This window comes from Melanostigma gelatinosum, assembly GCF_949748355.1.
Source record: "Melanostigma gelatinosum genome assembly, chromosome: 13".
In the NCBI taxonomy this organism is placed as follows: Eukaryota; Metazoa; Chordata; class Actinopteri; order Perciformes; family Zoarcidae; genus Melanostigma; species Melanostigma gelatinosum.
In genome coordinates, this window is record NC_136646.1 from 11,994,627 (window position 1) to 12,063,436 (window position 68,810).

The window sequence follows — 68,810 nt, forward strand, 5'->3', positions numbered from 1 at the left end:
GGCTCTTCAACATTATTAGCAGCTTTCAGTACATAATCCCACAGCAGATCCTTGCTTATCCTCGGACCAGACTGAGATATATAGCGAGCGATGCGGAGTGAGAACAGGGGGTGAGGGTGGGGCGGTGGCAGTCGCCTCTCTTTGTGAGTCCAAGTCACTGACGCAAAAGGAGAGACAGAGAGGCAGAAATACATTGTAAAGCATCCGGGTTTCTTGTCATGGTATCAAGCTGGTTCAATGACGGACACCAGATGGTGGCCCGTCACCAGAGGTCCCATGTGTCTCACTAAGTCACGATGCCAGACATGGTGCCAGCGCCCTCCTCCGTCATTCCTTTAGAAGGAGATGAAGCCACGTCATTCGGCCTCCCCGATGCCTCGGCCTGGTTCCTCTCCTGAAGCTGCTGGACACTCTCAGGTGATGTTTGCTAGCAGAGGAACTGAGGGGGGGGGGGGCTGGGGGGGGGGGGGGGGGGGCTAAAAAGAAGCAAAGATGCAATTTTAAAAAACGAGAAAAGAAAAACTTTAACGCCCTGAAATCGTCCATCTTCATATTAAAAAGAAACATAATGGCTTTAATTCATCATGTTCAAGGGCTGCACAGTGGATCTGACATGGACTCCTCATCATTTATGCAATATAGGAACCTGCATACTGATCTCTTCGGTGTTTACTGTGCAGGTAGACTATGCTGTATGTATATAAACAAGCAAATAAATTAATTTGTGAATAACTTATTTCTGGATCCAACAGGAAGCTCAGACATTCGCTCAAAAGAAGACATTCTAGTTCCTTCTTGACTCACAAGAGGTGACGAACTGAAACAATGGCCATCCGGCAAACAAACAGGAAGCATTGCATCCAAAGATGCTGGAGTCACAAAGACATTTTTCTCTTTATTCAGAAAGATAAAAAATGAGTGTGCTGTATGATGTTTATTGTTTTTTAAAATCATTGCTGTAATTCGCAGCAGACACCAAAAGGCGTATACATTTTCACAAAAGTATTTTATCATTTGAGTGTAAAGAAGCTAGACGAAAGTGGACGAAAGAGGAAAATACAAGCTGGAATTCAAAGCTACACAGTCACATGACATGTTCTTCAAATAGATGAGCCATGAGGACGCCTATACACTATACACTGTACACACACCAGCTCATCACACACTGTGCCATTGACATCCTGTGTCAGAAGGTGAAGATACAATCTTAACATCCGTCAGCGAAAATGTCTCATTACCATTGTTAGCGTATGTGGTAGTCACGACGCAACGGAGCCAGCCTGTGAGATAATCAGTAGATTAGAAGCGACGAGGGACAGAACCAACACAGCATCACAACATCCCCTCACAGCCCAGGCCTTTCCCCCATGTGTCGCATGAAGAGACACGTGTTGGCGTGGCACAGACAGCCCCTCATCATCCTGACAGGACTTTCTGTGCACTCTGTGGTTTTAGGCCACCGATGGCACAAACAAACAGTGTCGAACCATCCAATCACCCCGTTTGCCTGAGTGTTTTACTTTGTCATGTAGAGCTTGTAATCGTGACCCCATGGTTCGTCCTTTTGTCCGGCTTGTCGTCAGAATGTTGAAGTGATCTGAATCTAAGATTGCAACCAGACACTTTGTGGCAGTACTGTTATTTTCTCACCACTTTTAAAAAAGCAAAGTGTTTGAAATGTCTTCTGCTAAATGATTATGCACACTCACAATTCCATATTTGTGATATAATGTGTGCGAGGGTGGAAGAAGGAAGAGAAGAACGTCGTGTTTAAAGAACCTACGCCGACTCTTTCCCAATCGTGAATCTATTGATAAAAAAAAAACAAATAAACAAGAACAAAGATTGCATCTTCACAATCCATCCCTCTGACAATGATCACTTCGCCTTACTTCAGTACCAAAGACAATTATGGAAAATCAATCATTTTGACACATAAAAAAAGCAACAACTCTACAGCTCATGCGTAAGTTCAGTCAGGAAGACAGTCGCTTGTGATCGCTGTCTCTCCTCTCCTTGTAATTCCTCTATCAGCTGATTGGGGGCGTGCAGGTTAAGCAACCAACCAGATTCGGCACACAGTTTCCTTAAGCCAATCAGCTCGTTGGACCTCTGTATCCCTACCCTCGGGATAGTACTTCCGGATGGAGTCCAATCGCCAAAGCCTTTTCCACTTTGCATATTTGAAGCTTGTATAATAAATCATTGTTAAATTATAAAACAAGTCTCTCCTGATTGAAATGACACCAGTGCCCTGAGCCTGCTGTACGAGCATGTCATTGCTTCACATGTATCTTGCCTCCAAACTCCCCCTGCGACAAAGCTCTCAGCTGCCTCTGCTGCTCTGCTGCTCTGCCTGGCAAGATGACTACCAACACCAACTTAGCGTCTCAGCAGAGATTTCATGCCTTCCCCACTTATCCACCTTCTCCCCCCCCCCCCCCCTCCCTGCTAACCTTACCCGCCCCCCCCGGCTCACCCTTCTCTTGCACTCTCTGCGCTCCTCTGCTGGCTGGTGTGACATTTGCCATTCAGGCGAGGGAAGAGGGACGAACCCCTCTCCAGTCTCTGACCTTTCCCCCTCGCTCCCTCTCTGGTGTCACTGACGCATTCACTGCCAATTTCACTAAGAATAAAATTCTGTTGCCTATATTGTATGTAATTTGTTTGTGTTTCGGGGTTTGCTTGAGCGGAGTTTCTCTATCCAATGATATTTGCCTGATAACCTGAACTCTGTACCCAACTGCCTAACTTGATGCAGGTAGCTGCAGCAGCAGTAAAGGTTAATGAATGCTCATTGAATGCCACGGGCCGCTTTGGGGCATTATGTATTCAACTTATTCAGCTGTTGGCCTACAGATGATCTACAGTACATTTTCTGTCCACGGCAGAGCTACTAGAGATATCCTCTCGAGACGATATAAATATCTCATCATGCCCGGACTACACGTAAAAGGACCAGTGCTTAAAGTTTAGTGTGTTTTTTATTTTATCTTTGCATTCGAACCACAACTTTACTGCCAAAGCAGCTGCAGACTGCCGGCACACAACAGGTTACTACTAATTGAAGTGGAAGAAGGGCTCAAGAAGTGTTTGCCAAGATAAGGCTTACCTGACATGTCAAAGCAAGAGCCATCCAACAATCACCTTGTCAGAGCTGTGATCTCCCTTTCCTCCCCTCCAGCAGCAGCAGCAGGGTGCTGGTGACACATATGGCCAATTATAGGTGGAAGTGGAGAAGATGATGTGAGCTGAAAGCTTGTTCACACGTGGCGGGTGTCCAGACGGCCAGGGGCTGCATGGTGGAGGGCCATGGGAGAGAAAAGAAACTCATCAATAGTTGAGCTCTCCTCTCCTCTAGTTTGCTCACTTGTCGTCTCCTCTCCTCTAGTTTGCTCACCCGTCGTCTCCTCTCCTCTAGTCTGCTCACTTGTCGTCTCCTCTCCTCTCCTCTAGTCTGCTCACTTGTCGTCTCCTCTCCTCTAGTTTGCTCACCTGCGTCTCCTCTCCTCTCCTCTAGTCTGCTCACTTGTCGTCTCCTCTCCTCTAGTTTGCTCACCTGCGTCTCCTCTCCTCTAGTCTGCTCACCTGCGTCTCCTCTCCTCTCCTCTAGTCTGCTCACTTGTCGTCTCCTCTCCTCTAGTTTGCTCACCTGTCGTCTCCTCTCCTCTAATCTGCTCACCAATCGTCTCCTCTCCTCTAGTCTGCTCACCTGTCGTCTCCTCTCCTCTAGTCGGCTCACTTGTCGTCTCCTCTCCTCTAGTCTGCTCACCTGCGTCTCCTTTCCTCTCCTCTAGTCTGCTCACTTGTCGTCTCCTCTCCTCTAGTTTGCTCACCTGCGTCTCCTCTCCTCTAGTCTGCTCACCTGCGTCTCCTCTCCTCTCCTCTAGTCTGCTCACCTGTTGTCTCCTCTCCTCTAGTCTGCTCACCATGCAGTCGTCTCCTCTCTAGTCTGCTCACCCGTCGTCTCCTCCCCTCTAGTTTGCTCACCTGTCGTCTCCTCTCCTCTAGTCTGCTCACCTGCGTCTCCTCTTGTTGTGAAAAAATGTTGTAGCTGTTTTTCACACTTAGAGCAGGTTTAAGAATGAAACAGAAGCTCTCAGAGGCGTATAGTTAAATCAAAGCAATAGATTTATTTATCAACAGAGTCATTCAGCCCAGCTATCAAAAACAAGCTTGGGTGCTAATGGATGAACTTCGCAGAGATTCACCATGAGACACGCTTAAACACATCAGCGTGAAACTTAATATAGGGGGTCCACCCCTTGCTACACATTGGCCAAAGTCAAAGATGCAGGCGTGGCACGTTTTTACGTTATGACACCTGGTTGGAAGCCGTGAATGTCCATTCACCTTGGCCCCTCCCAATAGGCGTTGGTTTCCATCAGTGTGAGTGAGGAGTTCCATGCGAGAGGTCCTAAGAAGGAGTGTGTGAAGAAGCCGGGCTCAGCTGGGGCGTTGGCCCTCGCTTGAATCTCACTGTCTATTGTGTCTTCCTTATCTTCTCTAAAGATGGCTGCCTGTTCCTTGTGACGCAGTTAAATAAGTAACCTTTCACCTGCTTCTCTCTGGCCTTAGTGTATGCTGTGAGCACTGTATAAGTGGTTAATAGAGCTGCATAAGCTAATGGTTATGTAAAACTACAAATATGCTAGTGATTAATTAAACTGTATATAAGTCAATTGCTACTTAAAGCTGTATATAAGCTAGCTGTTAATTAAGCTGTATATAAGCTAGTTGCTACTTAAAGCTGCATATAAACTAGCTGTTAATTAAGCTGTATATAAGCTAATTGCTGATTAAAGCTGTATATAAGCTAATTTTATCAACAAATCCCTCTCTTGACGTCTGAAGGACGTCACTTTCTTTACTTTCCTGCCCTGTTCACACGCTGGTGTCTTCCTCTGCCTCTCCTGACCCTACCAGGCTGTTCTGCTCTTCCCCTACTGGGTAAGCTCCATAAGGAGGGGGTGGTAATGGTTCCTTGGAGAGGGCAGTGGTGATAGGACGGCCAACCAAAGAACGAATACAGGGTATTATACAACATCCACATGAGACCAGTATTGCAATGAACACACCCACTGACACTGCTATTGACAAGATCAGGTGCTTCCATTTTCCAAACATGTTTTCCATCCAATCTCCAAATGGATTGTTCACACCTGATGCTTCCTGCATTTCTTTTGACAGTGCCTTCAGACTATTCAGTGCTTTTGTGACTGAACCGTCCGGCGCAGTATTGTTGGGGACGACAGTGCAACACAGGTCTCCAAACATTGAGCAAGCAACATGTCCAAAGCCATTCTGTTTTGCATAGAAATCAAAGAAGTTGGGGCCAGCTGCTCAGCCAGACCCTCTATTGCATCCCTAGTATGATTAGCCAAACGAAGAACATTGTAATGCACATAATTGATACAATCAACATTTTTATTCACAGTTATCCATGGAATAATACTTGCGATACTCTCAAAACCTGCTGCAATTTGATATACCAATTTGTATTGATTAGGCACTCCTCTGGTTCACTCCGATTGTATCTATGTAGGTTGGACCTTTGTCCAGACTGAACTATCCTACTGCAGTTGCGTTATCAATTGGTGGAAATATGGATGCCAGAGTCATGCAATTTGATGGAGTAGCCATTTTAGTCATATTTGTCATGCATGCGTATCCTGTTGGGTCAGATTCAGGATATAGTGGTGCTGGTTCGGTGAACATAGCTGGTCTAGCTGCAGCACAAGCTATACAGCCACCCATTTTGTTTTTTATAGCATTATGAACAATTCAATTTAACCAAACATTGTCGTTTCCATGTCCTGTAGCTAATTGGATCACCTGTTGGTGGTTGCTGAAAAGTCAAATTACAAATTACAAAACAAATTATGCATTTTGCGTCAGATTACCTCGGACCTCTGCTAGAGGTCTGGACGGCTCAGATGCTGGGGCACAGTGTGACAGGTGGTGCCAAGGTGCTCCTGCTTTACCTATGACTTGGACCGAGTGTGAAGTAACCTCCTTCACTTCGTACGGCCCTGTCCACCTGGGGTCAGTCCACTTTTCTTATGAACTTTGACCCTGACCCAGTCACCCTCTCGGATGAGATTTTTACCTTTTCCTGGTCAGCTGCACTGGTTCGCTGGACCTGTTTGGAGAGAGCCTCCGTGAGAATGATTAATGCAGTCACATATGCCTTCATTTCAACTTGCTGCACATCTAAGTATATGTACATCTATGTATCTATGTATATCTATGTATATGACTACCGTCTCTTGGAGGACCAGGCATTTGCCTCCTTGTCATTAACTCATGTGGTGAAAGATGCGTCTTATTTCCTTGTGCGCTCCTCACTGCCATTAGAGCTAATGGTAAAATTTCAACCCATGTCAGCTTTGATGCTACACATGTCTTCGCTATTTTCGATTTTAGCGTCTGATTTGCCCTCTCTACCAGTCCTTGTGACTGTGAATGATACACTGATCCAGATCTACTTCCTGCAAATGCTTATTACTGAAATGTGAACCATTATCGGAGTATCAGCTCTGTCTGCAGCCACTTCATTACTGTCTGTGCGTCTTCCTTTTTTTAGTTGGGATTGCCTCTGATATCAGTGAGACACACAATTCTGCTGGTGCTACCACTCTGCCATCATGGGATCTCCAAAGTCCACTTTCTCCTGTTGTTGCTCCTCTTCTTTGCCATTCGGACCATTCGTATGGTCCAGCCTTCTTCTGTATCTCAATCAGTGTTTCTTCAGTGATTTCTGGTTCTTGTATGGCTATTTTCAGAATCATCTGTTTTGGTCTGTATCCTCCTACTTCGCCACATGGGCCCATCACCGTGAGCTGCTCCATGTGCGTAAGCAGATCTGTGAAGATGTTTACTGATTTTCCTTCTGCTATTTTTAAGGCTTGTATGAGCGCTTCGACTTCCGCCAGTTGTGCTGATGCTGGTTGAGGTAGGATACCTGATGCTACTATTGAGTGTTCCATATCTTCGAATTGTCTCACCACAGCATAGGATGCTGTGTTTCCTTCATCTCCTTTGTAGCAACATTCTTCCTGTTTCATAGGCAATGTGTGCTTTTGTGCATTCTTTTTGAATTTTCGATTTTCTTGCAGCTCCGAATGTGAATTTTTGCTTAGCAGGATTCTTTGATTCTTTGATGCAGCTCCTTCTCTTTTCGATTTTCTTGCAGCTCCAAACGTGAATTTCTCTTAGGAGGATTCTTTGATGAGTCTCTTTCTCCCCCTTTTTTCTGATACAAAACTGCATTAACATCCCTCTTTTTGTTCAGAAACATCTAGGTGGAAAAGGGAATGAATAGTCAATTCTTGAAGTGCCGATGCATGTGACAGAGTCTACGTGAGAATGGTGAACACATCTTCTGTTTCTTGTGTTCAAACTAAAGGGGCTGAGGTGTTTCATGATGGAGGATGCTTTGTCTGTGGGCTGTGGGCTGCGGGTTGTTAAGGGAATATGTGGATCTGGAACTGGATATGACGCAGGTATTGTGGCTAATAGTTGCAGCAGTGTCTCTGTTGTTGCCAGATATGTGAAAGATATTGCTGTTCAGCTTGATTCTGGCTTCTTGGATGCTGACTGCCTGTCTCTCTCTGATAATTTCCTCTTCTTCCACGTGGTGAGCCTTGTTGTTGTTGACCACGCGTGCGGCAGTCTCGTGAATAGTGTCCTGGTTTTCCACAGTTGTAGCAGTAGAAATTTCTTCCGTGCTGTTTCTTTTTCTTTTTAGCAGGCTTTGGAGCCACGTCAAGCTTTGCCAGCTGTATTGACACTTTTAGTGCTTCGAGCTCCATATCTGTTCTTTCCACAGCAGCTCTGTATTCATCATAAGTGTGTTCTTCACTTATTTGTTGCAGATTCTCTTCAGTGAGAGGACAGTTCAGCAGTTCTCCATCCCAAATGTCTTTATCTTTCCATCTCTTTATCATTCTTTTGTACGCTTGTTGTTCCACCGGCCAATGTTTGATTCTTCCATTCATCCTGCTCTGATCCTGGACATCATTCTCCAAGTTGCACAGACAAGAGGAGTATTTCGCAGCCATGATGTGTGTTTCTGTAATAATCAATAGAAAGTCTGAAATCAGTATTCCCAAATGTCCACACGATGGAGCCAAAGCTCCTATCCACTGTTCCTGTTGCAGTTCTTGGAGTGGCCACAGAAAAGCCAAATTGCATGCCAAATGTTTTTTTTTTTTTTTTTTTTCTTCCCAGGTCGTGAAGTGCCAGCAGAGGGAGCCAAACCTCCTCTCATGCCTTCAATTGACATGTTTGCTCTCTGAAGAACTTCATTCACACTGGCCCACGTTCCCAACCGTGCTTTCTCTGGAATGTGTGTGTGTGAAATGATGATCTATTTTATTATTACCACTTATGGTGAAGAGGACGAAATCAGTAATGTTCTAAACATATTTCGAAGTCTCTGTGTGGATAGATAAGCAGAACACTCTGTTCCTGCGGTAAGATGGCAGTTTTCTGCCCTAATCTGATGGTTTTAGCAAGCATTACTTTCAGGGTCACTGATCTTTATTCTGTTGTACGAAAGAATGACGGAGTGCTTCTCTCGGCGTTTTTGACCTTCATACAGTGACCTCACAACTCCGCAATATAGCTTTACAAGTATAACGCATATTATTTAACAGTGTATGAATATATATTATTTACAAATCTCCCTATATACCCTTGCTAGGTGTGAAATGCTATGTTTTGATTACTCAAGCAATGGCTTGTAACTAAATGTTTTATAAGGCCTCTAGTGTGCACCAAGCCCCCACCTTTTTAATTGTCTTCTCTCTGTCCTTGCAGTGGACACAATCTAAGGCCGCACTGTTCTTTCTTATCAGGAGTAGTCAAACCCTCCCTAATTTTCCCAGCGCCTGTCTTGACTAAATGAATAGAAGCTTTGTAGCAGCTTTAAACCTTGTACATTCCTAATTTTAGCGACTGTCTGGCTGGAAGAATAGAAGCTGTGTATCAGCTTTAAAACTTTTTTTTTTTCTGGTTGCATGAGTGACTGCTGTGTTTCCGCATTACACTTTGCTAACAGTCCCTGGGGAACCCAATTTTCCAATAAATTTAACTACGCCAGTAAAACTGACACTTATATTAACCCTCAGCTGTCTCTCAGCATATTCTAGTGATTTATGTGTGTGTGTGAATGTAACAGTTGTGTATAATGTGTGTTTTTCCTGCTCTAGACACCAAACTTTGAAACAACGCACGAACATGTTGCCACACATCTCAAAACCTCAGCATATGATGTGATAAGCACACGGACATCTGAAACAACTTGACTGTAGCTTTCAGCTCTCTCTCTCTCATATGTACGCTTCAAACATTCACTTTCATTCAAACAAAATTGCAACACACTGCCATTTTTAAATGCGCACAGATCACAAATACGGTAAAGGAATATCTTTACAAATACAGTCAAACAAATAAACAAAAATTAAAACGTACAGCTCAGCGGCTCAGCTGTCAGCTCGCTCATGTATGCGCCAAATAGTTCCACTCATTCAAACAAACTTGAATCAATACTCTGCCGTCACAACACGGTCTCAGAATGAAGTGAAGAGTTTTACAAACGCTGTTAAATGATGAACAAAAGTGAAAACGTACAGCTCAGCAAATAGTCACACGCATTCATACTAAATAATCAAAGTCACACGCTGCCGTCTCTTTAAGCATAAATCAGTCACAAGCACGGAACTGTAGAGGAGATGTACAGCTCTTTTTCTCAAACTAAGCAAACTGCTTCTCAGCAAACAAACACAGTCAAATGATAAACACAAATTAAAACCAAATCTGAAATGCGCACAATTCACAATTACGGTCTAGAAGGAAATTAATATCTTTACAAATGCAGTGAAACAATGAACACAAATTAGAACATACACGGCTGTCTCTTTTTCCGCGTGGAAGTCCGCGGTGCTACCAACCACACCACCAACGCAATACATCAAACAACACAATTTAATACACTTTTAAGTAACCTAGGACTCTGCGGGTCCTTTTCGCTTTAGGTTACTTTATTACACAACGTCCGTTATCAACGACACATCAATTAACGTAAATTTTGTGCTCTCGCCCAGAAACTCCGTCGAGGATTCTCTAAGCAGAGATATCATGGTTTTCCACTAAGCGCCACACACAAATCTAGATCCGGAGATTTGATGATCTCAATAAGGTAATTTTCTCTTGGTCCGCTATCAATGATACATCGGCTAACTTAAAACTTGTGCTCCCATGCAGAAACTTTCTAAGAGTTACTCTAAGCAGAGTTAACTTGGTTTTTACACCACACGTAACACACTCGATGCCTTGATACGAATATTTCACGGTCAATTCTCTCAATACAATTTACAGTTTATCAATGACATCAATGACATATACATATATCCCCGTCATGTTATGCAATTTCTTCGTAGCCCAAAACATCCCATAAGTACGTTAGAAATTACGCCTTTTGTAACATGAATTTGAGTGCTCAGCGTGGAGCGCGTGTCTGCGAGCAGATGCGTTACACGGCTCACAACACCTCACATCTACGCTATCACAAGTGCGTAATTTCTCGCCTTTATTTGACGTTTTCTGATGGGCTCATTCATACATATTTACAAAAACCCCAAATGCTGGGCTGAACAACCCTGCTGCTGTGTTTTTACTTCTTTACAGTACTTTTATGACTACGCAATACTTACAGTTCGGACAGTCGGATCTAATTTAGTTCATGTCTATAATACAATATGCAGAATTCAGTTAAATAGGCGTCTGCTCACCTTGAGATGTGCCGGCACAATCAGACTGTCTCCCGAACTGCAAGCTCGCTCCGATGGCAATTATCGGTTCCCAGCCTCAGGGAGAGATGTGCCGTTATCTGGAATCAAAAGGAGAGGTCTGTTAACATTCCAACCCGAAGCTCTGTATCATATAAATCACGTCGGGGTCACCATTTTGTTGTGAAAAAATGTTGTAGCTGTTTTTCACACTTAGAGCAGGTTTAAGAATGAAACAGAAGCTCTCAGAGGCGTATAGTTAAATCAAAGCAATAGATTTATTTATCAACAGAGTCATTCAGCCCAGCTATCAAAAACAAGCTTGGGTGCTAATGGATGAACTTCGCAGAGATTCACCATGAGACACGCTTAAACACATCAGCGTGAAACTTAATATAGGGGGTCCACCCCTTGCTACACATTGGCCAAAGTCAAAGATGCAGGCGTGGCACGTTTTTACGTTATGACACCTGGTTGGAAGCCGTGAATGTCCATTCACCTTGGCCCCTCCCAATAGGCGTTGGTTTCCATCAGTGTGAGTGAGGAGTTCCATGCGAGAGGTCCTAAGAAGGAGTGTGTGAAGAAGCCGGGCTCAGCTGGGGCGTTGGCCCTCGCTTGAATCTCACTGTCTATTGTGTCTTCCTTATCTTCTCTAAAGATGGCTGCCTGTTCCTTGTGACGCAGTTAAATAAGTAACCTTTCGCCTGCTTCTCTCTGGCCTTAGTGTATGCTGTGAGCACTGTATAAGTGGTTAATAGAGCTGCATAAGCTAATGGTTATGTAAAACTACAAATATGCTAGTGATTAATTAAACTGTATATAAGTCAATTGCTACTTAAAGCTGTATATAAGCTAGCTGTTAATTAAGCTGTATATAAGCTAGTTGCTACTTAAAGCTGCATATAAACTAGCTGTTAATTAAGCTGTATATAAGCTAATTGCTGATTAAAGCTGTATATAAGCTAATTTTATCAACACTCTCCTCTCCTCTAGTTTGCTCACCTGTCGTCTCCTCTCCTCTAGTCTGCTCACCTGTCGTCTCCTCTCCTCTAGTCTGCTCACTTGTCGTCTCCTCTCCTTTAGTCGGCTCACTTGTTGTCTCCTCTCCTCTAGTCTGCTCACTTGATGTCTCCTCTCCTCTTTTCTCCTCTCCTTTGCATTCATTCCGCAGGTCTGTGGCAAAGCAAAGACCACTCTTTAGCCGATCAATACTGCCCCTTAACTTCCCTTTATTACTCCGCAGCCGGGATAAGGGTTAGCGAGGGAGACGCAATATTCAGTTCATAAATCATGCAGTGAAAAAATGTCATTGGGGTAATTGTGGTTTTCTAACACCCTTTAAAGGGAGGCAGATTTTATTACAGTGGGTTAACATCGGCCGGCGACCCTCATTTCTTCTCATTATGGGCTCATGGAGGCATCACCGAACCTTAACACGTTACAACACTTCTCAGCGGACCCTGGCCTCATTTCTCAAACACACACCTCTGCTGTTTGTTTGTAATGCATGACATGTTTGTCTTGGTCAAACTCATTGTCTGGGCTTTTTTTTTTTTTAATCATTGATTTGTTTTCTGTATTATTTTCTACACTTCTAGTTTCCTGAGCAAATAAAAAGCCTCTTTTCTTTGCGCAAATACATCGCACAAATAACTGGAATGATTGCCTCATTAAGGTGCTCCAGAGTTCTGTTACTCCCCTCTCTCTCTCTCTCTCTCTCTCTCTCTTCCCTCTCTCTCCAATGAATTTCAATTGGCTGATCATTTTCCACCATATCCCCCAGTTACAGCGTTTTTGTCACATCTTTTAGTGATTAAACGGATCGATTTCTGTTCTCTGTGGGTGATTAATCCCACAGGGTTAGAGAGATTACAGAGAGGGGAGCCACGAAGAAGCCTTCTTAATGGATCACACAGAGAGCCTTCCATTCATGGGGCTAATGAAATTGGATTACAGGACCGGGGCTTCCAGAGAGGGGAGGGAAAACTCACAGGAGGAAACTCACGTCCAACAGGATAAAAGTTAGGAAGAAAGAAAAAGGGTCTTATGATGAGAAACATTTTGGTGCATGAAATAATGACCCCTGTGCTGTCCGAGTGACCCTTCTTGTCGTTTTTTTTCTGACTGAAAAACCCAACACCTGCCTGGCTGGTGGGGGTTCTCACCTCAGCGTGTATCTGGTGAGATATTCTCACAGTGGAGTCTCACTGATTGATCGTGGTCATTATTAGTCAGTGGGACGGGCGAGCAGTGCAAGGGATCATTGCAGCGAGCCACTGCAGCCGCTACACAGTCATGTGGGCTTGAGGGAGCTGGTTATGCTGGGGCAGTGAGGGGGTTTGGATGTTGGTGACAGTGGCTGGGGCCTTATGGGCCTTATGGGGCTCATATCTGTCTTCCACAGCTGGACGTGGGAGCGCGGAGGGGAAGCCGTGACTCTTGTGGTCCAGAGGACTGGAACTCTCCGTCAGCCGGGCGATCTGTGTCACACCCCGCAGCTTAAAACCTCCTCTAAAGCTGGAGTGGAAGGGGGGGTGGGGAGGTGGGAGAGTGGGAGGACCGGAGGGGAAGGTGGAGGAAGGAAAGCGTGTCGTTGAGTTTTAAAACACATGTATGACCCCCAGGGGGGGGGGGGGGATCAGCGGCCCCAATCACAGCTGGAGGTCATCCGTATTACTGGGAGGAAATAGGAGGCAAAGTTGCTCGAAGCCGGTTACTCCAGGTCATCGCACAAGCGATAGCCCCATTTCATCTGGAGTATATAGACTAAATGTGTGAGGGATTACAGAGCGGAGCAGACTCTTTAATCTTTAATCTCAATGGACATAGGTCTGACGAAATGCCGCGTCTGCCGCATAAGGTACGTCTTTCACAAACATAACAGCTGTTTGTTGTTACCACTAGAAAGGTGTCGCTCCACGCTGAACAATAAATAGCAGGACGTACTGTATTTCCACTATCGGCAAGATTCTCGTTAATTTGTGTACTTTCCATTTCGACAAAAATGTATTTGGCGAGACTTCGGTGCATGTCTCGTGTCCCCACCACTGTACTCAAATGAGTATGACAGGTCATGAGGGGGCAATGAAGGGGCAAACAGGGCCCTGAGGTGACATGTCTCATCCCAGAGCAAAGGGCGCTGCTGACAGGAAACTGCGAACCAACTAAAAAAAGCAAACAAGCAACCGGGTGCTCTCAGTCACATCCTGTCCCCAATCCACCCTGTCTGCTGCAGTTTGACCAGGATTCCCCCAACATCACTAGGGGGCATCACTGAGCGCGCACACACACAAACACACAACTGCTTGGCCGACTGAGCCATAACTCAGTTGAATCCAAACACACAGACTTGATACATTTTAGACTCAGCGTAATTTGGGCTTTCCAAGGCTATCATTGTGTCTGTCCACCGAGAATAAATATCCACCAAACAAAAGCTTGTATCTGCCAAATTACCAACATGTAAACAAATCGTCAAAAAGAGGCTCAAAAGGGTTTTTTAAAAACTCCTGGTCTATAAGTTGTGAACTACACTTATATGCTAAGGTATGAATTTGTTTTTAAAAATGTGTGGGCTGGTTGGTAATGCCAATCTTATTCATTCCCCACTCGTTTAATAGCCAACCTGCACTTAAAGCCCCTGGAAACGCTTCAAATTATTTCTCTAATATAATTAAATATTATGGCTAAATAAGCAACAATCAAAGTTTAAAAATATATATATTTATTAACATTCAGAAACACAACAACTGATCAGATTCGATTGACAGCGAGCAAACAATCCAGCATCCAGGTTCCGATCTAAAGGGTGCTATATCGTGATTTGGCAAATGGAAAATTTGACCGTTTTCAGATGGAGCCCCGCCCACTTTATTAAACCAGAGAGAAGAGCGCGGACAAAAATTGTCATGAAATAACTTGAAATATGTGTTTCCATGTAGGAAGCCATGACTCATAACAAGATCAAATGTGTTTTCACTGCCTTTAGAAATATACTCTTCCACTTAAAGTTTTGCTCACACTGTTCATAGTTTGTTTATTGCCATGAACAAGTCGTGACTTCAACAGAATGAGTAATGATGGAAGTAAAAGAATTGAAAATAATAATTTAGATTCTAGCTGTAAAGTTTTCTCATGGTCAAATCAAAATGAATTATACATTTAAATACAGCAAGTGCTTGTCATTTTTTCCCCCACTCACTTGAAATAATTCCACAGATTTACTTTCTTTGAAAAAAAAGGTTTGAATATTACTGCAAAAAAAACACACACACGAAGAAAACAGTTGCTGTGAAATAATCCGTAAAAACAAAACACTTTGTAAAGTCCCTGAGGTACGGCCACTTTGAGTGTAAGAAAACAAATACACAGAAGCTTTCATGACTCACATGACTCACGAATCTGGGTGAGCTGTGCTTGTGCGCTAACCCAGGGTGTTTTTTTTTTGGAATCCAGTCCAAGGTTGGTTTGGTGTCATGCACTTCTGACGTCAGACGGTTGCAGTCTTGGGGGCTAATTATGGGCCAACACAGGGGGATTTCTGCCTCAAGAGAAAGCTGCTCACGTAGAGATGTTAGTCGAGCTGCTGACTCCTTCAAAAACGGTCTGAGCGAAGCACTCATATATATATATAAGCGGTATATATATATATATATATATATATATATATATATATATATATATACACACACACACACACTAAATCCAAGTTGAACCTTTATTTTTTGCAGTGCAGAATGTCTCCAGGTAGAGAGGCGAGAGTTTTCCCTCAGTGCAGAAGCCATTAGTCAGAATGGAGGTGATTTATGGGTTGTCTCCTTGCAGAATTTAAATTAACTGCCATGCTGTACGGAGGGAGGAGGGAGGGTACCAATGCTTTTTGGGTTGCTCCCCTTTGCACTTCACCTCGCACTCACTCTGTCTCTCCCTCCCATTCTGTCTTGCCTTCAATCTTTAACTCTCTCTCTCTCTCTCTCTCTTGCTCTCTCCCTCTCTTTCCATCGGGCGAAATTTGGAACGTTTTTTGGATCCAGGTGTGTTGTCAGGTGGTCAGCTCACTCCCGTATCTCGGGAGATTTCCCTGGAAAATATGCTCAGCCAGGCCAAATGAAAACCTTTTTTTTTTTTTTTTTATTCTCGAGGAAAAAGTGAAGCTGAAATCTGAATCGTAAAAAGACGGATTCAAGGTCTAGGTCAGCAGTATACTCTGTGTCTTATGGACGAGCATTATTCTCCTCAGACAGCTGTCCAGAGAGGGCTGTAAAAGCTCAAATATATACATCTTTCAATGAGAATGTGGTTAACATATACACACAATGCTTCCAACACTTATTTTTGAGCGATTAATAATAAATGTGTGCCCAATGTGGACATACAGCATTACTAATCAGGGGTTTCTCATTATTTCAGGAAGTGCTCTCTCTGCTCCCAGATCCATATTAATGATTTTCATATTAATGATGTTTTGTACTCTCTCCTCCCTGATGGCTATATGATATATAACTGAGCTGGGAGTCAGGCCCGGGGTGTGACATGGGAGCTTAAGGGACAGGAACTTCATCAGAAATTCCCTCTGTGCCCTGAGATGGCGCCTGCAGGAATGGGGCAGGTAGCTGGCAGGGTTCAGAGGTCAGAGGTCAGAGGGCCCATGGGTGCCTCACAGCGAGAAGGTCGATGCTGGGTGAGGAGTGAGGATGACTCATTGCACTGTAAAGCCCATAGAGAGTTTTTCTTTCCAGTTGATTGTCCAGATAGATATGTAGATTCAACATTTACTCGCGCTGTATTAATCCCTCTGTGATGATGAGAAGATGCTTTACTAGCAAAACACACACACACACACACATCCTGCACCAACACACACACACCCCCTCTCTTCCTCCTGCAGGCTCATGGGCTCACGGTGAAATATGTGGTGATATCATTATGCATCTGTTTCCCGTATAGGGAGCCTTGACCTTTTGTGTATTTGTGCAATTTTGTTGCTGCAGCGCTAAAAGAGGAATGTTATTACCTTATAACTTAGTGATTTTAATATTAATATAACTACAAGGCAATATCTTCATCATTATGCCCGAGTTACAGTAATGAATTATGGACTAATGATTGAATGTAAAACAACGGCATTGTGCCCATGACAGAATTCTCCTCAAGGATGATAAAGTTTGCTTTATCTCCATCTATTGTAAATGTTCACCGTGTTTTACTTAAGGACGGTGTTTAATGAGGGGGCAACGCAGCAAGACAAAACAAAGCATAACAGAACAAAAGAACATGCACTTATGGGAAAGCTCAAGTTATCTTAGTAAATTCATTTTATGACCAAATAAGTCAATAACATCAGGATAAAAAAAATAAAAAACTATTGTTTACAACATCATACCAAGCTGTAAGATGAAGGGAAAACGCATGAATCAATGCATCTAATGTAAAAGTTGAGAAGATTGAACAGAAGAACGAGAGTGTTAAGCTACCACCAGCTAACTTAGCTTAGCTTAAAGACTGGAAACAAGGGAAAACTGCTTCCTGTCCAAAGGTAACAACGGCTGTATCTCTGTATGCTTTTAGGGGCGTGGCTACCTTGTGATTGACAGGACGCTGCTGCTACCAGAGCCGTATTTGGCATATCTACGTCACTCCTCCCCGCCGTGCAAATATGTCAACCTCCGATCAGTGGTTGCCAAAAAGCCAAGATGGCGACGGCCAAAGCGTCAAAATCGAGGCTTCAAAACGGCCGTCCTGGCCAAGAAACAGCTAATTCCCCCAGTAAAACAGAATTGTCATTTTTACACAGATTATTTTTGTGGAATAAAAAAAGAAGACAACAGGTACTGATCTTTTCATGTAATTGTCAGAAAACTAATAAGTGTATTTCCCAAAGCGTCCAACTATCCCATTAAGTTTACTTGGATCAAATTGATGAGAAAATACTTTTAATTACCACAGTCACTAACAAACATTTTCTGACACACACCTTCTTACACACAAGATGTAAGCTTGTTAATTACGTGATAATTGAGACATATATTCCACACCTCACTACTCTTCATCTCCCCCCACTATCTCACCTCTGGGGATGTTATCTCTTCCATGAAAGCGTGATCCCCTTCCCGAGGACACACTATTCCTCTGTGGCTTCTCTGCTGCAGCCCTGCCACACAGAGAGCCTCCGCTGGACTCCAGCTGAGGTTTTGACGGGCTCTTGTCTTCAATGCCTGGATGAAGGAAACCACCCAGGGACTCCCCCCCCCCCCCCCCCCCCCTTGGGTTGGACAAGAAGGAGGACAAACAAACAAAAAGGAGAGTCACACAAAACAAAATCCTCACTTGTCTCCACCAAACATCGCTAAAAACTAATACATATTTCCGTCACACAGGTTTCAAGACAGCGAGGCGTCTGTTTCAGTTATTAAACAAGCTGTTTATTCATAGCTTATCAGAGGGATCATAAAATGCTCCATTAACGCTGATGAGTCTCATATGGAGATAGCTTTCATACTCTCAGGGTTAAAATAACAATTCAATCATGTTTTTGTGTGTGTGTTACATTTTTACACACACATGCTTATTAATTCTACTTTCACTGCTAAAATAAAAGCACCAGTAACACTTGAGAGATTTTGGACCACCTAGGTTGACATACGGCCCACAGTCATCACTCATACACAGACAACCGACACACAGATATGCACAGACTTTGGGTTTCATGCCCTTGGAGCTATATAGTGGATCTGGTAAGAGAAGGGAAAGTATATTCACTCCTACTTGTTTTAAGCTGTTGACACATAGCTACTCTTTGTTTTCCCTTTTTTACGAAGCAGCAAAATGTTCTACTGAAAAATGAAAAGGAAAAGTTGAATTTGAGTCTGAGCTGAAGGAGCCACGTATCGTTTGGTTTCGAGGAATCGGACCCGATGGCCCAAAAGCCGATTTCCTCGCTGATGATCTCGTTTGTTTATGCAGGTCAAATAAAGGCATCAGTGTTAAAGTGAGACTGTTTCATAGCCAGTTAAAAAATCCTTGCAGAAATTGGAAAGGATGGGCAGAATGCTGTCATCAAAAGTACTTTGAGAGAAGAATACAATTCCTAAATATCTTACACTGCAAAATGACAAACGGTAATGGTTGTGTGTGGTTCTTTAAATATGCCAAATATGATGTATCCCAGGATATATGTACATATAAAGTATATTCTGACCTTTCTTGGAAAGCAGGATTCAAATCAGATGCAAGAGAAGGAGGAAGGCATGGGAGGAGAGCGTTCTGAAGTGTTTCGCGAGTAGATGCGTTTCCAGGTCATGCTGTGAGTGACACTGCAGTCCTGGCCCAGGTGGAAAGTTCATCCCATCATTTGGGAGCCTGGAGGGAGAGGAGTCAAGACCGATTGAAGCCACAACCAGCTCGCCGCAGGCAAGGCAGGCTAAGGGGACGCACACATGAATCACACACGTGCACACATATAACACACCACATCAGCACATTCGCTGTGATACCTGGATATATTAGCCAGCCCCGCAGCAGGTCAGTCGACGAGCAAGTCTGCTATTTCTCACTTCTCTTCATTCAGCAGAATTGGAGGACAACGAGTTGAACAACAACTTCCCTGGAGCTCTGCTGCTCAGTCGAGGGAGAAAAAGACAACGTGTAAACAGAGACTAAAGACCAAGCCATGTTCAAGGGTGACAAAGCGCAGCTGAACATCCTCACTAAATTGTGTGTGCAGTATCCTACTCTTGGCTAATGCTGATAGCATGTCTGTGTAACCAGCTAATAAACATTCCATGATCTCGCACGCGGAGCATGCGACTGTAATCAGCTCATTGCATTGAAAAGTGCATGCAATAAGGCTGATTTGACTGCACATGGCACATAACGTGCGACGTGGTTACAACATGTCGCAATCGCTTTGGTATCAGGCTCCGCCGCGCAAACATGGACCCCTGAGCGTGAAGGAACACCAGGCTGACTCACCTTTAAGTGACTGAGCTCTGGTCGGGGAAGTCAGAGTTATTATGTCTCGTACAAATGCAACGCTGTCACATGCTTTAGTAAACAGGGCAGACATCAGGCTTGATGGAACCATGGCTGCTGTAGTGAGGAACACATGGCCTCAGGGTATTCTCTCTGTGTGTGTGTGTGTGTTGCTCACTTCCTCTGAAGTCATGTCCTTCAATGTTTCTGCATTCACCTGGATATTCTGTGCACTACAGAGCGCGTCAGCAAGAAATCACAGAGGCAGGGAGGGCTTAAAGTAAATACATATTCATTTTCTCTGCACATATATTAAACAACTCCTCCCCAGACTCACACATTGCCCTCCTCTGCGTTCTCTCGCTGACATAAACAAGCACACACACACGCACACACACACTCGTATCCCACAGATACTTTCCAGCAGCCGTGGGCAATTCCCCTCCGATATCAGCCTTTTTCCTTCAAATGCACAAATGCACCATCTCCCCTTCACTCACCGTCCTCAATTTTTTGACTTCCTTGTCTTCTTTGTCCCCCCCCCCCCCCCCCCCCCCACCGCCCCCACCCTCCCCATCTCTAAACCACCTCAGTGGGTGCCAAGCAGTCACAGCAGTGGCTTGATCCAGGCACTTATGAAAGGAGCTCTTTGATACGCCTCGGCCAGGAGCAACACAAGGGAAGCAATCAGAGACACAAACTCAACTAGAGATGAGGCATCTACTGTGTTGGCTTGTGTGTTTGTGGTGTTGTTTTGTTTCTTTGACCTGTTAAACTTCACTCTTGAAAAAAAGAACTCTCTGAGTCTGAGTTTTTTTACTCTTCCATGTTCTGTGATTTTCCCTTGTGCACATCTGAAACATTTGGAGACACATTTGTTCCGTCTCCCCATCTCTTTGTAACCAGGGAGAACAACAAAGTGATTAAAAGCGTTTGAGGTGTGTTTGGATGCGGCTGATGTCTGGACACAGCGAGGTTGTGGTTTCCTGTTCTCGTCTCGTCCTCGCATCCGCTCACTTATTGTGTTTCAAGAGCCTTCTCTTCCATCACAGTCCGAACAACCGTGCAGTACAATATCTCAGCTCTTTTTTAATACAACTTAACATTACAGAAGTCTTATTTTGATAGGATTGGCCATCATTTCTACCGGTTACAATATTATTTAAAGGTGATATTTTTATGATTATATTATATATTTGAATTTCAATATGGCATCACCATACAGTAGCCTGATATGCACTCAAATAAGGTTCTGCTTTATGGTTTGAGTAAATAAATATTTAAAATTTGATTGTCAATAAGAAGAAGATAACATCAGTGGTGTAGTCTAACTGTAGCTACCTGTTCAGCGCCACACAACAACAGACCGACAAAGGTTTGTGACTGGACGGTGAGCACAGATATTACTCTCAGGAGTTGGTGGAGACCAAACACAGAGCTAAAAGGACTGAACATCAGGCTCGGATTTAACAGATGAATGACTCAAAAGCAATGCTGCTGTTGCTTCGCTAATGCTGGATGAGTAAATAAACAACAGTTTGCTCTCCATATCAACTTCAGAAATGTCAATGTTGTGTTCACAGCTAAAGCATTTAATTCGGATAAATTACTAAAACAATTACCAGACCTGTAAAGTTAACACAATATGGGGACAAATTATTTTGAAATTTCCTAAATTGTTCTTTTCTATTTTGGAATGTCTAATACCTGAACACATTGGCGTGTCACACTATCGCCCCCCCGGTCCGCTCCCCACTGAGCAGTGCTACAAACAGCCAGTGCAAAGAAAAGGTTAGGAACGTGTGTCTGGTTTCCCACCTGCCAACAATGCCACATGTGTTGGCTGGAACGAATCCCGCCCGAGGGGCTACAAGCCAACCTCTGCAGTAGATAAGAACTTTACCCCCGAACTGTTTTGAAAGAATCTGACATCTATAAGACATCCCCAAAATGCAACTCATGTCATTAAAATCTGTCTCCACCACACGCAGCAATTCAGGGTTTCACAAAATGTCACTCCCATTAAAATACGCGTTGTCACGACTGCCACCGACAGTCTGGACTCTCTCCCTAGATGCTCCAACAAATCAAGCAAAACAAACCAGCTCCACCGACATGAAGCTCAGCTGCCACGGCAGTAAACTCCCTCTCCGCGTTGCACCTCTTGCTCCCCTTTTGCCTCTCTATTGCTTGTCTTCCACATCTTTCTCGTCTCTCTTTCATCGCTACCACGCTCTCTTTGTCCTCCCTGGTGTGCATTGATCTCTGTGGTTCAGAGATTTAGAGATTTGGGGCACAGTGATCTCCCTGGCAGTTACAGCCGACAGGTGTGAAGAACAAACAATGGCCCCCTAAACAAACCCCAAAACCAATTTTGGGCTTGTGTGCTTCCTCATAGAGGCAAACTCCATGTCTGTTATGAGGAATACAACAAAACAGGCAAATTTGTATTGCAGGCACACCTGGTGTGCCAGTTATTTGGGTATGTCCACAGACTATGCTCAGTGATGAATTATACAACCAACTGGTGATGCCATAAGTTTGCAACTGAAGTTTAATGATGATGAAGAGAGAGAAATGCAGCAAAAATAACTGGAGATATGTCAAGTGTAGTGATGACAAATAGCCAGGCATCCTGCTCATTGATCCATCTCAATCCGTCACAAGTGCTCAACCCAGTACAGGCACAAACAGTCCTATCTAAGCCAGGAATGGGCAACCATGTGAAAGACAAGAATCTGCAGATTTGTATTCCAACCGATGACTACGCCATCTGATTCCACTGATTGGTACAACTTTAATTAAACAGAGAGGTGGAACTGATCACTGAAAACACCTGGTGGATTAAAATCCTGTTGAATCTTAATCCTCCTTAATCGATGCATTCATCCAAAAATGTGTTCACGTCATAATGTAAAGAGCTGTAGAAAAAACACTCCTTCAAATGTACTATGAACAAACAGCATATATACAGTATATATATACAATCATGGGTAAAACTTCAGCCGTTGGATTCTAAAGAAATCTTTTGTCAAAATATCCGTCCAGGCCACACCCCCAAAAACTGTGATTGTGAAAAATTATTGTTGTGTGTTGCGCTGCACCGCATCAATCCTGGGACTACTTTTCAAAGAACTTCAGCCCATTGCTGTCTGCGTTTCCATAGCGGTCCAAGCGGACCTGCTGCTGGTCGCGTGGGTTAATCAAATATAGGTTTTGTTCTCGCTGCAATGGCAATATCCTGTCGCTGTGTGTTTACTTTTAAAAAGAGTGGGGAAGCCGCCTAACTTTACTTTTAATGCTAGCAAACACAAGGTATAGGTTTAACTCTTTTTGTTGGGTATAATAATGGAACCCATGGAAGGGTTCCAAGTGGAACCTTTATAAAAGGTCCTACCAGGAACCAAAAGAGGTTCTCTTGTGGGGACAGGCCGGAGAACTATATATCATTTAGTTTTTTGTGACATTGAACTGCGTTGAGCTACCAGCTGTACCAGCCAGATATCAATTTTTACCATTGCCTCCGTGAGGCCGACACCTTTTTTACCAATCAGCAGCTCATATTGACACGGACGCACCATATTCTCTCCATCCAACTTGAGGGATTTGTCCATTTTGTGTTCTGAACCGTATTGAGACCGAACAACACCGAAGACTGACCTCTCTGCAAACACAACACATATTTCACATGATGGCTATGTTTGTATCTACAGTCTTTGTCATTTGCTTTCCCACTTCACCATTCATCACTCTACGGGATGAAAATGTCAAACAAATGACATCACTGCTTTATATAGATTTTTTTTCCTCCCATGCAGGACCCTTGATTTGATAAAAAACCGTGAAATCAATAACTAAAAAAAGACACCAATAAGAAACAGTGTCGGCGCATTCAGGTGGCAAAGAGGGGAATAAAATATCAGCAGAAGAGCGTAAATGTCGGTGGCCCTTAGCGGAAGGATAGATTGGCTGCTTTTACCCTGAACAATTGACCCTATGTGCCACTAAGACCAATAAAGAAAAAGTTCTTAAACAGTTCTTTCTTTGTGATGCACCACTAAGACTTTTCTTCTATGTGTTATTGGAACGTTTAATTTATATTATACAGGTCAAGCTGTTGGCGTATGAACGCCTTTCTTGGCATTAACTTTTGTAATTAGCACCTTTTTTCATCATTTGAAAAGCTGTTAGCACTTCCCGGCATAGCAGATTACGTGTTGCCTTGTGTCTGTTCACATTTATGCATGAATCTCTAGAACCCTCCTCCAGGAAAAGAACAAAAAAAAAGAAAAGATTGTCTATCCACAGCTCCATCTTTATTTTTAGAGTCTGGATGCTGATGAGAGAGAGGAGAAAGTCAGGGAGTGAGAAACGGCATGAAGAGTGGGGAGAAGGAGGGAGGGCAAGGGGAGAAGAAAAGAGAGAGATGAAAGAGGGGGAGCAAGATGGTCGGGGGGGTTGTGTTGGTGATTCGGTGGTTCAGGAGAGTGGTAGAAAGAAATGCAGTGTGATGAGAGTCCTTCCTCTGAGTGAGCCGGAGAGAGAGAGAGAAGGGGACGTAACCACACCAACCTCTCACTCGATGGGGGAGCAGAAGGGAGGGTGTGTGGGGGGGCTCCGCTGCTACTGCCGTATAAAAAGCCAAGCCTGAGAATCCGGCAGCACAAACTCACCACACATACACACACACACACACACACGCACACACAGATCCAGTGGCTGCTCAGTATCTTTCACACTCACCCACTCTCATCCTTCTCTCTCTCTCTCTCTCTCTCATCCTTCTCTCTCTCTCTCTCTCCCCCTCTGTCTCTCACTCCATTCCTCTGGGATCTTCATCCTTCTTGCTTCTTCTCACAAGTCAGATTGTGTTTGTACAGGCTGAATGTCTCCCTGTGTGTGCTTGGGTTTCCGCAGGTCTTTCTGCATGTGTGAGTGACTGCATGCCTACTTTAGTGTGACTGAGCAGAACACTGAGGAGTATCAAGTGTATGTGGGTCTCTGTCTCGCCCTCACACACTCGCCGGTCCTCTCGCAACTCTTCTCGGGATCTCCGGATCCCTTCCGACGGTGACAGGCTCCCTACACCAAGCAGTCACCATTTCCGCCCCCGGGAGACCCACGCTGGCAGCGCAGCCCCTTCCCCGACTCAGCATCGGGAGGAAGACCCTGGTGGCGGCTGCCGTAGGGGTTATGCTGGTCCTGGTGCTGGTGGTCCTCATCCCCGTGCTCGTCAGCTCTGTGGGTACAGATGCCAGCCACTATGAGATGCTGGGCACCTGTCGTATGGTGTGCGACCCCTACCTGAACAAGGGCACTCCGGCCAGCAGCACCAGCTCCACCGGTCTCCAGGCTGAGGCAGAGGCGTTGAGCGACCACGGCAACGTGCTGCCACCCTCCACCTTACTGCAGGGCCCACAGGGCAAGCCTGGCAGGCCAGGCAAGCCCGGACCACCGGGACCACCCGGGGAACCGGGTCCACCTGGACCTGCGGGGCCTCCTGGTGACAGAGGGGATCAGGGACGGACTGGGATTTTGAGTCTGGGGGAGAACGGAGCTATCAGCACGGCCACCTACAGCACAGTGCCTCGGGTGGCCTTCTATGCAGGGCTTAAGAACCCCCACGAAGGCTACGAGATCCTCAAGTTTGACGACGTGGTCACCAACCTAGGCAACAACTATGATGGCATTTCGGGAAAGTTCATCTGCAGCATACCAGGCACATACTTCTTCATCTACCACGTGCTGATGAGAGGAGGAGATGGCACCAGCATGTGGGCAGACCTTTGCAAGAATGGCCAGGTTAGTGCTTTGAAAGTTTTTCTGAGTTTCCTTTCCTCAGTGTAAGCGATACCTGACTGCCCTGATGCTCACTCTCTGCCCGTCCTTCGCTGCCTGCCTCTGTCGCGCTCTCTCTTTAAAAAAAAATCCACATTGTAGGGAACCGATCATTCAAAAAGCCAGGGAATAAAAAGTGACATTGTGAGGCAAGCGTGCGCATCTGCCGTGCGCTTAGGAAGCCAAAAGCGCACAGCTGTGGCACCCCGCGCGCCTGGAGATAAAGATGTGTTGACTGGCTGCAGTCCGCGACCCCTCTTCCCATAATGTGTCCTGACATTGCCGCGTCCCGCGATCCAAAGGACGGTCACGGTTTGGGGTGAATGGGGGAGTGCACGCTGATATTTTTGCCTTTACGCCGTCAAATTCGGAACTTTTGGCCATTCCGCTTTTTCTGAATTAGTATTGATATCTAGAGGAATTGACTGGATACATTTAAAGTGTTTCGTTTTCGAGTGATTGTATCGTATTTCGATTGCTGTTACAGTTACGCTTATATTATTTTAATTATTATGATTATAATCATTACTGCACGAGCCGTGCACCCTTTTACTTTCCGTTTATTGTGTTAAATTGATTTTTAGACTGTGAGCGGGCTTGTCTGCGCTGTAAGTGTAAAGAGAGGAGGGGGGATATTAGACATTTCATCTATAATATTTAGACCATACTGCTGTCCGTGCGAGCACACCAGATTGTGCGGACTGTCCATCGATGCAGCCATCTGTCTTCGCAGTCGTGTTAAATGCATTAGGACGTGTACATGGTCTATTCTCGTCTTCTTTGATGCATCGTTTTAATGGGGCTCTAATTCTATTTTTGCGCCCCGGAGGGTCTTCTCAGATTGGATAATGTGTGCCTTCCGATCAGCCGTCAGATCTGTTATCTTCAAAGTTGCTCCGAAATACGTGTTGCCTGTAAAAAAGAAAAAAAGAAAGATGGGTGTTACACCGCATATTGCAGATCTTGTTTGCTTTGTTTGCTCAGGCTGCAAACTGCGTCTCTTTCACAGAGTTTGTTGCCAGCATTATGACAAACGTGAAAATTGTAAAATGTATGAATGAATGTAAAATCTGCTAAGAAGCAACCAGCCACTGAAACAATATATGCTAGAGTACATTTTCACACTCGACCCATCAAGTACAATTTCAGTGACACGCTCAAAAAACATGCAACATTAAAATACTTAATTAAAGCTTCAATTCTGTGTTAAAGTGTATTATGTGATAAGAAATCAAGAGGAAGTAGAAGTCGAGGGGTGGCCTGTATTGCATTTCACACACTGCCACGCTTCTCTAATTTGTACTGCTCTGCTGCACTTTATTTCTTTCCACCGTAATCTTTATACTCAAACTGAATCGTACACATGGAGACGCAGTAGCCTACTGTAATGAGAGACGCTGCATGGTAACACACTAAGTCTGATCCCACTCACACTTGGAAACGCATCATTTGCGGCCCTTTTCGTGAACGCTTTGGGATTTCTGATTCACCATCGTCAGGTTGTTCTACAGTCAGAGACACAGAGCTCTGCAATGAGATGAGATAAGTAATAAATGTAAGATCGGATCCTCCAACCGTCATTTCAAATCATGTCTGTTTCACGTCTGTTGACTGTGAAATAATCTTATTTTTCTCAGGTTTTTGGGGGGTAAATGCCAAGTGGAATACATAGGAAAAAAACCACGTCAATTCATAAACGGAGAGTTAAATTAAAGCCGAAGTATGTTGGGATCAATAATAAATAAATAAAAAGCTGGCATGGGCTGTGTAGGGTGAAGCTGCAGTCTCACCAAGGCAGCCAGAGGTTAATTCCTTTACCCTCGCCAAGTTCACAGCATGCGAAAAAAAACCCCAGAGTTACAGCAATCTCCTTCTATATAATGTCTCACTCAAGAGTAATGTTTATGGGTGGGCGTAAAAGCATTGATATATAATAGGGGAAGAAGAGCATATGTTCCTATAAAACGCCTTCTGTTCCCGCTCCGTTGTGCTCCCAAGAGGAGGTTGCGGAGGTACTTAAGTTAGACGAACGCAGTTGTGCATCTCCAGAGACCCGTGTAATGTTTATAAAGTGGTAACTGCGTCTATTTCTCGATAGCTTATGCATAAACACGCTGTCCTCTCGCCGCGGTGTTTATTAGCTGGTGTGTTTGGCTGATGGAGAAGGCCCCATGAGCCTCAGTCTGTGTAAGCGACTGTGAATGGTTATAAATGTTGGGCCAACTCATGCTACATCATTGATGAAGTGCCCAGAGTCAAAGTGAAGCCCCTGCAGTCACACCGGTGCTTTCCTCAGCTCATTAAGGCCACAAAAAAAGCTACACCGTGGGTCAGGACAGAGGAGACTATAGGGAATTGTAGACAATACTAGTATTTTATCATCTTTTGGCTTTAGTGAAGCGGTGGGTTTCCAGGCCCTGCAGTGTGCTCCTCCCACTCAAGGGGTTCTCACAAGCTGTGTCCAACATCAGCATCCATAGGTTACTTTATTTCTTCTCCTCTGCTTCCCCTTCCAGAGGAATCCCAGCACTGTCCTCAAAAACTTTGACACTTTTCAAGTTAGACCAAAAAGTGTGTGAGTGAGCGTCCTGGTAAACAAACAAAATAGGAAATCTATTTTCAGCACAGCACACTTTGCGACACGCTTTCCGAGTTCCCGTCCACACACCCTTTCGGCTTCTTCGCTCTTTCACTCGTGTGCCAAATGTTCCGGCCGATCCTAAAATCTCAGCAGTAAATCAATGCTCTGTTATAACCTGTCTTGTACAAGCCCCGAGAGAGACACAGCGGTGACAATGAAGACAAGTTCAATGGCTACAGTAGCCGGGAGGGAGAGAGAAAAGAGTTATTGTGCTATTGTGCCATCAAGGCTGTTTAATTGTAATTAAAAAGCTTGAACCAGATCCAAGATGTGTTTGCGCTTCTCCTCTACATTCCCTTCTTAATATTGTTATTAATCCGCAAAACCGTTTCAGAGTTAATTAAAAGCAATGACTTCAGCGCCAGTCTCTCAAGAGGACCATGGTGAATAATCACTCTGTCTCCTCCTTTAATAAGCTTCAACGTCCTTCGTGCACATGGCTCTTCCTTGGCAATTACCGCTGCAGTCTCCTCCTCACACACACACACACACACACACACATGCTCACACCACACACTCGCATGCCCCCCTCCTTCTTTTCACCACACCCTCACAACCCAATGCCTCAACCCACACTGTGCACTGCCCTCCATCTCTCCTCTATATCAGGTCTGCAGACGTTCACTTTTCCGAAAGGAGAAGAAAGTTTGTCTTAAAAAGGAAAACTTCTTTAAAAAAAATAAATAAAAAAAGCAGCACAATAGAATCCAGATTGCGCTATCACTGAATCGATTTGCCGACACACAATGCCATCAATATTCTTCGTTGCCTTCAAGTGATGCATTGCACTGTAAGAGAATAAGTTAAGGCGTACCATCCTTTTCTTAGATTTTGTTTTTGCGCTTGAATCACAGGGAAGAGATGCTGTCTTTTTAGCTGTTTTTTTTAAACCTTTAAGTGTTGCTCAAGTTCAGTCGCGTGTCATTTCCTTCTCACAGCATTCCCCTCAGTGCATCATTGACACCTCCTGGGGTGGGGTGGGGGGGGGGGGGGGGGTGATGCACATAAGCACAAGACTATCTATCCTGCTGCTGGGTATCCAGGTGAAACCCACGCATTGTGTTCAGCATGTGGTGACGATCGCGACATCCAAAGTACAAGCAGAGCCGTCTGGATGAGGTCTGCTCTGTTTGATTTGGTTATGAACTGTAATGAAAGGTGTGAATACTCCATGAACTAGCTTGTCACTCAAGATGGGCTGGAGGTCTTTGTTTATATATATATATATATATATATAGACATCTTTTTTGTTTGTTTTTTTACAGGTGTTTTGCAATTTCAGTCTAAAAATGTAATATGTGATTGCAAGCGAGGTATACACACGCACGTACAGCAGCACTTCGACTTGATTGATTTTAACATTCTGGTAATGTTCAGACCTGCTATTCTTCATCGTGGTGTGACTTCAGCACTGAGAGGCCTCTGTGCATCTGCCTGGTGTAACAGAGAGACTCTGTCTGAAATAGACAGACGGGGTTTGAGAGAGAGCCACCCTCAGTCCCTCAGCCTCTTCGCCTGCGGTATTGATCTCCTTATGCGTACGTGTGCGTCTCCTTCCTTCTTCTGACAGACCCATTCCTTTCTGCGTGATGTATACTGTGGCATATCTTCTATAATCAGCCCGAGAGGTAGCGGAGGCGGACCTTTGGCCTTGATCTGCTGTGTAATTGGACATTGGGTTTGACACTCTGCCGAGTGGAACATTAGAGCCGGTCTAATTAGGTGCGAGGGCTATCAAATGAAGATTGGCCCATGTTGTTAGGAAATACCACACAGATTGCAAATGTCAAGATGACACGGGCTGTCATCGGCGAGGAACGGGCCAGAAAATCTGTCATTTATTGGTGAAGTTTCAAAACTTGCACGGAAACTGCCCACCCACTCGTCTGTAATAATTCTAGTTCCTTTAAAACATTTCACACCCTGAGCTCCACAGACAGAGAGATATTAGTGCACACACTCACCGCGCCCGGCATCTCAGCCCAAGTAGCTCATGAAATGCTGCTATAATGTCTCGTGTATTCGAGAGAGCGAAAACATACGGTCTGAAATAGGATTGTCTCCGGTGGCTGACTGACTCAGGGATGCTATGGTGTTGACTCACAAGAGTTCTTCATTATAATGAGGGCCATATGGGAGATAGACAAGTGCCCCTGGCCCTCTTATGCAAACATCTCTCTCTCTGTCTCTCCCCACGCCCCTGACATTTAGCCGGTCCCCCGAATTCATCCTTCAGTGATACCCACAATTATCCTCTCCGTCTTCACGGGGGAAGCAGCAAGTCAATGGCTTTGAAATGACTCGGAGTCTGCTACATAAATCAATGTGTTTAACACCTACTACCCCTCCCCATTAAAAGGAAAGCGGGTGAGACAGTAAGAGCGGATGAATCGGCTACTGTATGAAAAATGCATGTCACAGCAAAGCTGACAGTCTGCCTCTCATCCAACACTCGTACAGAAACTCTCTTCGCCTCTTTTTTAGTCTCTTTTCGTTGAAGAATAAATGGACAATCTCAGTGCCTCTGGGTTACTAGGAAGCACGCTGGAAGAAAAACAGGCTTAGTGGGAACAAAGGTTGAACATTTTTGCCGTAAAAGTCTGTTTTTCAGAGGATACCGGGAGCAGCGATTGTGGTCTTGGGTGTCGGGGGCTGGAGGCACACAGTGCTGTGTATCTCAGTAATTAACTGAGCGTGATGAGTCAGACACAAGAGAGAAAAGAGGCTGGATGGCAGGTCAAAGTGGATGCCTCTTCTTTCCCCACCACTGTTTCCTCTGACAAGCCTCTCGCAGTGGCTCTTTCAAGAGGAGCCGTCTTGATTTCCCCCTCTTTGTTGCCCACTGATACAATTGCAACACGGCCGTTCTGGCCTCTGTATGGTTTCTACAGTATTTGGATTGAATGTCGGTGATGAGCTAACGCCTGACAGCAGATTCAGCATCGGTGTCTGCAATTTCATAAAACAGCGAGAGGTTTTGTGCAGCAAAGTCATTCAGTTTTTTTTAAAGGAGGCTGAGCAGGTAGAAAACGAACAGCTGGTGAAATTAATTCAGGAAGCCTTTTTGCTACTCTCGACTGACAGATGGCAAATCTCCTCTTACCATTTCATTCGTCTTACCATGTTTTCACTTAAGTTCCTCCGACAAATAAACCGGTAACACATGGGGGGGGGGGGGGGGGGCGGGGGGACCTGCCGCTTTCTGACACAATTCTCTTTCAACCCCATTGTAGTTTCCTGCTCTCATTAGTTCCGTAAAATTGCATCTCGTGCGCACAGAAATGCACGTGGACGTGAGTTTTGTCTCCTTGGCTCTGTGTGTGTGTGTGTGTGTGTGTGTGTGTGTGTGTGTGTGTGTGTGTGTGTGTGTGTGTGTGTGTGCGTGTGTGTGTGTGGTGCAGCGAAATGTTGGACCGGGCTCAATAGCTGTGGCAAGCTATCTAAGCTGCCATTAGGCATGCAGTTCACGGCTGGAATGTTCAAACACAATTAGACGGCAGTACACTTTGATTTAAAGAGGACCAATAGACCCCGTCGATCCAAAATGGAGGCTCAACATCAAGTCAACAAATCCCTGTCAGCGAGACTTGTCCTTGTCACGGTGACAAAGCCTCTCGTAAGATGTCCCAGTGGGACGTTGCTGGCTCCTCCTGCACCAGACACAACAGACTTCAAAATTGTCCCGCTTTTCACACACAGCATGCTAATAAGGGTTTAGAACAGACGCACACTACAGCTGCTGGAGGAAAAATACTGTAAAATGCCTTTTTAACAGATGCAGTTGTATCATTTTGTCATTGAGGAGCGGTGAGTCAGTATTTTAAAAACAAAGTGCGACAACTTGAGCTCAGATTCCTCACATAAACACCTGTAATACTGCTAACTGTGATGTTCTACATTCACAGCTACTGTACACACAGCGCACACGAGAATCCACAACTCCCCTTTCCTTTCTATTCAGGCCGAGCACGGCGTTGAATTTTCCAGTTCCTCCACTCAGAATATGATTCAATCAAAGCCATCACGTTGACGATATGACGGATACAAACACGGCAGCCAGAGGGAGGACAACATCGCCTGACACCTCATTTACCGTGGCCTCGCGCTTTGTTTGTCTTGTCAAAGTTCCTCTACATATTCAGCGTCAAGGTCACGCACTGCCAGTCGGCTGTTTTTGTCTCCTGCTCATCTCTCGCTATACATCTGCCATACCCGGCTATCCCAACCTCATATCCCTAAGTTCCTATTGTGCAGTGAAAACAAGAAAAGAAAGAAAAGAAAAATAGCTCTGATAGCAGCTCCCTGATCATTATTTCAAAAATAGTGAGGCTTTATTCATGCGCGCTGATCATTGGAAGCAAACAAAGGAGGCCTAGACTCGGTAGTTAGTCTCAGAAGGGGATAAAAAGCCATTAGAGCAAAGAAACACAACAAGACAAAAATATCGTTGTGGAAGAACTGGAAGTTTGCTTTCATCGGGGCTTTGCTCATTCTGTCTCTGCTGAAGGAAAATGTTATATTTATAATGTCCTCCTCCCCACAAGAAGAAAAACACAGAAATCATGCACAGTTAGATGGCTTAGTGCAAATGAAGAGAATAATTTAAAGGTATTCCACATATTTGACATTGCCAGAGGTTCCCAGGTCCACGTGTGAACAGCTAGAAAGCACTTTTTTTTGAAAGAGTTTCATGAAAATCCCAACTGACAAATCCTCCTGAGCCATCATCACCCGCTCTCTTCGCCAACCCAAGGCGCTAACCCTCTAATAGCACGTTGTTGACTTTGCACGCTCGGGGGAGCATCGTATCATATTAATATGCTCTGGACGGCGGCATCTCAGAATCAGAACAGGAGGCTTTGTTTGCACGTCGATATGAGCTGCGCTAGATTTAATCAACAGGATAAACAATGAAAAAAGAACAATATTCCATATATTACTCCATCTTAAAAAACCTCTCCTCAGAATGAAACTATTCAGATGAGGCTTCACGGCGCTCGCACACTAACACCAACGTGACTTTGACTGTCGATGGCATGTTGTTAAAAAGTTTGAGACACCCTCCAAACCTGCTTTAACCATAAAGCGGGTCATTTTGCAGTAAAGTCCTGAGGATTGTCGTTAGGACAGAAATGTCGCTGTATATAAATGACTCCCCGAGTGTCGCGCACACATGTTCTGTTAAACTCACCAGGGTCACTATAGAGGTTTTGTAATGCCCCGTCATTGTTCATTTCACCTTCCGTTGCAGCATTTAGGTTGTTTTTAAAAAAAAAATCTTTTCATTGACAAAAATTCCGTTGAGATGGCTGAAGGAGTGCCGACCTCGCGCCGGTCTGCTTCACAGCTCAATGCGGTGAGCCGAAGGACAAAAAAAACATTTTGAGAATCTCTGACAGGTTCACAAAAAAAGAGCAAAATATAACCCTAACCCTAAATAAGAGTTTGAGAAATATGTTGCCGTCCATGCTTCCTGTATTTAATGCTGAACCATATAAATCAGTGTTATGGTCATAAATATAAATATCAATGTTGATTTATGTTACAGCAGACCTGCAGTAAGATGAAGAGATGCTCTGTAATACAATGTTACCAACTTACTGCAGCACTACAGCCTGGTCTTTTCCAGGTCTTTGCCTGCTTCAATGTAAGGAGTCACAGATATGGCACCTCCTCACCACTTCAGTGCTTTCCACAGTGTAGCGGTGCTGGGAAAGGCTCACGCTAGCCTCCGGTGACTTCGTCATTGTGCTGCTCAGGAGAACAGCATTTAAGACTCTTAAGAAAGGGACTGCTTTCTATAGCAGACTTTTATATCGTGTAGCATTTACAGCTTGCCAATAAGGGACAATTTGCCGTTGTTACATGCTGTAACAGAAAGAACAGAGACACAGTTTAGTACAGTTTAGTAAAATAACACTTTAATGTGTATTTTGGGTCTTTTCTTTCCACTCGTCTGGAAGAAAAAACTCAAACTCTTAAAAAAAAAGACGATGTTTTTGCCTGGAGTGTCTCCCCTTAAGACCTAACAATAATGAACAAACAAACACAAATATAAACTCCTGAAAATAAATTAATTAATCTTGAAATCATTGATTGGAATTGGGCAAAAACCATATCATGTATTCATTTTTTACATACCTTAATGTCAGGAGAACCTGTTCCAGGCTAACAGCGATGCTTTCTGTGCTGCAGATCTCTGTCAGTAGCTATAACCTTCGTCAATACGCCTATTGTGTGTGCTCCCTTAAATAGGCCAGCTAATTATTGGGCATCCTCTATGCCGCTCGTTGGGTCAGCTTGTCGACACCCTGCTCGAAGAGCCACGATTTAAATCTGTGCAGACAAACGCGGAGCCAAGGAAAGGGCCAGAATGGACTTCGGAGACCCGATAATGAGCCACAAGAAAATACTTCAAATGCACGTAAACTATTGATTTTGATTCAACCTTACTGACCAGACTAAGTGACTAATTGGCTTATTTAACCAACGGATACTTTAAAGGATGTACCTTTTCCACCTCAAGAGAAAATAATGATCTTTTTATTTTTCGATTCTATTTAAGTTACGCCCGATGCAGTTCTCCTCGTTGGCCATTGTTTAATAGCACTGAGATACTGCACAGACTGGAAGCGTTCGGAGAGTGGCACATTTGTGTGGATGCTCTGCTCTGAAACAATGCCTGTTAGGTTAACGTTAACACTTAAAGTTTTAATTTAGCATCTGTAATGAGTGGACCGTTTAGGAATTACCACCCTTTTTATAGTCAATTGTAGTTCAAAGTTCAAAGTTCGCTTTATTGTCAATTCCACAATGTACTGAACATACAGGGGAGTTGAAAAGACGTTTCTCTCTAGTCCAACATAAACGTATAAAGTGAATACAGTGCAATAGATTAAAAAACATTAAAAACATTTTGACAATAAATATATATAATAAGAGAAAAAAAAACAAAAAAAGCTATCAATCTGTGTTTAGCAGCAGTTGGACATGGGGAGTCTTAAAAGAGAGGAGGGAGAGATTTCAGAGAGTTCAGCTTCCTAACAGCCTGGTGGACGAAGCTGTTTGAGAGTCTGGTGGTGCGAGCACGGAGGCTCCGGTATCTTCTCCCAGAGGGCAGGAGGCTGAAGAGACTGTGTGAGGGGTGGCTGGAGTTGCGCACAATCATGGTCACTTTGCGGATGAGGCGAGTGTCATATATGTCCTGCAGGGAGGGGAGTGTGGCACCAATGATCCTTCCAGCTGTGTTCACTATGCGCTGCAGGGCTTTCCTGTTGTGGTCAGTGCAGCTTCCGCCCCACACAGTGATGCAGTTTGTCAGGAAGCTCTCAATGGTGCCTCGGTAAAAGGTGCACATGATGGGTGGTGGTGTTCTTGCCTTCTTCAGTTTGCGGAGAAAGTAGAGGCGCCTCTGGGCTTTCTTTGCCAGTGATGTTGTGTTGGCTGTCCACGAGAGGTCCTCACTGATGTCCACCCCCAGGAATTTGGTGCTGCTCACTCTCTCTATATCAGCACCATTGATGGTCAGTGGTGGGTGTTGAGTGTGGCCTCTCCGGAAGTCAACAATAATCTCCTTGGTCTTGCTGTTATTCAGAAGGAGGTTGTTGTCTCTGCACCACGTGGTCAGAAGGCTGACCTCCTTCCTATAGTGGGTCTCATCGTTGTTGGTGATGAGACCAACCAGAGTTGTGTCGTCTGCAAACTTGACCATGTGATTGGTGCTGTAGGTTGTACTGCAGTCGTGTGTCAGCAAGGTGAAGAGCAGTGGACTGAGCACACAGCCTTGAGGGGCCCCTGTGCTCAGTGTGATGCTGCTCGAGGTGTTGTTGCCGACACGTACTGCTTGTGGCCTCTCGCTGAGGAAGTCCAGCAGCCAGTTACACAGCGAGGTGTTGAGCCCCAGCTGGTCAAGTTTGAAGATGAGTTTTTGTGGGATTATGGTGTTGAATGCTGAACTAAAGTCTATGAACAGCATTCTCACATATGAGTCTTTTGAGTCCAGATGGGTGAGGGCTGGGTGGAGAGCAGAGCAGATTGCATCCTCCGTGGACCGCTTGGCCCCGTATGCAAACTGGAAAGCCAGGGTGGGGGGAAGAATGGATTTGATGTGTGACATGACTAGCCGTTCAAAGCACTTCATGATTATGGGGGTCAGTGCCACCGGACGGTAGTCATTATAGCAGGACGGAGTGGGTTTCTTTGGCACAGGTATGATGATGGTGGCCTTGAAGCATGATGGAACAACAGCTTGTCACAGAGAAGTATTAAAGACATCCGTGAAGACATCCTTAAGCTCCTCTGTGCAGTCCTTCAACACGCGACCAGGGATGTTGTCTGGACCTGTTGCCTTGCGGGTGTTGATAGTGGAGAGTGTCCTCTTCACGCTGGCAGCAGACAGGCACAGAGCCTGGTCGTGTGGAGGGGGCGGAGTCTTGTGTGGACGTGTGCTGTTTTGTGTTTCAAACCGTGCAAAGAAGCTGTTGAGGTTGTTTAGCAGAGTTGCTGCCGCAGATCTGTGGCACGGGTTTGTAGTCCGTAAGGGTCTGAATGCCCTGCCACAGGCTCCGTGTATCTCTGCCGTCTTCAAAGTGACTGGTTATCTTCTTCGAGTATTTCTGTTTTGCTTTCCTGATGCCGTGGGACAGGTCGGCTCTCGCTCTTCTCAGGCCAGTTTCATCCCCGGCTCTGAAGGCGTTGTTTCTGGCCCTCAGCAGCCGATGTACTTCCCCTGTCAGCCATGGCTTCTGGTTAGCCCGAGTGATGATGTTTTTTATATGAGTCACATCATCAATGCACTTACTAATGTAAGAAGTAACAGTGTCTGTGTACTCCTCAATGTCTGTGTGATTGTTGTATGTGGCTGCCTGCTTAAACATTCCCCAGTCTGTTGTGTCAAAGCAGTCTTGGAGAGCAGAGGAGGCCCCATCTGGCCACACCCGTACCTGCTTCAGAACCGGTCTGGTGACTTTCACTCTTGGTCTGTATGCTGGCATTAGCAGGACGGTGATGTGGTCAGAGAGTCCTATGTAGGGGTGAGGCCTTGTACGCTCCTTTGCGAGTAGTGTAGACCAGATCCAAAATGTTTTCCCCTCTTGTTGGGAAATCAACATGCTGATGTAGTTTGGGAAGGACAGTCTTAAGGTTAGCATGGTTGAAATCTCCAGCGAGGATGGTGAAGTAGGTGACCAAAGGTAGCTGTGCAGATTAACATGAAATGTAAATTAAGTCAATGTTTATATCAGAACCCTCCATTACAGTCCAATCAGCAGTTTATGACCCATATAAACCCACAGACCTGGAGAGGCTCTGCCAGGACTGCACTGCCGCCAGATTTACTTCTTGCTTGTTTTGGGGGCTTTTTGCCTTCAGTCTGATCTTTGATGCTGTAGCACTGCAAGTTGGACTGAGATGAAGTTGGCCATTAAACCCCCTTGGTTGTCTGAATGTTAAGGCTCATCGTCCTGCAGCATGTCCGATATGAAATGGTAAATGGACTTGTACTTGTATAGCCCCTTTCTAGTCTTGCGGCCACTCAAAGCGCTTTTACATTACATGTCATTCACCCATTCACATCCATTCACACACTGATGGCACAGCCTTCGGGAGAAATTTGGGGTTAAGTGCCCAAGGCCATGTCGACATGGACTGGAGGAGCTGGGGATTGAACCGCCGATCTTATGATTGGATGTATGTGTGTGTGTATGTGTAAAGTACTGTTCTCAGGGGGTGAAATAAAGTTGTGCAAAGCCATTTTGTGCCTCTGCAAAATCTGATAAATTGCTTGAAGTGATGTCAGTTTAGGGGAGTGAGTTTACCAGACCTGTAGCTTGAGTTGCATTGTGGGTAATGTAGGCACCATGGTTTTGACAAGCAAGAAGAATGCATGGAATAAAAAAAAGGCGATATCTCTGGTCCTGCTGATATTGATCACTCTCAGTATTCTCTGTGTCTACGGTTTAAGACTGTTGTGGAGGATCATATCTAACTGGCCCTCAGCAGCAGACAAAGGCACACACTGGATGCCGTATCCAGTCTATGACCTTCATTGCATGTTAGTGCTGTTTTCTTTTAACTTTCTACTCACACTTTTTCAATTGTATGCATATTGTATTCTGCAAAAAGAAGGCGACAAACACATCTTAAAAATTGCAACTTGAGATGCACTATTTTGTATTCGTCATTCCTGATGATAATGTGTACAATTAGTCTCCCTGTCACACACACACACACACACACACACACGCTTGAAAGCACAGCTATTGTTTCAGCGCCCATTTGGCATCGCAGCTAGCTTTCCTCTCCAGAGAGAGAGAACATGTTTGTGGTGGAGGTCTTAATAAGCCAGGACAGGTTATTTGGAAACAGCTCTAACATTTCCTATAAGCCAGACCGGCAGACTACACACACACACACACACACAAAATAAAACAGAGATAAAAAAAGTCTCCATATACTCTTGTTACTCCTCACTATATATTTTGAAATATTTCTTCTTGCCTTCAGTGGGCATCCTTTTATAAAACTTGGAGTCATTTCCTCCAGAAGGAGAAGCTCACAAACACAGCCTTGTTGTTGAGTTTCTCTTCCCGTGGACCTTTTGTTCCAAGGTTGAACATTAGGTCTTCCGTGGAAGACCGCTGGCTTGATTGAACCCATAAATCTGCTTGACAGAAAGGCCTGAGGTTTGACTGACCCTGTAGGTTTAATATCTATACGAAGAACTATTTGTGCCATTGTGTAACTCATATAACTTCAAAATGAAAATAAATGTTTTTATTTGGTACATGACTCTTTCTCCCTCTGTGCAAAGGATGTAACTACATCTAGTGGTGCAGCAGCACAGTGATATTTTTACCAGTGACAGTTTTTAGGTTGTTTGTTTCACGATTTTGTTCTCGTCAATGATCAGAATATCTAATAACCTCATCAATAGATATAAATACTAATGTGGTGATCTTTACGCCTTGGAAGAAGGAAGACTAGATTTTGGTGGAGAGCTGAATCCAGGCATGGCTCCAAAAATCTTCGGATGGATTTTATACATCACTGTGAAATAGGGCCTTTTTTTAACATGTTCCCTGTTTTCTCATAAACTCCTGCACTTTCTTGAACAGAAAAAAAAATAAAAAAATCTATAAAAACTTCTAATTTCCTACCAGCGTGTCTATTTTTCTACAGAAAAATCCAGATGATTTTCCAGAGGATTGTGCAGCCTTGGTAGCTCTGTTTTACAAGAATGGAGACAGGGAATACTAACGCTGTCTGTCTATCTGTGTGTGAGAGAATGACAACCTATTTGGGTGTTTTTTCTAAATGAGTTAAACCCTGATATGCGCCGTCGCTAACGAGCCTACCCATTTCTCCCACATGTTCGTCTGTCCCTGTTCGTCCAGGTCCGTGCCAGCGCCATCGCCCAAGACGCTGACCAGAACTACGACTACGCCTCCAACAGCGTCATCCTCCATCTGGACGCCGGCGACGAGATATACATCAAACTGGACGGAGGCAAAGCCCATGGAGGAAACAACAACAAGTACAGCACCTTCTCTGGCTTCATCCTCTACGCCGACTGAGAGCAGACAGACACAGAGACAGTCAGTGGGGAAGAGATTGAGCGAAAGGAGTTGTGGGGGTTTGAGGGGGTGGGGGGGTGGGTGGGGGGGTGAACGTGTGTTAAAAGCTGGAATGCTTTCTAGTTTTCCTAATTCTCTCCATCATCATGGACCCTTCTGCTTCGTAAATTCATCGGCCGAGACACCCAGGCTCTGTAGCCGAGTCTGGATGCAAAGCTCCCAAAGGACACACTGCGTGGGGGCCGGGGCGGGAGTGGGCCGCTTTCTTTCCCCCCCCGACACTCCTCGCCACGGTGCCGACGTGTCGGCAAGCTCCTCGCTTTCGGTGTCCCTCCTCTTCAGACCTGCTCCATTGCACCGAAATATCAACGTACAAAAATGAAAACCCCGCAAAAGTGGACGACCTCACCTCTTCTCTCCACAGTGGCAACAGTCGGCCGCGCTGCCGGTGGACTCGATTGACTCAAACTCGTGGTGTTGTTCCGTGCAATTTTCCTTAGAGTGTGTTTATATTTTGTAGACATCCATAATAATCTACAAACAAAAAAAAGAAAACAAAAAAAGAATATATTTGTCCCGTGTGAAGATATCCTGTTTGACTGAGAGAGCGGAGTTTGTGAGATGTTATTTGTGATGCACCTCAGACATCTAACAGCTGGAAAAGAAATTCTTTAAGGCTGTCAGTGTTTCGTGGCAGCAGGTGAGTTTCTTCATCGCTGGGTGCAGCAAGGTACCTATATAATGTTCATGAGGAGAATAACAGCACATTCTGCACCTTCCAATGTACCGGTAAAGGGAAACATCTCACATTGACAATATCTTTACGACTAACCACCTCAACGCTGTTCGCTCGCACACACACACACACACACACACACACACACACACACACACACACACACACACACACACACACACACACACACACACTGATGTCCCGCTGATGTTGAGATTAAAAACAAGAGTTGAAATCGTCTCCTCAATGTTCTAGTTTTATGTAGGCGCTCTACCGGCCACGTGCTGAAGCAACGTCTTCGGATGCAGAGGTAACCTAGTCGAAGAGGTCTTTCTTCTTCTCTGCTGAAGTGGAGGCCGAGGGGGGAGAAAGTCACAGAGAAGGAGAGAGAGAGAGAGAGAGAGACTGAGAAGTGAGTGAGGCAGTGGGGGGGGGGGGGAGGTGGAGGGGGGGCGTTCAAGCGCGGTAACAGTGAGCGGCCGATTTTTCAGTTTCAGTGTCTCTGAGCTTCACTGGATGTCATCCATGCATTAGCTGCATACTCACTGACACACAGGCATTATGGTAATATTTACTCAACGTGGCGGCCTGATAGCTTGCTTGAGAATGAAACTGATTGGGGGAGTGACTTGGTCAATCACCACTGCACGTTTGTGTGTGTGTGTGTGTGCACGTGTGGGTATGCTTGCGTATGTGCATACCAGTGAGCGTCTGCATTCTAGCATGTGCCGTGCCATCGTTCCTTTTGCAGAGTTATTCCGCGCTACAGTCCATGACAGACATTTCTCCTCAGCAGCCAATGAGATTGTGCTCTGCAGGGTTGGGAGCCGCTATAGATATGACGAGAAGAACAGCTTGTAAATGAAATCTATGACATGTTTGTCGATCTTATCTTTTGGAATTGTTGAATACATTTAAATAATAAATGGGATTTTTTTGAGTGGCTTGTCTCACGAGAATTCTTGTATCCCAACTACGCTAATTAAGGGAAGATGATCTGTAAAGGGTCTCATTTGCTGTCTGAGAATAACAAACAACGTGTCTGGCAATGTGTTTCTTGTTCTGTTTAAATTAAGAATTTTGTGCAAATATTAAAAAAAGAAGAAGATTTATCTGCAAGTCCCTCATCTCTCTTTTCTCTCCAAAAACTAAAGTATATTTAAGGAGATGGGTGTCGAGGGAGGGATGTCTGTGTTTATGCTCCTAAAGGGATCTTGTGGAGCTTCTCTCCATCTGGAAAGGTGCGCTCGGAGATAAAGACCCTCCAACTTTAGCAACATCCTGCGGTGGAGTAAAACGCCGTTCCTGAATGCTGATGAGTCCCTTAAGGAAATGCAGGCTATTCCTCAATCGTCTTTTCACAGATTCTCATCAACAGAGGCACGATATATACCCAGCGAGGACGTGTGGACGGAGGAGAGAAGACAAGCGGGGAGGAAAGATTGAGCGAGATAGAAGAGAAGCGGAATATGGTTTGACAAAGACAGATGGAGACAGGAGAGAAAGAGTAGGCCACAGAGAGAAGTAATGGGGAAGGGATGGATAGATAGATAGGGAGGGAGAGGGTAAAGAGAAAAATAAGGAAGACAGACAGAAGGAGAGGGGGGGAGGGAGGGGGACTGGATTGTTTTCAGGGTGGAGTGATTCCCTGTCGGGGCTGTGCGAGGTGTCAGGAGAGATTAGCCGGCGTGAAGTTGGAGGAGAAAGCGAGAGCTAGCTTGGATTGGACAAGTGTCAAGGACTGGACAGTCCTCAGATCTGGCAGGGATGGGATGTGACACTGGCTGCTATGCTGGTCCGCACTACTTTGCCATTAAGGGAGCCAGTCACCCCATCTCTCAATCATTTCATCCGCTTCCCTCTAGCACATAACAAGCTAATGCACACTGGTGGGAATGAGAACGTCTTGTTTGATGGCACTAAGTCGTTTCCACCGTCCTTTTGAAGACGTTATTACCAAAAAAACCAGGAGCCATCGCTGAAAAACAAGCATCCACCAGCTGGGTTTTAGTGTTTGACATCAGGTCAGGTTCGGTTTGGAAATGTTCTGCTTTACACAAACGTGGGAAGCGGCTGCTCTTCAACACAAATGGACTTGAAGCTGTCAGAGCTTCTTACAAACGCAGATTGTGAAAGAAGTAAAGGGGCAGAAGGAAAATTGATTTCCTGTTCATCATCCGCTTTGGAAAAAAGGGGGCAACACGGCTGATGGGAAAAAAGTGGGTCTCGCATTGTCGCAGCTTTTAGAATAAAGAATAATAGAGTGCTGAAAATAACCAGAAACCATAACTCTGGAGTGTGTGCAGAGAGGAGATGCCGATCGGCCCGAATGCTGTTCCAGTCAGAGTTGGCGTTACTTTGTTCATGCAGTACAACCTTCCCTTTGCCACCTCTGTGTTGTAAAACAAACCCACGACGGACGCAATGAGGAAAAGACAAACACATGCAACCAGAATCGATAATGATCCGGATGACCTACCAGACAGCCAGCGGTTTGTAGACATTGAAATGTGGCCAGAAACAAACTTTCCTCACACTAAAAAGCCACACAGAGGAGTTGAAAGGCATTGGAGACAAAGGCTGGAGACGAATGTTTCACTCATAACAGACAAGTTCCTGTGAAGGAAGGACAGAATTGTCTCACTAAGATGGGCTGATCGATTTGCTTCTCTTGTCAATAACCTTCTGCAGTCTATAGCCCCTTTCCAATTGCACAAAGAAAGCCCACTAAGAGCCACTAACATCTGGCATTTGTCGACAGAAAAGTCTACAGAAAAGTTACAATCTGCATTTATTCACGAGACAAATGACTCTGCAGCAGTCACAGGTATTTATCTACGAACGGCAGGGATGGAAAAGCTAATATTTGCCCCTTTTCCGGTGTGTTGAAGTGAAAGTACAATACATAAACTTAACAGGGATTGGGAAACATATTATGATCTATTAAAGTTAGAAACATACAATCAATGTCCTCAAAGCCTCCAAGTTCCAGTCAGAAAACAGTGATTTTACATCGCTGATCATCAAAAAAGACGACTGCTGGATATGTCACCTGCATATCCTTATGAGAGGAAACTGGGCCCGGGTGTGTCCTGTCATTCATAATGCAAAATGACAATTTAGTGTCCAAAATCTTCTGTGCAATTATTCTAACGCACTGCGTGCCTTGTCATGCTTGTATAGTCGAATCAAGTAACGTGTGAGATAAAATCCTCTGAATCCCGGTCTGTTACGCTGATTAAATCAAGGTGTTATGTGATCTCGATGGTTGTATTTCATTTCATGAAGCATCTTCAACAGCAAGGTTTCAACCTTCTCTTATTAAAGATGCCCGCGTTGGCAGAAACTGTTGGCAGCTAAGACTCTCAAAAGGCTCCCATCTACAGCGATGACTTTATAATTCGGGCATGCATGCACTCCAGCACCATTCTTTTCTTTCTATGTTCAAGTCTGACCTTTTTCCCTCTCGCTTCTCTTTATTCCGCCTACTTCCTGCTCTCGTCACCGTGCCCTGCCGTTAACCTGGTATGACAAACACAAAGGGTTAGAGAAGCGGACAGCTGTTAGCGGACCGGACTGCTTCTGCCGCCCCAGAGCCTCTCCTATATGAGCAAACGAATACACACAGGGGCCTCTGCATGATAGTGCAGTCACACATTAACACTGTCAACCTTGCTCTGTTCGCTCCTGCGATCGCGCTTGATTCCCTTCGTCAGTTTGCGTTGCATTTGAGGGTGGAAGCCTTTCCCAGTTGTCCCTGGTTGGTCTGGAGCTGCCAGGCCAGGTGTACTCTGCAGTCACTCCCTGAAGCCGGGGGGAAGACGGCCGAGCTGAGCTCAGACTCCTATCTGCACCTCGGACCGCGTGACACCGTGAACCCCCCCCCCCCTCCCCCACACACCCCGCCGCTCCACTGCCTCGCACACGGCAACAACATGGTTTCTTGGCCACAACAGAATCGAAAGTTGACTCACAGAACTTCCCAGGCACCTCTGACCTGCCACACTTTTTTCCCCCAGACTCTTGCCACAACCGTCGTCTTGCCCTCTTAAACACCTCCCACTTTCATTCTTTGCAAACGTCTGATGGCGGCCCTGCGCCGGCCCTTACACGCTGCAGGCAGAAGCAGCCAGGATGCAATGCAGTAAATGTTTCTCACATTCTCCATCTCCTCCGCCCTCACAGCGAAAAAAGAAACGCCGCGGCATCCTCACACGTTGCAGCGCCGCATCTCCAGAGAACTCACTGTAAAGAGATAAAAAAGCACAAACAAATATCCAACATGCCTTTTTTTTCTCTCCCTTCAGCAGGCTGAGTGCATTAGTGACCTTTTAAAGCGCTGCCTCCCTCGCACTTTGCATACACCCCAAAGAAGAACAAACTACTAATCGGGCTAAAAAACTGGCACACTTTAAAAGAAAGATCAAACCATTTCTTGGCTGTGAGGCAGTGCTTGCTCCATTAATGGTCTTCAATTATAAAGCAAAGACAAACAAACATATTTGTAGTCAAACAGCAGCCAAATGTGTAAACCATTGTGCGGAATGAGGACCACAAATATGTAAAAATACTGTTTTGCTTTAGTAGTAGGTGCTCCAGTCACTCATTGTTCTCTCATTTTGATAACTCTTCTGTTCCATTATTTCAAACAACAACCGTGACTTTGCCTGCTTCACTGCATTTCTTTTCTCATACAAATGGGAAATAAAAGGCTCGGAATCTGTAGAAACAACGGCGGTGTAGATGGAAAGAGTTGAGGACACCGAATACAGTATGAAACAGATTAAATTCACTGTTTAGTTCAGGGAAAATATATGGGTTGTGGAGTGCACTCGAAATGGGCAACTTGCAGAAATGGAAGTATTTGTTTTCTTCATCTACAAAATGACCTTATTGGTTAGAATCGTGGGAGGCAGTAAGCTCGCACCGTGTGACTCTAATTGCAGCGAATCTGTATGCGCGCACGTGAGCGTGCGCGCGGTGTTTTGCGTGAGCGGACATCAGACAGAGCTGCAGGGCCCCACGGCGCCGCGGCGAGGTGGATAGGGTCAGAATTGCAGATGTCAAAGAGGAGATATTACCCTCCACATTACTCCCACTCAGCCGAGATAGGCTATTACATGCTGCGTTTCAGACATTAGCATGCAGATCAAATAAATATTGACAAGTAAGAGAAGTAGTCCCCCTTAGCTGGCAAATTAAGATACTGTGAACAACGCACAAAAACCTCTCCAGGACGTCTGAGGGAGACAACCAGGAAATACGTAATCACGCCAAACTTCTGATGAAACAAAAAAAAAGCCAACAGATTCCTGCATAACTTTGAGCAGTCTGCTCGTACTGAGTAATAACTACATCAATTTAGCTGGGCGCGCTCTCTCCTGCTGCTTCTGATGGATGTGTGGCGTGCTAGTCACGCCGCCTTGTGTCACCTGTGCTGCGCTCGCTCCGGGCAGGGAGACAGGGAGAGAGCCATGGGAGGTCTGGAGGAGGCCAGGAGAGAGGGAGAAACAGACATCTGTGATTAACACACACGGACACGTGTCAGCGTGGAGCATTCGCTGCGAGGCGCGCTGGGAGACACTCACACACAACCTGCTCCCCCACAGCAGAAGTTTGCCTAAATAAAGACACGGATAAAAGTGGAGGGGCGAAATGTGGCGAGGCCGCGGTGAGCGCGTGGAAAAACGTCAGCATGAGTGGAAGTAAATGGATTACACACATCCCTCTCTCTCTCTCTCTCTCTCTCTCTCTCTCTCTCTCTCTCTCTCTCTCTCTCAACAAGCTAATTCTCTGTAAAAGTGTCGATAACAACAAAAACAAGGCGTCAGATGAGCATACAGCTTTTAGACAAGCACCATTCCGGGGAGGAAACAAAAGATGAACGGTGAAAGTATTGGCCAAAAACATCTGTTGCAAACATCCGTCTATCACATTGACCTCCAAATACAGAGGTTCGGATAATCTGGACAAAGAATTGGCTTGTTTACCACCAGTCTGATCATCGAATGGCTCATGTTTCTTTAGTACATGTCGTCCAGGTCTCAGAACATACAATCATAATCAATAGAAATAAAAGACCAGATGGCTCCTCCTCCAAGATGACGCCTCCTTAACTTGAATGCATTAAAGTGGTGATTGGCTGGGGATAAGACAACCTTTCAAATAAACAGGCGAGGGCAGTGCAAGGTGAAGGAGACCACAGGGGAGGCCAAAAAAAAACTAAACCAACAACATTATCCCCCACCTGTACCTGGCTCACAACTTCCAATCCTGATGTAAACTTCAGTCGTTAAGGGAACGCTTTGAGGAGTCTTGGTCTCTGAGGAGCTACACAAGCAGAAACACACACACACACACACACACACACACACACACACACTTTTGGGAATGTTTCCACGGAGAGATTCAGTGAGCCATCTGCCAAATTAGGCCATGAGCCACGAGCCAACAACTTTACTGTTCTATTCAATTTTCAATTACCGGGCTGGAGGCTTAAGTACATTAATTAATACAATCCATTTTTTTTGAAAAACATTTTTTAAACACGCGCATCCAATATGAGATAAGATGAATCATGCAAAGGCTTGTTTGGATCCGCTGTTAGAACTCAACACGTCTCACGAAGATGCACAGCCACGAGATTCAACAGCTTTAAGTGAGAAATCGGCTCAAGAGGGGACAACTCGCATGTCAACATCGATCGGCGCGCGTACCGTGCACACGAGCATCCGAACGTAGTTCTGTTCATGAACAAACACACACAGGCAGAAGCACCAGAGCCAGCAGCCAGAGCTGCTTCTGTACCCGGCGCCAGCCACGTGTCCCTTCCAAAATGTCAGAGGCGCACACAGCGGGGAGGGTGTGAGGTGATAAACGAACCCGACTGAAAATGTCAGAGTGTCACCCGTTGCCATGACAGCCAGCAAAGTTTTGCAAGGACTGGAGTGCTACAGCCAAAAGCCAGCTTATTTGCTCCGGCTAATTGAGCCTGTGGTTTCTAGTATGAGCGCATACAGGCGTGTGCTGTGAAAAGATGCTGGGAAATCTGCACTTTTTTTCCGTATTGACAAAAATAACAAACAGAAAGTAACACTCCTTCCTCTTTCTTTTGGGCTGTTCCTGTTAGGGGTCTCCACAGCGGATCATCTGTTTACATAGATCCGGTCCGGTGTGGAAATCAGATTTTATGATCTGAATATTTGATTTGACGTCAAATATTCGGTCTACACCGGATGCCCTCCTTGAGACAACCCTGCCATTCACAACGCCCGGGGAGGGATACGTGTTTACGTATCCTACATGACTTAAATAGACGGTGACAGTGACATCAATCATTCAGAAAATATGAGTCAGAGACACCAGACGAAGAAGAAAGTGGGGAAAGGGCAGATGGAGGGATGCGAACTAGGGAACATTTGAGGTCTCTGTGATCGGACATCAGTCATCAGTGCGCCCACTCTAAGGCCTGCAGTTACATGTGAAACCTTTTGATGCAGCAAGGTTCAACCTTCTTAAACCTGGAGCAGTTTGCTTGAACAACATTGTGTCTATCCATAATACCTCATGCGCTGATTGACCAGAAATATGGAAACACCTGTATGACATCATGCAATACAATAGTCAAGGATTACAAGCTTGAGTTTGAGACTCAGCACTATTGTTTTTAGGTTTTAGATATCGACAGGTGTTTTTCAAATTATTTTAAACTTAAACTTAGATGAAGAACCAAGACATTTTTGATTTGTTGATAAACATCTGGGGGAAAAGATTACACCTTGCTTGTTCTGGAGTTTATGATCATATCATATGATTTCCACCCACAAATATCAAATAATCAGAAAAATAATTCATTATGAAATAAATTACATGTTAAAGCATTTTTCCTATATACATGTTTCCCTATAATTAGACAGATAGATAGACAATTCTCTGAAAAACAAGAAGACAATATACATTTCATCTTCATCTTATTTTTCATTCAATACTTTATTCATAATTGCAAAATGTAATTGCAGCCAAATGCACACAATGCATGAACAGCGATCATGCAACATTTTAACTGCAGGAACAAAGATCTGTCTTTTTCTGTTTTGAGTATTAAATAAAAAGGATCTGTTGTAACTAAAAATGGAAATTACTATGATTCATTCTTTTTTCTTTTCTTCTCTTCTCTTTTGTCCAAACTGATAAATTGTACTCTGAAGTCACAATTGCCAGCCAGTGTTTTTCTGGTGCTTTCTGGCTGTGTGATGCAGCTGCTGACTTTGTTCCTAGAGGCGGGTATGTTGACTAGTTATTATGGAAATGAAATAAATTACTGTACTTGGCAAAAGCCTTTACCAGCAGTTAGAAATGTTCAGTCAAGTACAGCATACTTAAAAATGAGACTCTTCCAGAATTTGAAAGCATAAAGGCAAGTTTTAAAAGACCGAACCTCCGTTTTGGGAATTAATTAGTTGTGTTTAGATTTAGGTTAATATACCGGTACTCATTATGTCTTTGTCATTTTTGTAATTGTACTCAACCACATGAACCCGCATAGATTCTTCCCAAGCACAGCACGGGTAATTTTGGGTCAGAGCCAAATTAATAATCAGAATTTCTTACCATTAGCCACCGCTCGTTAACGGACAGGATCAGAGCCTTGCATGCAGATATACTCGGGTTGAATTGCCTAAAAAGCGGCACCGATAATTTACCACCAGCTGAGCCAGTATGTGCCAAACTGAGTCATCAGTTGCCTTGTTACAACGGTTTCCGCTGATAACGACATCCCCCGAGCTTCGGCGGCGAAAAGGCATTGACGCGTAAGTGTAGTGCCCACCGTCTTCACCGTTCCCCCCCCCTGGTTATTACTGCTAGCTCTATCAGAACTGTTGCTGTTGTTAGCACCGTTAGCTGCTAGCCGCCGGCCGTGTGCAGACAGTCAACCCTGGCTGTATGTTGTGTGGTTTAAAGTAAAGAGAGCTCGGCTCAATCGTCTCCAGATTATTATCCTCATGTATCATCTTTACGGAGAGAACGGCCGCGCGTTTCTCAGATGTGGGGCGCTAAAGCTGCAAACAGAGGTAATGGATCTTCATTAACTGGCCAAGCGTCTTTCACAGTAATATGCTGTAGGTCCCCTGACACAAACGTATCAGCGTAGGTAGAGAGAAGGTCATTGCTTTTGCACTGTCCTCTTTGTTTGCATAAAGTTTAAGGAATGATACTAAGAGAGAATGGAATCTTAAACATGAGCAAAACAGAATGTAAAGGTTTTAATGGAAGAAGTAATGGAGTTATTTGTCTGCTGTTTTGTCTTTAAAAACAAACAAACAGCTAATTAGTTAATGTCGTCTGCATGCCTCTACTAACCATGCTGCAGTTTACTTCCACGTCCGTCCAAAATGTAATTTCTTCTTAATTTTATCCTTAACTATCCTACTGTGTGAAATTGTCATAATTAGCATATGATTTCTTGGGTTGCGGCCAAAAAAACGTGTTTTGTGAGGTCACAGCGAACCTTTTACCACCAAATTGTAATCGGATCAACCTTGAGAAATCCCCCCCCCCCCCCCCCCCTCCCCAGCCGTTCCGCAGGTATCGCGTTCTTGAGAACGGACCACAGACAACCCAACGACATGAAAACACACCTTACTCTGCATTCAGGGACTATTTATATTTAAGATGTTATAAATATATTACTTCCATTTCTTCACTGACATATCTCAAACAGATCATGAACGTAGATCAGATCAGTTTTTATCGATTAACTTGTGGTTATTTGCTCCCCTGCGATTTAGTCGGCATTTATGTTTCCGTGCTTCATATGAAAAGACTAATTCGCTTAATTATCGTCAAGCTGCCTTAAGAGGTGATGAGTTTGCACAGACAGCCCCTTAACACCTTCTTGCAGCTTCAGCATGAAGCAAAGAGGAGAAAAGAGGCTCCTGACTGAACTCAGAAGTGAAATAAAAAGGAGCTGTACAAAACGATGATCATGGGTTTTTCTTTTTAAATAGCAACCTTTCACTTGTCCAAACAGGGTGAGTGGGCGATACATTTTTCCTTTTCCCCCAGGGGAGAGAAGTGTGAATGTTTGACAGCACATAGAAGTGTATTTTTTCTCCAGCTTTATGTTTCATTCCGTACCCCCCCCCCCCCCCCCCCCCCGTGTTAAGAGTTTTTTTTATGCCCTGGTCAATTTTGAGAGTTTGAGCTATTATGATTTCCAAAATGTGTTCTTCCAGACGAGGAGATGGAAAACATTACTGTGTTTATTTTGCAACTTTGTCGGATGTAGATTTCTCTTAAATTGACCGAAAGTTTGCATAATATAATGCGTCATTTGCATCTTTAAACAAAAGATTTAGGGAAATTTGATAGAAGTAATCAACTGGGGAAGTTCACCGGGAGTGTTTTGCAGAATGTAGTGCTACTTACAAGAGGTCATCTGAAAGGTCGTTTTCTCAAATGGGTTTTACCGCACACTCTGAGGAGAACTCCCTCTGTAAAAACACTCTAATATGTCTCCACAACTTTGAACCTGGCTTCAACTAATGTTCAGATTTCTGTTCTATAAATTTGCACATTTGAATATTTGATAAGATAAAGCCAATATTTAAACATATCTTTACAGAAAACTATAAATAATTGACTTGAAGGAAGTAATCAACTGAGGGAAATTTCATGAGGACATCTGTTAATTATCTTTTCTGTTACCCTATATTCACCTGCAGTGTCTCCCCTAAATACCTATTTCACACAACAACAACATCTTCTGCTCCCAGAACGTTTTTTGGAGCTCGCAGACAAAACTGCCAGATCAGAGGGAAATCCACGTTGGCTCGGTGTTGCACATCGGCGCCTCAGCAGGCTGTTATGTGATCAAGTGGGCTGACGACATCAACGAGTAACGACGACACAAAAGGTAGTTCAGAGACCCCATTGAGGATTCCAGACCAAGGAGCTGGTATCGTGTGAACCCCCCCCCCCCCTTGTCCGTCACGTAGCGTGAAAACCACAACGACCGCAAGATTCCAAAAACTTGCAGCGTGGTCAATTTCATCAAGTTTAGTTGTCTTGTATTGTTGGATGATTCATCCCCTATCAGTGACAGAAAGTCATGCTGACAAGTTTGTCTGTGATCCCTCAAATCCCTCTCGCTGTTTCCTCGTGATTTGATACGAGTTGACTCAGTCCAAATAGAATCAATTATGAGGATTTGTTTGCTGTGTTTACTTTGTTCTTGAAGAACAGACAAACGCCAGAGGCGCTGCCACTTATCTAGCTAATACCGTCAGTGTAAGCGTGAAGACTGAGCCCGTGTAAATCCAGAGGTTACGAAAACCCTCACACACAGAAACAAGCAAACAGACGACTGATATTGTGACGTCTTGGCAGTGAGCCTGACACCGCGTGCCTCTCACACACTGGCTCGTGCAACACAGTCAACACAATCGCCTTCTGAAAAGGCCAAGTGTTGACTTTGACAAAGGCCAAATCTATTCTCACGCTCTTCCAATTCCACTCTTCCCCGTCGTCCTCCTTTCACCTCTTTACCTGTATCGCTTATTGGTTTTTCCATGTTGTTTTTTTGCATTGGTATTTGAGTGTGTACGAATATGCAAATTCACAATGGTGTACTTTGAGGCTGCGACTAACAATTGGCGATCAGTTTCAGATTATTTTTAGCAAAATAGTAGCTCATTATTTGTTGCAGCGCTACTGTATTTGCCATTGAAAATATAAAAAATCTGAGACATATATGAGATGCTAACATTTTTTCTTTCAGTGGTTAATGCAGTGGTTATTTTGGGCTGCTTCCCAGTATGAGGAATCTGGTGGCGAGACAAGATGAAAACATTGGCATCAAAGTCTCCAGGGGATAAATGCCCAGTGTACCTGAAGCTCTCACTCTGCCTGGCTTTTACCAGCCTGTGTTTCTGTCCAGGCCACTGGATTCTTCCAGGATAAAGATCTTTTCTCTCTCTGTCTGCCTCTACTGGGCTGTTTCTCTGCGGCGCCACGGGGGAACAGGGAGACCAGGAGTGAGCCTCCGAGGGCAAATTATGTACATTTAAATGAATCGTTTCCTTGAGTCTGCTCAGCTCAGCGCTGAGAGAGAGTTCAGACGGAACGGAGCTGGAACGGGGGGTTGCGAGGATGTGTGTGAGTGAGTGTGTGTGTGTGTGTGTGAGAGAGATAGAGAGAGTGTATCAGGAATACACACGGTGCAGCCCCTGAATAGGGGTGTAAAAACTTGAGTGGACCCCAGGCCCTCGCCTAGCCTTAATAGCTTTCCTGTCCACCTCCTCCTGCTGCATTAGAGGTACATTTCCACTCTCGGGGGAGGAATGCTCCTTCTTTTATATATTTTATTTGTTCTCCCTGCCCAAATGCTTCAGTTCACAGAGGTGCTGCTGCAAGGCTCACTTCAAAAGCCACCTAAACCGTCCTGCAGGGGCTTGGTGGCAATGGACAGACAAGGTTTCAGCAACCATCAGTCCTGATCACGCACACGCACACGCACACACATACACAGACACACACACACCCACACACACACACACACACACACACACACGCACACACACACACACACACCTGTGGCTTTGTTTCACATTCAGACAATGCATCACGGAGCCTCCTTTGTTTGTCAGGCTGTTCCATTATTTACCTCCTCTCCTTCCCCGTCCACCTGGGCCTTCGGATGCCATTTATCATCCCTGAGAAACCTTGTGTCCGCTAGAACTTGAAAACCTGATGAATAAGTAAACTAGTTCCTCTGCACTGCCGCCACAATTCCTGTCCTTTTCACAGGAACAAAGACAAAGAGCTGGGATGCAGTGCCGCAGTCACAGCCCTGTGTGGACTCCACACAAACCAGACTGTGCAGACTTTAAATCCCCCCCCACACACACACACACACACACTCCCGCCCTTCAAAGAAAAAAAATACTCCCTGACCTCGAAAAAGCTTTCCTTTGATTCCCGAAGCCTTTAAACTGCTTTCAGAATTTTTCTACAAGTCATTAAAGTCATTAAGCTACGCAATAAGAAGAACTCAGAAATAGTGGTAAATCGGCCCCTTGCGAGATTTCACCGCCTCTTGCTTTATCCGCGTCTCTTATACTATCTCCGCTGTGTAGCTTAGTCTACAAGTACAACCCACCGTCAGCTCCCGTCCTCAGCTCGGCCTTTTTCTCCAGCCAGCTTCCATACAGTCCGCTGTCTGCCAGCCTGTCAGGCAGCGCTGTCTTAGCATTCCTGTCTATCCAATGAGCTGGAGTCAGCCAAATATCTGATCTGCTGTTAGTACTTCACCCGGCTGGCCCCCCACGCCCTGGGGCTCGGGGTGGGGTGGGGGGGGATAGCAGAGAAGATGGGTGTGCTGTGTGGAGCTGCGTGCTCCCTGCGGTGGGAGGCCCGCCGCATCGCTCTCATTCCCCTCATTAATAGAACAGATTTGGCTCGGATTCAGCCGATTACCAAGAAAAAAGAAAGAAAAATAGTCAGTCGTCGTGTCATTTCCCAAACTGTTTCCTGTGTTTTTCTTGTCTCGTGGTGGCAAGCGGTGAATGTGTGTGGAAATCCCTGCGAGAGCCCATGTGTGTGTTTTGAAGTAATTGATATTGTGAAAGTATTCCCACGAGGACCGCACGCTCCCAACAACTTTTAGGCGTACTAATACCAACAAGGCTCTAAGCCCGCAGACATCGCTGAAATATTTGCTGTGTCTGCCAGGAGACCAATCTATTCTCTGCTTTCAGTAAAATACTGCCCATGCGGCAATATCTTATTTGTAGGCTGAGACCAGAGTCTCACAGGGACCAATTGAAGCTAGCGCTTTCAATCCCTGTGCTTTGTGTGCTAATTACAAGGGGTCAGAAAGACTGATGGCTTAACAGAGAAGGTTATAAGATAAAGTTATCACTGTCCGGCTCCCTCTCTTCTTTCTTTATTCCGCCTCTTCATTTCACAATCTTCTACTTCTCCGCAGCGTGCTCATGGTTGAGTAGACCACCTCAGTCGACGAGAATTATGGAATCCATGAGCTGCCATAAACGATGATGGCTGACATGAGTGAATTTCCATATCCACTGGATGCCGTGCCAGTGTTTGTGCTCCAGGTAGCACCACCGGGGTGTACATGGAGGTCACGTGAAGGATCTGCCGTCTCTCCTGCTGCCCTTCTGCCCCTTTGGGAGTTTCCTCCCTCACCATCACCATCTCGCTCCCTGTTTGTTTCACGCTCTCTCTCTCCATCTTTCTCTGTGTGTCAACACAAGCCTTGTTCTCGTGCTGCTCCTCTAGAGAGGAGAAAGTTAGCGGTAGAGGGGCAAGCTGAGCGGGGACAACATGTATTGTCATCTCCGCTCATGTGGCTGCTTATTGAATGCCCCACGCATTAACCCAGCACGTCACAAATTCCAGTCAGCCATCACATTACAGCTCCCTTAAATTTATAACCTTCGTATTAACCTTGTTATGTGAGGGGGGGGGGGGGGGGGGTTATCTCGTCGTCATACTCCTGACTCCACAGATGTTTCTGCCTTTGTTGTTTTGTCTTTGAACAATGTGTGTCAACAAACAAGCTCAGTGTAAAATACAGTTCAATCAATTATACTGTGAGAGTTAGAAAGCCGGGACATTCAGATTGCCTCCACCAGGACCCGAGTGGAACGTTTACCCTACACACATTATAGCACGATGTGTTTTCACTCACCCGTGCAGAATAAATGTGACTCAATATTCATCATCTTAAAGAGCACATATTAAACCATGAATGCAATGCACGCCCTCGCCCGCCCTCCGAATAACCGAATTAGTCTTCAAATGAGATGTCGGCTGGTCTCTCATATTGGCTCATTTCACAGAAATCAGGTGGGGGGGAGGGGGGGGGGGGGATAGACAGATAGCGCAGCTGCCTTAACTAGACCTAAGCACCGTGACACCATCACATGCACTTAGAAAACACACATACTGAACACGCGCTCCCCATGAGCAAATGTAATGTAAGCAGACGCATACATGCGACCGGCACACGATGCCAACACACACGATACTCGCCCCAGGTCCTATGCACAGGCTGCGTGGGAGGGTGGGTGGGCGGGCGGGCGGGTGGGGGTCTTTCACCCAGTCTCTGGAGGAGAGCCAGCACCCTCAGGTGATAATTAGCGCTGCGGTTCAGTGACCTTGCTGAGGCTCCGACCACCAGAAGAAAGAGCGTTGAAAGTCTCAGTCCCACACACGGTTTCTCACACACAATCTAAAGATAGTCACGGGACATGTGGACATGTAGAGCTTGTGGGTTGTTGACTGTAGCAGACAACAGAGAATTTGAGAGTTTGGTGAAACAGCATTTCATATCATAGAAAGTCAAACCCAACAACAGACTGCTTGGCAGAGGGGGACTGGTTCTCCCGGGCCTCCAGATGTGCTGTTGGACTCTGATTGCAAATATTGTCTTCATTTAGATTTCATGGTTCAGAAGGAAAGGATTTTTGGGGCTACTGTTGTTTTTATTGTTGTTATTAATAACCATCATCTTTTTAATTGTTTTTGTAGTTAAATATTCAGGTTGAACAGACCCTGAAGTGATGTCTGCAAATTGCTTATTTGTTCAAACCAAAAGTCCACAACCCCCAAATATTTCATCTTCCATGAGAAAACACAGAGAAAAGAAGAAAATTCTCACATTTGGGTGCTGGAACCAGTAAATGTTCATTATCTTCTAAATAAATGCCAATTATTAGGGTTACACTTATCAAGTAAATATGAATATAAGTAGACATTTTATGTCTGTTTTAACTAATCGACTAATAATTACAGCACTAAAGAGAATAAATCATATAATCCCAGTAGCATCCTTCTTGTTTATGCTTATCTTATCTGTAGTGTAAGAATGTGATGACATGCATCATTCAACATCAGAAAATATACAAAACCTAACATGTATATTTACATGCATCTGTCAAATGTGCCGAGCAGTTTGTCCAAACTGTCTGGAAGTGGTCTGCAGTCCATCGGCTACTTCACCAATCTGTGCGGTTGTTTAACACTACAGAAGAAGCAGCGCTCCATTTTAAGTCTAGAGCTGCTGGACGACCATCGCTATCACTCCCGATCGCCAGCAGCCATCGCTGCCACTGAGCACGTGTTTAGCCAACAACACCCAGAGTCCCTCAGGGTCACCTCCAGCCAGCTCTCCTCTCCACGCCACAGAGCTTCGGCTGCTGTGACAGCCCGGCTGCAACGGGATCGTCTATTTCGGCGCGGACCCCCCCGACCTGTGGGTGACTTCCTGCTCAACCCTCGGGCCCTGATCAGACGTGCCAAACACGAACCCTGGCCTGATCAGCTGCAGGAGGTGCGGACGTGGGTCGAGGAGCGGGAGCGGTGGGCCTCTAATGGCCAGAGCTTCGGGTCGGGGAGAGCCGGAGATCAACCAGGTCCTCCTGACCGAAACGTTGCGATAAAATGTGAGAGTAGTCCACCTGCTGCCAGCTTTCTGACAAGCAAGGATGGAGAACCGCTGAGCGGGGGCGACCGTGGCTCACTGGGTTAAGAGGGTCGTCTGGGAACCGGAAGGTCAACGGTTCGATCCCCGACTGGGACGTGTCACGTGTCGAAGTGTACCTGAGCAATACACTGAACCCCCGGCTCCCCGGGCGCTGATCACTGGCAGCCCACTGCTCCCTATATACAGGGATGGGTCAAATGCAGAGATACATTTCGTGTATGTGTAAAAATATATATGACAATAAAAATGGTTTCTTCTTCTTCTTAATTGTTTCTGAAAATGACTCGACAATAAAAAGGATGGAGCCGCTATGACACAGAACAACAGCATTACCAATTCAACCCTAAATTACCCTCTCCAACGACGTCCTCCTTTCCTCAGTGAGTCACCCACCCTCATCTTAAGCACACACACACACACACACACACACAAATGATCAAACTCTAGTGTTATTGCAGATGTCCCACCCTCCACAGGCGGATAATTACAGTGTTAGTGACGGGGTGAGGTGGAGGGTGGGGTGTGGGACAGACTTGGGGGGGGGGGGGGTGATTGGAGCAGCACAGTGATTCATCACCACAGCACTCAACACACACACACCCCTCCTCGGCAACATGCCCGCTCCTCCAACACCCCGCCGGCCGTTTGGCAGCGTGCCCGAGAGTGACAAGGTGACACTGGCTCTTTTTTTTTTTTTTTCTTCATGTGCCGCAGCTCCACGTGCACTCCAATCAAACGGCGAGCAGCACCTCGGCTTCACAAGAACACGCCAGCCGCTGACTGGCAGAAGGCGAAGGCAAACCGGAGCCGCGATCGGACATAAATCATTCGCTGGTTGACAAGTGCTGCCAAATGTTGATTGCTTTCGTTTCATTGTGAGAGCGGCGACATATGTTGAGCGTCAAAAAAACAGAAATGTGTAAACAAAAGTCGGTTTGTTCGCAGGGGCTCGGTGGCTGAAATGAATGAATCGATGTATTCGGCAATGCGACATCCTGTACTTGAAGAGCACAATGAGCACGTATTGTTGTGTGCTTTGGGTAAATATCGTTTTCATGCTGCTTTTACCAGAGAGGCTGCTGTATGCATGAAGAATAATAACACTACCCCCCAGCATCCTTTGTGATGCCTGTTCATTACCTCAACGCTCTCATCGCTGCTGCGCAAATAGTTCAACAATGACCATCGTGGACAGTTTCAATTGATGCTCGCCTATTCAACAATCAAAACCAAAGTACAGCTGCATTGAAAAGAGAGCTGGCCCCATTTCCTATCATTCAAACTGCAAACACATGGGGCAGCTGGGTATTCATTAACACTCTGCAATATGTGGATGCTTTGGTTTCTGGGCTCCACGGTCTGTGATTCAGAAGGGAGGAACAGCTTTTTTTGGACGGAAATCATTCACCAGAGACGGTAACATGACTTAGTGTCGTATTTCATGAATTTGCACAATTGCACAATTTAACTGGCAGTTAAATGTGTTTTATTGTCTTCAAAGAACAGATACCCGAGGTGACGCTGTGGATCTACAAGAACAATAACAGCAACTTCAGCGCTGCAATGTTTTTTTTAATACAAGGGTTCCTAATATGACATGACTCCCTAATGATTCTCCCTAATGTGCATCTGAAACGCAGCTATTGACGAGCGCACTGTCACTTTGCGGTGAATTGTTTCAGGGTTGACCTAGTACTGAACTTAGCTTCTCCATTTGGACCTCTTGCCAGCTGGATCTCTTATCTGTGCATCAGGATAATGGTCAAACAACCGAGACACGTCTCATCTGAAGAATGATTGCTCACGCTCGGAAGATAATTCTCATCGCCAAGACGTGGCAGAATTATTCACTTGAATTAGCGGCGCATGCTGTTGAATGGTGCGTGTGTTCGAGCCCCACACACTGCGGCGGTAGCACGGCACTAAATATTTGACTAACCGCGACGAAGGCAGGGGTTATACTGAACAAGCTTTATAAACCAAACAAGTGTTGGAAATGCACCGTTTCATCTTTTTGTCTCTCAGGAGATGATGAGACGCACAATATACTGTCACTGAGACCTCAAGTTGAACTGATGAAAGTCATGTTAATGTGCCAACATGTACTATCCTCCATTAATACAGCAAAATGGAAATTGGTAGAGTGATATGAAAAACAAAATTTTTAAAAAAACATTTAAGTCATAGCTCTCGACAGGCAGTGAGTGGTACGTTGTGATTATATCACAGCTAGGGGGCGTTGTACAGCCCAAAAACAAAACAAAAAGAAAATAATATTCACACAAAAAATAGGCCTCTCCGGGGCTGCCTGCACATTCCGAGGCGGTTGCTGTACAATAGTCTTCCATCACAGTGTAGCGTTGCGTTGATTTCATTTTTTGGGCTCTTTATTTACATTATTCGTATGTTGCCATTTATAGCGTAACCACTGAGAAACTAGACACCACACTGTCTCTCGTGTCAAGAGATAGCGTCTGCATTGTGGTGCAGGAGGCAGCGGTTACCTCTGCATATCTTCTGGCAGATTGGCATGATTAATCCACTCGGTTAACCTCAAATGTTTGTCATTTTGTAGCGTGTTTTAGCAGCTAACTCTGTTACTTTGAATCGGTAACCTGATCCGTGTTGGCAGAAGTGATCGTCCCCTGTGAGGCTGTTGCTAATAAACCATGACATTAATCGTTTATTCTCATAGCAGCGGTATGTGGGTATTACAGCACGGCTATGAACCAATCAGATCGCTTGATTTGAGCTGCCTGTTTTATAAAAAAAGAATAAAAAGCTATATTACATTAGCTGGACTAAATTCTTAAATTCTTTGTAGTTTGTTTTGCTAAAACAGTATACATTTTCCATCCAGCTCAAAGATGCCGGGATACTTCCTCCCGAGACCGACACAAATTCAGGTTTTTTTCTCTTTTGTTTAAATGTATCTGGTTCTTTATTAGTTTCATCCCTTCGTGATGATTTTTGCATTGCCATTGTCTCTGAAAGAGATGCCTGTGTGCACAACGCTCTTGTTGTAACATTTGTTTGTATTTAACTGATGCAACAAATACCAAAAATGCATTTATTTTGGGGTGCAAGCTTTGCTGTCCCTATTTTATTTTTCATGTTAAAAGGTGGTTGCCAAGAATTAGTTGCCAATTTCTCCAAACGGTTGCCAATTGCAACCAGGCAACTGTTACTGTCGAGCCCGGCTTAACCGAGTTGTTTTCGTGCCTGAACTTACCAAACATTTGTGCCTCGTCACTTCATAAAATGGATTTCTTTTTCAACAGTGATTTGTAACTCAAATAGTACTGTTGTGCAGATAAGGCCGTCAGATCAGAAAACCCTTCCGTGTGTCGCTCCAGGACAAAGACGTTGACGTATCTTGTCATTTCATTTGGAGGGCTTGCCGGAGAGATGCAGTGAAGAACTGGAGGTGAGTGGGCTTCACTACCGTAAGTCTACCACCATGTGTATTGTGACCCACATAGCACATAGCTGGTTCAGGACCACTGCAGAGTTCACACGAGTTGTGTTATGAGGATTACAACTCGTGTCCTCTTAACTCCGCCTGACTACATCTGAAACTGGCATGTTTCACCTGCTGCCCTTTGTATTATGCCTTGTTCTTACTGCATGCTACTGGACAGTGACTCACTGTCAAATGCATGTTTGTGTGTGTGTGTGTGTGTGTGTGTGTGTCCATTGATTCCAACAGAGGCATGTTTGTTAAAACAAGATAATTGCAGTACGTGTGGTACTGTAGATCCCTTTCTCTATTTAATAAAAACTAATAGTCCACATCACTCAGAGGATACTGTATTTGCCTCGGGCATTCAAACAGTCTACCGTTAACTTCTCAAATGTCACCGACCAAGATGCCTGATGATCGAATCGCCAACCCGAGCCTGAGCAGCTGAAACTGGCTCTGGTCGCAGCTATAGAGCCTTTGCAAAAAAGCTGACACGAGATGTGACGCTTGGTTCTGTTCGTCGGTGCACAATTTACACAAAGTTGTATGTACGTGCATAATGAATGGCAGGGAACTCAGTCAACCAAAAAGCAAAGGACTGTCATGCACATGGGCCTCCAGTAAACACTGCTCGGGCTGTTGAATCAGCATAGACGTAATGCACAGTGCAGTTTACAGAAAAACCTAAACATAGGGTGGTGCAGTCAATCCTAAAGACTGGGTCGGGACCCTCAGGTGGGTTGCAGGAGATTTTATTGTGGCCGGTAAAAAAATGTCCAGAGTTTTAGTCGACCTTTGAGCCACATATGGGAGCCTGAGTGTTTGTATTGTTCTGATAATTAATTACTTATTACATTGAATCTGATAAGAAAGGCTAGACTACGTTGTTCGACTAATGAGAGGAAATGAAAAGAATGAGATATCCTGTTAACTCAGCCTAAATGCATTCATTTGGTCTCACTAATAAAGTATTTAACGTGTGTAAATTGTTTCATGTGCGGTGATGGGGAAATGGCAGTAGAAAAATAGCCAGGACCGCTCATTTAAGCACCCAGGAAAAAAAAGATAAGTTCAGGAAACACCGGCGTAATTAATGGATCCTCACTAACAAAGGATACTTTATGACACAGTGACAATGAATGAATAACAAAAACTCAAACAATTGGTCGAACATGAAGGTTTTCACATACAGTATGTAGGCTCCTCTATTACGTTGCAAACCTGTCAGAGCTCTATTCATCAGCTGCATACAGCCTTTTAGAAACTGACAAAAATAACATTAAAACATTTCACACAACAAGAACAATTTAAATGTAGAATGTAAGCAGAAAGTGCAGAAGAATGTCCTCGTCTCAACTAGAAGCTCTCTGAAACGCTGAAGGACAGTGTGTGTGTGTGTGTGTGTGTGTGTGTGTGTGTGTGTGTGTGTGTGTGTGTGTGTGTGTGTGTGTGTGTGTGTGTGTGTGTGTATGTGTGTGTGTGCGCGCCTGCATGCCTTTAGATCTCAAACAGAGCAAACTGCTTCGTTCCCACCCGGGGAAATACAATAACAAAGGGGTCAAAGCCTTCCGAAGCCATCAGATCCTGCAGCTCCTCCACCTTAAACGGACACTGCAGTAATGCAGGACCCATTGATTTCTACGTATCGAATAGAAACAGTGTTACCTTGGGGAGGCATTGTTTTTCCTCAGGCTGATGTTGATTAAAACGCGTAGAAAGAGAGAGGATCAATTTGCATCTGACAACTCAGAAAATGATAATGAAGGATTTAATCGAACCCCCATGCACGGGAGAGGAAATGGATAAGGAGTTGGGGAAACAATGCTGTACGGGGCGGAGCGCTGAAATCAAAGTGCAGAGCATCATCTTTCTATAAGTAATACACTTGGTCTATGTGGACTAAAGACAAACCCTTCTGAGTGGGCAACATAATTCAGCTTCCTAGATAACACACACACAAAGCCAAATCCGTGCAAACAGTGGGAGGTGCTGTAACAGTTTGCCAACAGGAGACATTCACGCTTTGGTGCACCTGGAAGGGTGCTAGCTAACGCCCATGACTTCCTATCCCACATGAGGATTGTGGATGACTTTGTTCGTCATTCGCCATTTACACAAACCAGCAGCTCTGCATGTGAGCCACCGCTTCTCCCGTCTCCCACTGAGATCTCCTCCTCCTCGTGTCTAGACCCACACCTTTATTCTCTCTCCCATCAAACCCACACACCATGACACAGTCCTAATTGACAGCCTGTAAATCAAGTCATACTAATTGCTTACGTCTGTCTGAACAGTGTGTGATGTGTAAGGTATGGAAAAGTTGCTTCAAACTCCATGGCATAATAAAAGCGAAGGAGCATTTGTCAAACTACAAAGGGGCAGAGGCAAAGTTATTTTTGCATCCTCGCAAAAAAAGGTTGGTAACCTGACCTGCCAGACGGTTCCTCACACAGAACCGTCCGAGACGCCGTCACTGGAAAGATGTTTGGGGGGAAAAGGGGCGGGCACTTTCAAAAAATACATCACAGGAAATTGAATGAACAATCTCTCAATCCAAATCTTGAGTCGCGAAAAGAGCGAAAAACATCTTTTCCATCAAGAGAAGACTGAGTGCCGTTCTTTGCTCTCCAGTTGTGATACAACTGAAGCTATTGCAGCATCTATACACGCTAACCTCTTCAGGTGCGGCCTCTCCGTGTCGTCTCGCGCGCACACACCGAAGCCACGCTCGATGCTGCCCACGGCTCGTGCTCTGGCTTACCGGACACGAACGTATTACTTGAAGCCTGACGATATGGATTTTCATGCGATATGTGATCCTGCGCTTAATGGACGATCTCGTGACATCGCTAGAATCCAGCTGCAGCGCCAGGTGAAATAGGTGGTAGAGCAGCGATCTGAAACAAGTAGCTCGTGACCAGTTTCTGAGTGGCTCCCTAAATGTTCAAAGAATATTAACAAAGTAATTTTGCAAACCTCTTTGAATTTCCATCCTGCTGCTTTCAAGTTTTGTCTTCAGTGATGTTAGCAGACTAGCAAAGCGCACAACAGATTTGACAACAACCGTGGAAAATAGAAACAATCAAAAAGCCCTTTGTCCTTGACAGGGTTGTAATGGAGGTAATGACTGTGGTGGCTGACATTATTAAAAGGACCATAAAAAAATTATATCTGCTATTGGCGACATACAACTTGGTGCTATGTGTAGCTCTCTTCGCCGCTTTAGTTTTGTCAAATGAGCTCTCCAGAGGACTAAAGGTGAGAGAGAGCCCTGGTGTAGAGACTATATACATTGCATCTATTGGTGTTGCTTCTTATCCTGCAGAAAAAGGGACACACTGTATGCATTTGGATGGTGCGACAGTTCATCGGAAAGCCGTCTCCAGTTGTGTTGCCTCAATCGACACCGCTGTCTACCTGGTTTGAACAAGTTCAACACCTTCACAAACGAATCCACCGATCGTGGCGATTCAGCTGAAATGGATAGAATTCGAGCACAACATGTGGTCCTCATCAGGAACAAGTCCTCGGAGAACATGAGAGGGCAATTCTGAGTACATCAGTGGGATGTTGTTCACCGGTGACCTGATCACAACTCTGAAACTGTGAATGTGATTTTATGTTTATTTGATTCGATTTGATATGGACATCACAGTAGAATTGTAACATACATTCATGCACAAGGACCAGATGCACTGTGTTTAGTGTTTGTAGCGCAACGCTAATTTACAACACCTGTCCACAGGAGGCTTTTTCAAAATCAAGCAAAGAAACAATTCCTGTCGGTTTTCTGTCGGAACGATTTCTTCCATGAGATTTTTTCTTCTTGCTGTGACATTTGATTATGTCTTTAAAAGCCCAAACCTACAGTTCCCGCGTGACTAAAATGCAATTAAATAACTTTTTTGTGTGTGTATTTACAGATTATCAAGGTTTAAGACAGCTGTTAGCAAGTAAAGCTAAAATAAAAATGTAGAGAAGAAAGCTGTGCAGCTGGAGGAGCACAGGCAGCCGTCTCTGGCATTCAAATGAACACAATAGCTCAATATTGACGTAGGAAGTAGGATAAAAACGTGGACAGGTATCTCGACCAGCAAATGAATATCATGAATTAAATGAAGACTCTTTTTAACGATATATCGTGTTATGACATCGTATAAAAGGGGTTCTGCTTCTTGGATGAGTAAACCATAAATAATGAGTAGTGATGAGCATTTCTATTGAAATAAACTCAACCTCTCATCACATATTTTCATGCTGAAAGGAAAAAAAAATCTATATTTCAGGGCATGCAATGCAACACTCGCATACAGATTGGGCTGATTACATATTTATTTTTGCGTTCGCCCATGTATGTGCAAGAAAATCTTGTGTCACTGTAACAGCTTTCTAGGCACGGAAACCGTGACAGATCAAGGCGTTACATCCAGGAGCTGTAAAAGAATGCGTGCAATAAATATGTGCTGCAATAAAAGCAGATATGAGGGCGAGGGAGAAACGAGTGGAGATAAATATCCTTTGAGTGTGACAAAACTTTGGAAGTAAAAAGGTTGAGCGACACCAGCAGGGGTGTGCTCAGCACCGTTGCACGTATACAGCAAAGCCGGTGCAGTCGACTGTGGCAGGAAGGGAACAACTCTGCAGAGCGGTGTGATGAAGCTATCCATGGCATCGCCTGCTGTCACTGGAGAGAAGTGGGCGGCTGCCGTCCTTTTATAAGGTCAGCACCCTGAAGGGTTGAAGAGGCTCATTGTGACTGTCTGAGCATGTACCTGAGTGGCTATAAGCTCTGTTAGAGGGAGACGCTTGTGTAAAAATAGAACACAGAAACCATCGCAGACAGACATTGGATTAGATAATACAACATTATTATAAATTTAAATTTTCCCACCATCCTGTTCTACACTGCTGCATTGTGATACACACTGGGGGGCCAATTGCAGTCTCTTTACTGAGTCCAACAGACTTAGCCAAATGTCATGCAAAAGCCTCAGCAGCTGATGCCACGAGGCTGTTGTGTTTTATGACTAAATTAAATGTATTTACTTAGAAGTGGTTTATTTCTCTGACTTGACTGTGAGAAATGTATTGGTCTGTCTTGAGTTAAAGATCATAAATACATGATAAATCTAATTTGAATTGACTATCTCAATTATGTGTGGAGTCTCTTGCTAGCTGCTTCTTTGAACCGATTTACAAATACTTGACCTCATGCCTGTTTTTGATAATTATTGGTCACAACCCCGATGAATTAGAGTATTTTAATTACTTTAGTGTGAAGTAAAAACTTTGCTTTCATCTAATGAAAAATATTAGGTTTTTCCAAATAAAAAAATTAAGTTGTGCCAAAGTCAAAAAGAGAAGTATGGTCTTTATAAGAAATAATACTTTTACTTTGTGTAAATGTAATCTTTTGACTTTTTCAAAAGTAATATTTTGATTTGTATTTCATCAAAATTTTAGGTTTCATCCAAATCAAAAATATAATTTGAGAAAAACTAATAAATTTACCTGTAACAAATTAGAGTAATTTTTTAAAGTTAGTCCAAAGTATCATTTTTTTCAGTGTACAGTAACTCTTTCCACCTACCAACATAACCAGGGTTGCCCCAGCATAAGACTGGGCTTCATAATAATACTCTAACAAGCATGGAAGCCCCATTCCCCCATACACTTTTCTGAGTTGAAGGGTTTTATATTCTATTATTGGCGATTTTTACCTCTGAACTTGGGGAAAAATAAACAGCAATTGCAAAATCAAGAGCCTGGATTATGATGAGGGGATATCTGCATGTTTGAGTCTGCACTGTATGCTCATTTTCTGCAGTTCAATGTTGGCTGAAGTGCTGGAGCCCAAATCCCCGAAGACAGAAGCCTCCGCACTCTGACGACCACACAATTCTCACATTTTATTAAGTTTTTATTCAAAGTGGCAGAGCCATAGATATTGAGTTATTATCAACGTTATTCATGAGAGGAGAATGTATGTAGCACGGCCCCCTCAGTCGAGCGGAGAGAAAACAAGAGACCGAAATAGAGGGCCAAGAGTGAGGGCTCGTTTTCATTTTAATCAGTCAGCTTGTTGGTTCAGTTGACTCCGAGCACTCGACAAACAAAACCAAATGGCAGCTCCTGGCATTGGCTGAGTCACACAGACTTTGGGCGAAATGATGAGAGAAGAAACATACAGAGAGAGGGAGTTTGGGAAATCAAGGTTTCATTAGGCTGGCCAAACACAGTAAAACTCAGAAGTGATCAGGGACTCCAACGGAGGACTGTTGAAGAGAGAAGACGGCCCAAAACCGGACGTTTCTCTTCTTTGAGCCCTACAGCAGTCTGTGACAATGGCTGTGTGCACTGCAGGACTTAAAGGAAACATACAGAACAGACAAGAAGAGAAGTGTTTTATTACCCTGAATGAAAAACTCTGATAAGGCATGTTCCTCACCGTCAATTTGAATTGGTCCATATGGTCAATAATGGGGGAGGCGTAACGTATCTATGAGTGACATGTTGAGAGTCCTAATGAAGATCAATGGACTCCTTCAAATCCACTCATGTGATAACCTCCAGTATTGATAACAGCTTCATTATCCCTCCCCCGCCTCATTTTAAACGGAGCCACAGGTTCCTCTTTACATGTGTAAAGTGCTTAACTGGAGGCTGATGAAGTTCATGGTGGAGACGGCCCCCGGGAGACGTCTGTGTCAATCACCGCAGCTGTGATCCGCGGAGCGTGAATCGGGGTCATGTAACTCGGCCGTTCGACTACATGTTAAACAATTAGGGGGGAAAGCTGCCGTCGCACCAGAGCCTGACATATTACCAAGATTACTGTCTCACTTGAAGGCTTTCCCATTACCTAAGACATATCTGCACATCTCGCCCTCCTCTGTCTTTTGCTTCTGTCAACTATACTCCTACACTTGGAGATCACTCTTTGCTTCTCAATGTCAGGATTGCCGTTTTATAAACCTGAGAGGCAACGATAGCAAACCGAAGTAAAGTGTATCGGCGTCATTCCCAGCCCCCGCGTGAATTATGGACACGACTTCAGGTTATTTTGACCAAACTGGTCATCGGGTTTGAATTAGCGGTATACTACTGATGTTCCACTTTCTTTGACATTTTTAGGAACACAGCCTATCACACATTTTTTTGTAAAAGGAGTTGAGAGTTAGACGTCATTTCTAATGCCTGTTTGCTAAATCTGAAGCAACAGCCAGCAGCCTGATATCTTAGACTGACAACAGCAAGACTGTCCAAAGGGAACAAATCCACCTGCTAGAACCTCTGAAGCGCACTTCTTAGTTTAATCAGTGCAGAAGCATTAAGTGTTTTACCATCACGTTGTGTTAGACCTCAACGATCGGAAATGCCTCCGATACTGGATCGTTTGGTGGCGAGTACTTGAGTCTATGCACCGATACAATATCACATCATTTATGAGCTCATTTACGCTACAGCGGAACAACAACATGTGTCACTTAATATCTGATCCACGCATCCTACCCGATCGGTACTGCCCATGAGCAACTCTCAGCAGAGACGGGAAAGAAGCGAGACGGCTCACTCGTTAGCTACTTCCATCGTGAAAACCCCTATCGCTGCGTTTGAAATCGACAATGAAAGTCAGTAACGAGTGAGCCATCAGAACGGCTGTAGTACTTCATTCAGCAGCTGCCACAGCCCAGATATTCTGCCCTCCGATGCCGAGTTCAACGCCATGAGAGTAAAACATCAACGTGACTAAAGTAAGGATTAGCAGGCCATGCTGAGGTGACTTGTGCAACTATTTACACATTTATAAAGTATGAGATTTCTTATTGAATCAAACCGATGATAACAGAGATAATACTTTTGCAATAACTCCAACTGCTTCATGATAATCCCATCCTCATCGTCACTGAATCATCTTTGCAAGACAACGAACGAGCTCATCGCTGCGGCAGCCGTGGCTTTATGTACATTACGCGCTGTTCTATCCAAAGCCTGATCTCACCCTCGCCACACAGTGCTGCTATCAGAAGCGATGTCCCGCAACGATATACAATTTTTAGAATTTGAACTCTTCGATAAGCGAACACAGCCGCATGAAATCTTTGCACATCAAGATGAGGCAATTACACAGATACTCCTCAACTGATTCGATGGGATAGTTTCCATGCTACAACATATCCTGCCAGCGGTTTTCACCCAACTCTCTCAATACTTCTGCTACTGTCTCTTTAAACTAATAATTGCCATGTTGGATAATGCCTGTTCACAAATAGATGGCGCATGCAA

At 44.7% G+C, this 68,810-nt stretch overlaps 1 protein-coding gene across 1 annotated transcript; it reads left to right on the forward strand.

The window, feature by feature from the left end:
* Positions 1 to 24,838: 24,838 nt before the first annotated feature.
* On the forward strand, positions 24,839 to 39,815 carry LOC306786599 (C1q-related factor-like; the record flags this gene model as incomplete). The annotated part of the gene is made up of 2 exons (XM_079281414.1): positions 24,839 to 25,565; positions 39,636 to 39,815. The coding sequence occupies exons 1-2, from the start codon at positions 24,957 to 24,959 to the stop codon at positions 39,813 to 39,815; spliced, it is 789 nt and encodes a 262-aa protein (XP_079137540.1). The 5' UTR covers positions 24,839 to 24,956.
* Between the last annotated feature and the right edge of the window lie 28,995 nt (positions 39,816 to 68,810).